The 71,111-nt window shown below is 40.6% G+C and overlaps 4 protein-coding genes across 4 annotated transcripts in view; 2 read left to right on the forward strand and 2 right to left on the reverse strand.

Moving 5' to 3' along the window:
* Positions 1-9,746: 9,746 nt before the first annotated feature.
* On the forward strand, positions 9,747-16,885 carry cdca7b (cell division cycle associated 7b). The gene is made up of 10 exons (XM_040021023.1): positions 9,747-9,983; positions 11,555-11,698; positions 11,789-11,889; positions 12,203-12,431; positions 12,575-12,640; positions 13,542-13,724; positions 14,096-14,251; positions 14,467-14,616; positions 15,524-15,660; positions 16,382-16,885. Exons 1-10 carry the CDS (start codon positions 9,936-9,938, stop codon positions 16,401-16,403), a joined length of 1,236 nt encoding a protein of 411 aa, XP_039876957.1. The 5' UTR covers positions 9,747-9,935; the 3' UTR covers positions 16,404-16,885.
* A 5,758-nt stretch (positions 16,886-22,643) lies between these two features.
* sp4 (sp4 transcription factor) lies at positions 22,644-30,454 on the reverse strand. The gene is made up of 7 exons (XM_040021024.1): positions 29,784-30,454; positions 29,428-29,498; positions 28,081-28,431; positions 26,798-27,989; positions 25,912-26,110; positions 24,651-24,850; positions 22,644-24,355 (listed from the first exon to the last, which is right to left on the reverse strand). The coding sequence occupies exons 1-7, from the start codon at positions 29,788-29,790 to the stop codon at positions 24,084-24,086; spliced, it is 2,292 nt and encodes a 763-aa protein (XP_039876958.1). The 5' UTR covers positions 29,791-30,454; the 3' UTR covers positions 22,644-24,083.
* A 20,426-nt stretch (positions 30,455-50,880) lies between these two features.
* sp8a (sp8 transcription factor a) lies at positions 50,881-54,478 on the forward strand. The gene is made up of 2 exons (XM_040021052.1): positions 50,881-51,778; positions 52,290-54,478. The coding sequence occupies exons 1-2, from the start codon at positions 51,620-51,622 to the stop codon at positions 53,487-53,489; spliced, it is 1,359 nt and encodes a 452-aa protein (XP_039876986.1). The 5' UTR covers positions 50,881-51,619; the 3' UTR covers positions 53,490-54,478.
* A 155-nt stretch (positions 54,479-54,633) lies between these two features.
* The window catches only part of itgb8 (integrin, beta 8), a 19,526-nt gene continuing 3,048 nt past the window's right edge, over positions 54,634-71,111 (reverse strand). The window contains exons 3-16 of the mRNA XM_040021051.1: positions 68,660-68,831; positions 67,745-67,851; positions 67,187-67,326; positions 66,783-66,948; positions 64,252-64,410; positions 64,037-64,132; positions 63,770-63,862; positions 62,594-62,734; positions 60,901-61,315; positions 60,553-60,775; positions 60,327-60,430; positions 58,549-58,671; positions 57,348-57,514; positions 54,634-56,257 (exon numbers count right to left, since the gene is read on the reverse strand). Coding sequence (XP_039876985.1) covers positions 56,132-56,257; positions 57,348-57,514; positions 58,549-58,671; positions 60,327-60,430; positions 60,553-60,775; positions 60,901-61,315; positions 62,594-62,734; positions 63,770-63,862; positions 64,037-64,132; positions 64,252-64,410; positions 66,783-66,948; positions 67,187-67,326; positions 67,745-67,851; positions 68,660-68,831 — 2,232 coding nt within the window. The 3' untranslated portion in view covers positions 54,634-56,131. The remainder of the gene's footprint in view (positions 56,258-57,347; positions 57,515-58,548; positions 58,672-60,326; positions 60,431-60,552; positions 60,776-60,900; positions 61,316-62,593; positions 62,735-63,769; positions 63,863-64,036; positions 64,133-64,251; positions 64,411-66,782; positions 66,949-67,186; positions 67,327-67,744; positions 67,852-68,659; positions 68,832-71,111) is intronic.

Consider the following 71,111-nt stretch of genomic DNA (forward strand, 5'->3'; position numbering starts at 1 on the left):
CGTGGTCTGCTTCCCCCAACTTCCTTACTACACCCTCACCATTTGTCTTACTGTATGAGTGTCAGACATGTTAAAATCCAGTGGCACCAAGGTATCATACAATAAAATAATGTGATTAATACATAAGTAAAAGAAATTCCTATACACGAGACCAAGGAAAGAATCAATGGAAAATAAATTTGAAACATAGTTTAGCTTGGCGATATACCTTGGTAAACACTGATACACCCTCTCAGTACAGAAAATCCAACGTTAACACTGAAGTTGGGTTTCTAGTCTGCTCTTTGAAGAGGATGAAGAGTGGAAAGGCAGTTGGTCCAGATAACATACCCATGATAATACAGAGAGGAGTGGACTAACTAACCAGAATGTTTAACACGGTCTTGGAAAGTGAGAGGATACCTCGGAAATGAAGAAGAAACTGGTACCGATTTTCAACAACAATGGTGATGTGGAGACCTGTAGTAACTACAGAGGAATAAAGCTCATCACCCATACCATGAAGATATGAAAAATAGTTTATGAAGCTAGTTTAAGAAAAGCAGAAGTATGCAAAGAAAAAGCACTACAGATATCAGGTTGTTAGGTCCATGACAGTATGATCCCTGTTTCCAGGTCCAAACTACTCTGCATGTATTAAGGCTGTTGTGTTTTTAACACGTTTTAATCTTTGTATCTTGATCTATTTAATCTGAAGAACTGATCACTATCTGCCTCTCTCGGCTTTTATTTCCACTATTCATTGGCAGCATGTTTGCTTAGTTTTTAAAACCTTACTATGCAGCATTAATGACTAACCTTGTATTGTGGATGGATTATCTCCGTTGTTCTCCTGACTGAAGTTTGCCGGTTGCATTTGTCTCTAACTATCGGGAACCCTCGCGTTAACTTTCATTGAGTGGAAGAAACGTTAGTGTTCATCCTCCAGCTTCACTGCATTTATATATAGCTAACCATAGCTGTGTCGCAACTTGCTAGTGATCACGTAGCACATCGTTATATACCAGCTAGTCCAACTTCTTCATTTATGTTGGAAGCGATGGCTGAGCTGTACTTTGTAATTTTTTAGAAATCCCTCTGTCATAACATGGTATATCACCTTTAGATGGAAACTAGTGAGCTAACTCCCTCTGTTAAACTTCGTAAATTCTGATTTCATGAATGCCTGGATGCTAAACTTATTTGTTACACCTTGTAGAGCAAGGTGTTGACCATTTTATTAAAGATTAGATGAATTTAGACAGTTTGGAACTCTCAGTGACCCTGCAGTGTTTGTTTCACTTTGGGACCTGAAGCGGAGTTTGGACCCAGAAAAAGCTAATGACGTCAGACTTAAAGACCAGATAATGTTTGCTTTGAGAGTGTTGATGGAGAAGTACAGAGGAGGTCAGAAGTTGCGGTGCAGCTCACTGTGTCTTGGTGGATCTAGAGACAGAATGTGATAGAGTGCCAAGACAGAAACTGTGGTACTGTATGAGGAAGTTAGAAGTGGCAGACAAGTATGTGAGAGTGGTGCAGAACATCTATAAGGACAGAGAGACAGCACGAGGTATGTGGTATTAGTGTGGACGTGTGATTACATCAGAGATCGTCTCTTTGCTCCTTCGTATTTGGTAGATGAGGTCAGGCAGGACACTCTACGGACTGTGATGTTTGCAGATCACATTGTAAACTGTAGTGAGAGTAGGGAGCAGGTGGAGTAGGGCCTGGAGAGGTGGGGGTATGCTCTGAGGAGAAGAGGGATTAAAGCAGAAGCAAGACAGAATACATGTGTGTGAATAAGAGGGAAACAAGTGTAACAGTGAAGCTACAGTGAAGTTACTAACAGAAACTAACACTATCCATAAACTGTAGTCAGTGTGTCCATTCAGAAAATCCTGTCTGAATGCTAGGTTTACATGTTATGCGATGGCAACGTCGGAAATGGAAACGTCGCAGGAAAAACCAAAAGAACATTATTCTCATAAGGTCACATAGTTTTTAGATGTTTGATGTTTAACTGTGTTGGTTTCTACCTGTTTCTAACTATGGCCCAGTTTCCTTCTAAATGATCCTTTAAGACTTGAAGCTACTGAGGGTCATGCCCTCTTTCCGTACTCCCTAGCTGAAAGCCTCTCATCTTTCCATCTCTTTGTGTATGTTCAAGAAACTTCTGTAAAGGGATATGGTGGAAGTTGAGATGAAAAAAGCTTTAAGACTGCACTTCACATTTTAGAATAGAAAGTGAGGCAAACCCCCCACATGAGTGCCAAAGGACAGCCTAGCTGGCACAGCAGTGGTTATGATCTGCTTTTAGCTTAAACGTTTATTTACTGCAGGGATTTCATTTTGGTGAATTTAAACATGTAATAGACAAAAGGGAGCTTAAATATTTGTATGCACAGTAAATATTTCAAAGTGGCAAAGTAAAAAAGAAGTTACATAGACAGTCTTTCCTTTTATTGACTCTAAAGGTCTAGGCCGGCCACAATCACTTCATTTATGTGTTCACTGTTATAAAAGCTGTGCACAGAGTTTGTTTTGTATTTTTTACTGGAGAGGCTTGCAAACCTCTGTTTCTTCCGGGTACAGTAACCTATTCTGTTTTTCTTTTTGCTGATAATGTGACTTTGTAATATAATAAAACCATAAATACTCAGACAAACAAACAGTGAAGTTCTCCTGAAAGTGCCAAAGCCCAGTTTAATACATAGTAAAGTAAAATTGCTTTGTGATGTCATTGAGATGTGAACAATTTTTAACCCTCTGTTCCCTTTCTGTTATGGCCCAGGTCAATTTTTGGACTCTGCAATTATTCAGATTAATATTAATAAGATGTAATGAAAAGAACTTTTGTGTTTCCCTGTCAGTATTCCACTGTCTCTATATTGTATATATTGAGTCTTTTTGTCGTGATGTTCACTCTGTGCCATTTATAGAGTTTGCAAAAAAACAAGAGTAAAGAAATAAATTAAGAATAGCAATCTGTCTGGGGTGCTCTTTTCATACACTGTAAACATTAAAAGAGAGACAATAGTTGAAATTAAAAAATATGTTTCAAAGTTGCAAATTACAATACCATAAAAAACAAAAATCTACTAAACCAAAGGTTCTAATTGTTTATCTACCTGCCTCTGAACAGGCCGCCCACGATCACTTCATGTATATGTTCACTGCAATAAAAAGTGTGCACATGGTTTGTTTTGACAGTTTGTTTGTTTTTACTGAGAATGATTGTACACTTCTATTTCCTCTTCCTGATATAGTAACCTATTCTGTTAAGCATTTTGCTGATGATGTGATTTTATAATATAATAAAACAATAAATACTCAGACAAACAAACAGTGAAGTTCTCTGGAAAAGGCCAGAGCTCAACACGTGTCAATAAGTAGTTAAGTGATGTCTTTGAGTTGTGGATAATTTTACCAAAACACACTTGAATCCTGCAAAAACAAGACTTAAAGCTCAACGATGATCTCATAAATAAATAATATGTCTTTCCTGAGACCTTGTGTTAGAAATGAAGTAAGCTCACTAATAAAAGGAAAGTCAAGGAGAACATTTATAAATACATTTATAAGCTGCTTAATGTCACAATTTTCCAGAGTTTTCTAATGACATGTAGCTTTTGTGACAATATTTAACAGCTGGTTTGATATCATGATAAATATCATACATTTCCAACAGGTGTGTATCACTTTGAATGCATGAAAACATTATTACTGTACTTACTACTATTACTATAATTACTACATGGTTTAAAAGTACTGACTGACTCTCTCCTTTTGCACATTTGCACAGAGGCAGCCAGGCTGTATTCAATATGCAATCAAATAATAAATCAGTTTATTGACATCCACTGATGTCTATTTAAAGCACTGTGAGATCATAAAACACTAAATGTTAGTTCTTGTCATTATTTCGTACTTCATAATTAGTCATAATTAGAGTCTAGAAAGGATCAGAAGGATGAAGAAAGCTTTCAGATAAAACTGCACCTCCACCTGGAAGGATACAAAGTCAACATGACAGCCATGGAGTTGCAGGAATAAAGGTGCTGAATGCACCAGTCACTGTGCAGCAATGATGTGCCCAAAAGGGTCAAAACTAAGAATTGCTTTAACTTCTGTACAAAAGTATATGTCTGCTCTGGAGAGTTTCTACCTTCCTGTTTAATCTTTATTTTGATAAGACCTTTATAATACAATAAATATGGAGTTGCAAAGCAAAAACAAACATCACTTTGTTCCGAGAGAACGTGACTGTTCAACAGGTGTACATTTCTTTGGAATTTGATGGCTTTTTTTCTGGCTTATGGTGAGTGTTGATGTGTTCAGTAGTTCTGGACAGTGATGTCACACCATGAATAAAAGAAAGCAGCCTCAACTCTCCACAGAAATCTGAACATCTTGTACAAAGAAGCTTCAGCAGCTCCTCATCACACGTTGAGACTTAAAGCTCCAACATGATCTTGCTCCTCTTCTTGTTCAGTCTATCTCTGGGTGCTCCTTCTGAGTCTCCTTCTGATGACAATGAAGTGAAGCCACAGCTTGGTAACCACAAAGAGGGCAGATGGATGTGGTCTGATAGCAAAGATGGAAAAGAGCACTGTGCTACAAATAACTTTAGCTCACATAAGAAGTGGAATGACTGCCCATGTTCTCACAGTTTTTCATCTGTTTGTTTAAAACGCAAAGACTAATCTAAGATACTAATTCAGCAATGGCATGGTATGTTGACATGTATGGGGATTCCACAAAAAAGATAACAATGTAAACTTTTATGTCAGTTTTGTTGATCTGTGCTTTAAATTGATAAAGTATTCCTACTGTTTCTGTATGTATGTAACCATTGAATGACAGAATCTGTACAACGCTGTTGGCCTAATGACACTTATCAACTTTCACAAAACAGTAACAGGACTTTTTCATTAGTAGTTTTCAGTGCATATCTTATCTTCACTGGGTTAAATACACCATAACTTATTTATGTGATTTGTTTTTGCTTTGACATCAGAACACTCATACAGAGGCCACGTTGTCATCTTTGTTATGGTTAACCATGAAATTAGTTCACTAATTGTCACCATTAAAGAAATACTTCCTCCTTTTGTTGTCCAGTTGTAGTTTATTTTATCCAAACACACATTAAAGCACTTTTTTAACTACGATGTGTACAAACAGATGATAACATTTTATTACACTTTGATGCTTTGCAAAGCCGATTTATGTGGTGAAACACAAATCAGTTCCTTTTGGAACAACAACTGTAAATAACAACTGATAAGACTGATAAAATTGAGAAACTGATAAAATTGAATATACCAAAAAAAAAAGTTCAATTAAGGTTTTCTCACATCTCTGGGAGGACTGACAGTCTTTCGAGGTTGAGATAATAATGAACATTAGCTGTTGTCCAATGACATGAACCCCCTCTCTGAAAGCCATAAAAGAGTCTGTTAACATGTCTCTGCAGTATTCTCAGTAATGTTCAAGCTCCAGGAAAACATCAAGGCCTAAATCATCAATAAAAATGTCTTCCTCTTCTCACTGGTTGTGGCTCTGTGTGCTCAGTCTGGTCCTGATGAATGTGAAGGAAAGCTACACTGTGGAAAAACACACCTGTGGTTCGATTAGATTGGCTGACAGAAAAGGAATACCTTGGCATTATCCTAAATCCCTTATCCCAGCTTTTCCACACAGAGGCTAATTATCAAACATTAACCATAAATTATGTATAAAAATGTCAAGTGACACTTGGGAAAACTGAGCAGACGAGGACATCTGGTGACAATTTCATGTCAATAACACCTTTACAAATATAATTACTTAGAAAATTGGTGACGTGTTCAAATATGTATTTTACCCACTGTATATCTGATCAGTTATGATGGCAAGTGTAAATAGATCAAATATCTCAGTGTCATACTAAGGTGTCATATTAAAAGGAATAGAGAGAAATTGTTCTTCAGGTCCCTTTGCTCCCCTTATGAAGTACTGTTTGTCCGTGATGTGGACGGGGGGACAAATTGTGGCAGGATCAGCCTGATGTTATTTGTATCCCACTTTAACTTTACAGTTTAAAGAGCTAACATCTCCAAAATTTCAGGTGAGTTAATCATTATAAGAAGTGTTTGTGAACTAAAAATCAAAAATGTGGGACACTGTTTGTCCGTGATGTGGACAGCCCAGCGTGTGCTCCCGACGCAGGGGAAACTAATTCTGTCGTGGAAACCTAAATTGGCACCACCATTGTGCAGGTGAAGCCAAAGGCAAGATATGCTTCATCATTTTTTCCTTAATGTCCTTTGTACCCCTTTTGTAAAAACATAGAGAAACACACCACATAAAATATTGCAAAAGGAAAAGGTTGCCTTATATGCATATTGTATACAAACTCAAAACACACATTTCTCCTAAAAATTAAGTTGTGCAAATGTGAACAAATCAACTTGTTACAGATATTCATCTCCGCTCGAGAAAAAAACAACAACCCCACAGAACAAAACTCCACCAAACACCACAATAATACACAGTAAGGCCAAATTAATAAGTCTTCTCATCAGACATTGATGCTTCTTTACTATGTGACTCAAAAAATAGGAGACAGATGTTTGTTTGTTTTTTTAAAGTTCATTCATAATAAAACTAACTGTAAGATGTTTAACTATAATGCTGTCTGTATTATTGTTGAAGTCCTAAATTATCACCTTTAAAGTGTTTATGCTAATAACGCTGTGTACAGTAAGACAGACATGGAGAACAGCACTGACTGGGAGAGGCTTTGAACAGATCACATACTCGTTTCAGTTAAACATATAAGGCTTACACAATTATCTACCTAAAATCTATTTATTTGAAATATCATCTTATGTACAATTATAATGTATTGTTCATCTCCCTTAAATAAACAGGCAGCCTTAAAGTATGAAATATTCATATATGAAAACACATAGATTTGTCTATTGCCTCAATGGTGGATAGCACCCCACAGGCCTCAATGTGAGCTTGAAGCCATTTATAATGTTTAAGTTGTTTAATGTGTAGGCACTCATGATAAACAGATTTTGAATGAAATTATAGGCATTGAAGCCACTGAACCCAGTCAAAGAGGTGGTAACATTAATTTTATCAGATAAAAAGAGAAGCATTCTGGATATTTCGTTTAAAGACTTCACACCCGAGAGGCATGAATGAGGATTTTTCTATCAATGAGTTTCTGTGAAATGTACCTTTTGTGTTTGTATGTTTTTGACTAGATTTTGGCATTGTCTCCCTCTTTTAATGCTCTTGTACTCATATTAACTTTTTATTTTTATCTTTTTTATTTTTTATATTAACTTATTTGCATTTTTTGTGTCCAGAATCTATTTGTACTGTGACTTAACCAATTAGCCAATACCACCTCTTAAATGTCAATTGTTCAGGTGGTTTATCTGTGAAGGTGTGATTGGTCCATTTGAAAAAATTTCAGTTTCTTGTCTTTTATTTAAACACAAACGGTTTCACATTTTACAATGACCCTGATGAAGGCCACAAGCCGGAACGAGCTGGTCACGTAATAAAGTTGTTTCTCATTACTTTAAAGTGTTGCTGGAGTCTCCACGTTGTCAACTCATTTTATTTCTCTTTCTGATAAGAAAACTATTCAATCAGATAGTTATTTGTGGTGAATTAAATAAAGTTACAGTTTCAAACACCTTTTAGCACCACATCTGAAATTCAAGCACTTAACAAACCTTGAAAATATAGTATTAAAATTAAAGCATTTTCAAGGATTTCAAGCACCCGTACGAAGCCTAATAGATTGATCTGGAGGTCAAAGTGGAAATAATTCTATATAGACCTTTTTATTAAAACTATGTTTCATACTGCCATTGTTTGTATTGACAGGATAGAGACAGTGAGAAAATGATATGTGGGGATTCTAAATACCACGTTACTTTGGACCTCTGACCTTTTCTATAAGGTCAGACTTTCCTAAAATGTATTTTAGCTTTAAAATGTGCTTAAAACTCTACTGCCTTTGTTTCTAAAAGTACATTTATAGTTTACATTTGAATATCATGTCACATTTCACACACGTCACAGTTAATCTCTGATTTTAACTGCAATACAAACGTCTCATAGCATGTTTAAAAACAACAAAGAAAACAAAATGTTTCATTTTGTTTTGGTGGTTTTATTGACAGTAAGACGGCCTGCCATAATCAATTTATTTCTGTGCATTTACTGTTATTAAAAAATATATTCATGTACTGTAAAACCTCACAAACTTCTATTTCCCCTGTTTAATTTATTTATTGAGTTCTGGGCTGTTTAAGTGGGTAGAACAGAACAGCAAATCAGTGCATGGGGGACATTAGAGCCAGTGTCTCTAACACACCCTGCTATAGAAAATATGATCAAAGTTACCAGTGCATAACAGAGTGGCCAGAATCCAAACACACATTTGTCTGTACAATCAGCCTAATGAGACTTAAATGAACTAGACTGATAATTTTTTAGCACATTTCTATTCAGTTGAACTCTCAAAGTACTTTCTACTCCAAAGCTTCATACAGCAGCATTCTTGTAATGTGATTTATTTTGGGGTTAAGCCATGTAGAAGAGCACTCCTGAGAGGAAAAGATGTTTGTGGTTTGAATCTTCACAGCTGGAATGTAAGTACCTGTTATTTACTTTGTGGCCACTTGAGGGCAGCAGAAGAAAAAGTCAATGTGATGCTGCTGATGTCAGATGCTTTAATTAACAGGTCTTATCAATACTTTAAGATCCATTGTGAAATGTGTTGTTTGAACCATTCCTGCATGACAAATAACATGTTAGATACTCTGTACTTGTCATATGGTATTATGATGTTATCATATATATCATGAAAATTAAATAAACAACAACAAGACAACAAGTTCACATTTTACATTACAGGTTTTATGTTATTGGAAGGTCTTGTGCTGCACAAGTTTTGACTCCTGGAGTGCTATATAAGGACAAAGATTGCTAATTCAGAGTCTTCTATGAACTCAGTCTCTGAATCATTATAAAATAGGTAGCAACAAGACAATATGAGTGAAGGTTACATGAGTAACAATTAGTTTAACTGTCTAACTAAGAAGCTGGCAGCTTCATTAGCTGAGAACCTGACAGATCTTAGAGCTTCTTCACAACATCATCATCCTCTCTGTGATGAAGAAAGCACTCTCAGCGCCCGATCTGTTCGTGGTCCTCTTCGAGACCCCCTCATCAGTCTCCACCAGTCCATGAGTCCATGAATTTTGACGAGAGCGAAGTCAACCTCAGTGGGTTCCTGATCTTCTGACCTTTTTTCCACATCATTTTCAGATTTTGGTCTCCTTGTCCTCTTTCCGTGTCCAAAGTTTACATCAAACACCATCCTTTTAGTTTTCCTCAGTAATGCAAAAAAAAGTTAATAATTCTAGAAAACTGAAGTATTATAAGAGTCAAGAAGAAAAGCACCTCAACATTGTATTTCCCTGTTGTCTTTAAGTTATTGTTATTCATTTATATTCCACCACTTCAGAAAATAGAACTGCGTTAAATATATAGTCAGCAAGAAACTCCTATCATAACGACAAGAAACTTGCCTTCAGGCAAAGGTTTCCCTGGCTCTAAACATAGACACACCCACATGCCGTTTTTCGCGCGAAAAGCTGGACTAGACCAATTTGAGAAATGGGGGAAAGTAGAAATACTACTACTTCAAAACATAGATAAACCTTTTGACCAAAACCTACAAATGAGTGAGACCGTTGTGTTTTGATTTAAAGACCGTGAGTGGAGTCTCAAAGTTTAAGCAGTTGGACTTAACTATAAATTAAGCAAAAGATCAGCAAATACAAAACCCCCATGTTTGCATTCGCCGGGCTTTTCTAGCGGTTAGTTTTTAAATCCACCTCTATCGCCGAGTCCCATGTAGCAAGTTAAAAGTTATTGTTATGCCACAGTCTGGTTATAAACAGAGTAAAATGACCCTCACGTCAAAGGTAAGTCGTAGAGCAAATCTCGTGTAAGCGTGGCTTTCTTTTGCCTGTTGGATTTTAGGGTAAAGAAAAGTCCTGCCGAGTCACTAAACGAGATCCAAAGCCGCTAACATTGGTGGCATGGTCGGCCTGAATCACTAAAGTTACGATTCGTTTTCTGAATTATATACAGGCTAGTTCAAAGGTTTCTTTTGTACATGTCATCTGGCAAACCAGCGACTTGATACGTACTCAGCTTCGGATTAGTGTTCAGGTACATTCTGAGTTTAAGGTTGTGGTAAAAATGAGCTGATGCTGGGTTTAGTTTTGTTTTTATGGGGGGGCTTCATGGGTGGGTTCCGGTTTGTTTTTCTGCGAGGTCAAAGGTCAGCTTTGCTGAAGCTGAAAGGGGTGGTTTAGCCAAACAACTGGGACATCAGCTGCTTTCCTGAGACAAAGTTTTACACAGCTCATTAGATGACAGATTCATTTACAGCACGTAAAATCTGAACCTCTTCCCTACACAAATGCCTGTAAACAGACTTTACATTTGATAAGCTGCCTATAAAATTGATTTTGAAGCAGTGATGCTACTATAACATCTGATTTAAGCTGGCGGATTCTTTTATATTTACTTTATCAGTAATGGTGGAGAGATGTTTTTTCTATTGTAAAGCCCACTTCTCCATTTAAAATTTGGAAATCATAAATATCATATGTAATTTAAAAATACTGATTCCTTTTTTTTTTTTTTGCACAATCAGTGCTTTGGTGTCTTCTCTCTATTTGACCTACACTGGCAAAATGTAGGCACCCAAAGTATGTGAAAAGTAGGGCGTTAAAGAGTCATTCATCTTGCCTAGAGCCAGCTTACTCTGATTGGCTACCCCTCTCAAACAGAAGGTGGGTGGTACTTCTACGCTCAGCCAAAGATGTGTGCCAGAAACTATCACAGATTTTTCCTTTTTGACATTATACAGAGTCAAGTGTGAAGAAAAAAATATTTGTGATAGGCTTGTATCGAATTATTTTACATTTTTTACCATGTTAAATATGAGCATCTAGAATACAATAGAATAGAATATCCCTTTATTGTCATTGTACATGGAGGAGTGCATGTGCAGGAGGAGTAGGATATAAATCGTAAGACGACAGGAATAAATGGCAAATAGAAGAAATGTGTACAATCAAGAGGAAGACAAAACAAAAGAATAGATCTAACAGGTCACCGTTAGATCTCTCAGAAGAAAAGAAAAACATCATATATAGAAAATGCATATTAATATCAATATTATTATTATTCTTAGCCACAGAAAATTAAGGGACTGGCGAATCAAACAGCAATGCACTGTGTGGAGGACCACACATAAGAGTCTGTCAGGATTGACGTGCTTTTGGAGTCAGCCTCAAGTGGCAATGAAAGGAACTGGCATGTGCATTTTGGCCTCATTTCACAGCTCTGGAAGTTGCCTCTTGTTTTCACCACACCTTTCACATAGTGGAGAAGCTTGTCCACTAATAGCGAAGTAGCTCCCTCTAGTGAAAAATGTTGACTGCAACTTGTTTAATATGGTGCTTTACATATCTGCCAACAGGCTCCATGCTTCAAATCCAAGTATATAACTGCCGAGCTGGCTCATCTGTTCACCCAGTCAGACAGTGAGGAGGACTTTGAAGGTTTCAGTGAGGATGAGGAAGAAGAGGATAGAGGACGCTTTAACAAGCAACTAAGGACCAAAGTATGAAACTGCTAACGCTGTGTTGTTTCACAAAAATGTTACAGCCACAGCAGAAGCCTGCATGCTTTCTTTTTCTCTGGTTTTCTGCAGGTGGTGGATTCAGAAGAGGACAGTGACATAGACACAGGCTTCCACTCCGATGAGGAGGAGGCCCCACCAGCAAAGAGAAGGAGTCTTTTAGTAGCTCTGAGGTAGGTGCATGTGTAAAACTGGTTTAAGTAAGTTTTGGGTTGTTTTTTAGTTGCTGTTGCTGTTGTTGTTTTTAAGTAACTTGATTAGAGTGAAACTGGGCTCCTTGTCACTGTCCCTAAATCTGTGATTGCTGACGTATCTTCTTTTAATATGTATAAGGTAAAAATATAAAGGTACTATTATTTAAAATGAAAAAGCATAATGAGCATTCAAATTATCATTTTTTTTGTTTCTCTTTCTGTCCGTTTCATGTCTGTTGTGCTGATTCTGCAGTGATTGAATAGAGACTTTTTATGAAAACTTTCTCCTCAGGTTTCCTGTCAAAAGAGTGTCTTCACCCAAGAAGGAAACACAAGAGAAAAGCGTTAAAAAGCCAGTCAAAGGAAAATCTCCCTCACAAATATCCAGAGGAAGGCAGAAGGTGAAGCAGAAACAGGATGAAGAAAAGGAGGAGGAGGAGGAGGATGAAGACAAAGAGGAGGAGGAACTCTCTCATAGCCTAAAGAAACGAGACAAGAACATCCAAGAAAACAAGGCCATGGTATTGAACCCTTCCTGCCCTTTCATATTCTGACATCTCAACACATTTACAATAATACAACAGCTTTTTCTTTGTCAGTAGTTCTTAACTTGATTATGTGGTGGTGTTTTTTTGTTTGCTTGTTTTGTTTTGTTTTTTGTTAGCTGGCCAAGTTGTTTTCTGATCTGAGTACAACGATGGCTGACCTGACAGCACCCACCACTCCTCAGGTGAGTATATGTGGCAGTTTCATGTGATGGGAACATAAATAGACAAAAAAAATAAAAAATAGTGAAGCAATCTGGAAGCCCATCGAATATTGTACTGAGGTCAAGACTTCCTGACAGTGTCCTTATGCAATAATGACATTATACTGGTCATTGTTACAAATATAGATTAATTTAAAAAAGCTAATAGCTAATATTACAAGGTTGACTTGCAGTCTGGTGATAACCAGCGGTTGTAAAACTGTGTTTCAGTACATAAAATCTCTCACTCGCTGTTTACGTGGAGCTTTTTACCCTCAGCCGTAAAAGGCTGATTGGGAATTGTTGTCACCCTGCTGGGCGGCGTAGAAACCCGCTTATTTTGAATGGATACCATAGATGTGTGTAGTAGGAGGCTGAGGGGTAGGACTGGCAGCCACCAGTAATTTTTCTTTTTTAACCTATAGTACATGCAACCAAAGCACTGTCAAATTTAATGGGTCCATACTACTCAGACTACAATCAAAAAGCAGAAAATGTCCAGCATCAGTTGGTTAAAATTCTACACATTCTTATAAAGATATAGTCTCATAGAAATAGATGGAAGTATCGGAAGAGTTTATATTTGGTGCATTCAAACTATGTAGAAATAAGACTATACTTGCTAAGTATATGTCTGTACCGAAGTATGAACCGTTCTTGTAAGTAGTTTTTAAAAACACACACATAACACTAAACAAGAAAACAAATGCAAAACTGTACACTGGTGTGTATGTTTGAGTAAGAGGCATGAACCTCTTAAAAATGTAAAAATATTTTTATAGGTGTTTTTTTTTTCCATGCTTTTGTGTTTATTTTGTTTATTTATTTTACAGACTCTACTGTGTTTTTACTGACAAACATTGTCTTTGCTCTATTTCCGCAGAAGAAGAAACGGCTGTCAGAGAGGGCAACGCCAAAGAAACGCAAGTCTGAAACGGACGTGGTGTCAGAAAGGAGGAACCCGTCGCGTAAGGCTCGTCCTCCCGAGAACTTTGCAGTGGAGGAAAAGAGCGAGCCAGTTCATGTCCGAAGCCCCCGTACTGTAGACATCAAGAGACTGGTGGAGGTACAACACCCAGCACACTGTCTGCTGACATATAGCAACACAAACGCATGGATGAACTCAACAGGAAACAAAGGGCTTTTTGATCAAGCAGGTTATTGAAAATTTCCTTGTCTTTAATCTGGACTTGGTACAATTTAGATATGCACGTCTGTGTGATAGCACAGACGTGCATATCATAGTAAATTGTCATAATGACACTCTGTTGGATGTTTAGTTTTGAGAGCTCTTTAGTGGAGTACTGCGTGCACATTTCCCCCCAAACCAATTACTCCTAAAACATCTGCTATGGATTTTATGTATAAAACTGATATTTAGTCAGTAAGGATGAATAAAATTCGTTTGTGGCATTTCACTTTTATGTAACCTGGCAGGTGGACGGGGACCATGTTGGTGAGAAACACAAAAAGAGAAGGAGCCAGTCTTCCAAGAGGAGTCAATATTGCGTGAAGTCGGTCGACGAGATCACCAAAGAAGACCTGGACAACATAGCGTACCGCAGCAAAGACAAGATCTGGGACAAGGAGAATGTGAGTCTAATCAGGCCGTCCTCAGATTTGGGCTAACGGTAGTCTGCAGCAGTGTGTTGTATTCTCAGGTTTCCTGAGTTGGAGCAATTTTTTTTCACCCTGTGTGTGTGTGTGTGTGTGTGTGTGTGTGTGTGTGTGTGTGTGTGTGTGTGTGTGTGTGTGTGTGTGTGTGTGTGTGTGTGTGTGTGTGTGTGTGTGTGTTCGTTCTCTTCCAGGGAAGCTCATGTCACCAGTGCAGACAGAAGACTCTGGACACTAAGACTGTGTGTCGCAGTGGTTTCTGTGTGGGGGCCAAAGGTCAGTTCTGTGGACCGTGCCTCAAGAACCGCTATGGAGAGGACGTATGCACCGTGCTGCTAGACCCGGTTAGTCCTAAACCACATGTTTCTCACTGTGGGTTTAGTCTACCCCAGGCGATCGTGGTTTCTTTTGTCTTTCGAATAAGTAATAATCTTTTGGTTGTTGTGATTACATTCTTAAATTTTCTTTTTAAAATTTATTTTTACAAAAAGTCGCTGCACAGCGATGTGATGCTCGAGGAAGTCTTACATAGTGGACAATGTTCTGAATCTCTTTAAAATCCTCTGTCATCGGGAATTTTTAAATAAAACTAAACTTAGAAGTGAACAGCAGTTGGTACATGCATAGCTCAATGTACAAGGCAGAGAGCGCCCCCTGCTGAAACTTTAATGTAATTACTGGAAAGTCTGAGCACAAAAGGTACAGAATGTTGTAAATTCGACTAAAATATATTAAGGAAAAAATGCTGCTTTGCACATGTATAGGCTTTTTTTTTTTAACATCAAGTTTTCTTTTAGCTGATGATCATTGCTGTTAAGTATCAGTTGTAATTTAAGTACATTTACATATATAGAGAGGGAATGAAGATGAGGAATATCTGTGTTAGCGCATAATGTCCAGCCTGAGATGTTTCTATGGCAGCTGTGCTTCATATTGATCTTGGTTCTTACACTAAGGAGCTCACATGTGGCTCAGATCTGAGTGAGAGCTGTGATTTAAGTTGAGGAGGAGTCCAGTATGACTGGGGGCAAACTGAGGAAGCTTCAACAAACAAAAATCTAACAAAGAGATGAAAGGTTATAGATTTTTCACCAACAATTTGTTACTTATTCTTTATTACTGAGATCAAAGCAGAGACCATTTATATGAATTATTTAATCATTTCCAATAGAGTGTGCTGAAGCACAGAGCCTGAAGAACAGACAATTAGTGACCAACTGAACAAACAGAGTTGGGATCTTTTCTTTGTAGACGTGGTCGTGTCCCATCTGCAGAGGGATGTGCAACTGCAGCCTGTGTCGTAAGAAAGAGGGCCGCTGTGCCACCGGTATTCTGGTCGGTTTGGCTCGCTACAACGGCCACGACAACGTGCACGAGTATTTGGAGAGGTGAGTCTGTGGTTTGGGATTTTTTTGTTTTGAATATCACAAACTGGATTTCCCAAGAAACTGATATGATGTAAAATTATTTTTCTAAATTTATTGACGATAAAGGGCACGAATTACTAAACAGCAAAAGTAAATGGCGTGTGAGCGCAATCCCCAAATAGCGCTCATAGGTGTGGTTAGTTTTACAGCTGATTTACAAAAGTTACACTGTTTTATTAAGTACAGGTGGAGTCGGTTCATTTTGTTGTCAACCACAGAATGTTTTTTTTTTTTTAATGTCTTTAAATAAAACTGCATGTTGCAAATGTTATTATCAGTTTGGATACTTGATGTTGGTATTTTATATTATAAAAGCGAACATTTCCTAAAATACCTCATTTTGATGCTTACTAATTGAGTCTGAATGTGAGCGATTACTGAAACAATTACAATGATTAGCCGACACATGAGCTGGATAGATCGTAAATATAAGTGTCGGGTCTTGTTTGCTTTGTATTTGTTGTCTCATTGATTTTTGGGTGTCTTTGGTTGAAGGCCAGTATGCAGGCAGTGATCGATTCGGTCTTGAGCTCTGAGCACCGTGTGTTCAGACTGAAATTGTTGACGGATCAGTGATGATCATAACCACTGGTTGCAGCCTTTATTCAGCCAGCAGCTAAAACCTAGAGCTGTCATGTCTGATTGTGTTTTGTTTTTTGTTTTTTTTCTTTCTCCAATGCAGTATTCGAAAAGAGCTGCAGTGAAAACAAGAGACCCGATCAGAGGAGAGAACTTGCAAAAACAGATGATATCCAGGGGAGGAGGATCTGATGCTGCACAGTACATGTACTGTAGAAATCATTTTAAATGCACATTTTTAGGTTTAGAGCAAACTTTACTAGACATACTAAATCTAAAGTTTGTTGTTGTTGTTTTTTTAAGCTGAAGCACCTATACTGTTCTATGTTTTATATATGCTGATTTTTTTTATTTTTTTTTAAGACTGCATAAGATGCAGGGATGCTTTTTCTTTGTTTTAAAGCCAGTACTCACTTTTTACTTGGAGGTTTGTTTTCTTTTGGGTCGTTTTTAATCGTGATGTTGCTTGGACAGCTGTAATGTTTTAATTTTTGTGATTCGGGTACAAACAGAGCCTTTAACACAAACTACTGTTTTAAAACAGAGTTACTTTGCAGCTTTCCTGTCAGTCTACTGTTTATCCTAATAAAGGACATTACTATCTGAACAGTTTGTTGTTTTTTATGCAGTACTATAATAATCATAATCATCATAAAAATAATAATAATAATCTAAGTGTTAGAACAGTTCAACCCTTTTTTGGAATTTGTTTGACATAAAGTTGTGAATAATTAATTTCTGAACCAAGACTCAGCTTCAGTTTGAGGAGGTTTGCTGTATTTAGACTCTTTGTATTTGTAAAAAAAAAATTAAAAATGTAGGGCATCCTCAGGTTCTGGTCATGAATTTATGTCACACCAAAACAAATGTCTAATCAGCCAATCACGTCGACTGAAACTCAAAGCGTTTAGACACGCAGACATGGAGGAGAGGACATGCTTGAATTCAAACTGAACATTAAAGGAAAAAGTGACTTTTGTTGATGTCCAGTTAGTTTTGGACCCTTTCTGAACTGTGTAGATGCAAGTGAAGTGAGTACCTTCTAACTGACCCATAAAGATCCTCGTGGTTCAAACAGTATTTTGATAGGAGTTAAGATTAGTTGAGTTAAAACTTTTCATCAAGTGCACCGAGAGAAATTTGACCGTGATTTCCCACAGAGTAACACTATGTCAGTATTTACTGCAGTCCAGCTCAAAGCTGTTGGCTTTTATCTTCAGATGGTGAATTTAAGTGTATGGGAATTATAGAGCATTCTGATCGGTACATTAATTTCAGGCTTATTTTTCATTGGTGGATTTGTCTTCAGCAGGCAGCTGGTTCAACTCAGGGCAGTTGATGACTTGTAGAATCATTTTTTCCGACTGGATGATTAGAACTGAAAGCATTTGTCTGTAGTTGATTCGCCCACATTTCAACTCATCTAACCTATTTTAATGTCTCTGCTTTTAGTGTGTAAAGGTGATCTCCTAATTAACACACAGTGAGTCTTAAAGTGAAATCCACAAAACAGTTCAAGATTAAGAACTATTTTACCTGTACATTTGATGCCAGTTCCCCTCTTTCTCTATATGTCACTCACTCGCTGATACTCACACACAGAAGATATTCTGCGAATATTACGGTGTTTCCTGCTTGAACTTCAGCTTTGAACAGCTCTGCACTTTGGCTTTCGTGTGAATCATTCATTGTATTTGTTATTCAACATTTTTTTCACCAAAGATTCAGCAGTTATACAAATATAAATCAAACCATTTTTTAAGGAAATGTATTCTGCGGTTTTATATACCAGTTTCAGTTACTGTTGTTAATATGTTAACAGTAAAAATAAGTTTTCTTAAAAATAATAATACTACTGTTATGTTACTTACTGTACTTGTGGAGGAACCCTAAGAGACTCTTATAGACATCTAAAGGAAAAATATTTTTTAAATATACATGCAGATTCATGCAGGAATATTGATGAGTTTTTTTTTTTTTTTTTTTTGATTTTGTAGTGTGAGAACAGACAGATGGGAGTCTCATAGTCAGTCAGTTTCTCTGGGTCTGAAGCAGCAACAGCACAGACCTTTGAGTTTTTGGAAGACGCCCCGTTCTTTCTTCTTTGTCTTCCTGATTTTAAGGTCTTTAGACTTCTCTGGAATATTGATAACAGATACAGCTGACTGAGACATGGATGGAGTTTTAGAAAGAGGTTCCTCACAGGGAACTTTCAAAAGGAGGTTCTTCGCTGAGGGGAACAGCAGGCATTGGCCGACTTTCAGACTTTTTGGCAGGGTCTTTCAGAAGGACATTCTTCATTGGAAAGAACATCAGAAATTGGTGGAGTTTCAGAAGGGGGCTTAAAGATCTTGGATATATCGTTCTTTTCTACATCTGCAATTGAAATGAGCAGCACTGGTGCAAAGTTTGCACTGTTGGTGAGTAGAATTTCTTGAGGATATTTGTCTCTGATTTTTGTCAGTATGCTGTGGACCATGTCATCTCTAATGGAGCAGGAGAAGATGGCCTGGCTTTCCACCGCTGTGAGAGTTTTGTTGACATGTTCCAAAGTGGCCTTTGTGACACTGAAGGAGATTATGCTCAGATTCTGGGACGCCCTGTTCAACAGGGGGCGAGGAGGAAGCTCCCAGAAGCCCTGCAGGACGCAGGGAACTACCTGTATAACCAGTTCGTGTGCGGTGAGCAGTTTGGTGCTTTGTGCTTCCTGATGCTTCTCTTTCAGGATCTGAATGTAATTTCTCACCATGCTGAAGAGTTTAGGTGTTCTGTAGAATAAAATTATATGAATGATCTTTTAAACATATCTAAAGCATCACAGAAATATTGAAACACTGTAGCTGGACTATTAAGAATCTCACTGATATTTAGGACGTACGGCCTAAGGAGCATCCACGCTTGAAACTTTATATCCCTCATTTTGTTAATGACATTCACGGCCCAAACCTAAGATGAAAAACACATTTACAGTGCATTTTTTTCTAGAGGTTATGTGAACATAATGAAAAAAATAAATGTCAAAAAGTCTTGTGAGCTTTCTAGTCTCACCAGTTTCAGAAGAGGTTTGGCTTCTTCTTCATCGAAATCATCTAATTCAAACTCTCAAAGCCTTCAAAAGAAAACAAAAGAGAGGTTTTCTCACAGCATTTACACTTTAACTCACTGCTATCTGAGTGTCTCTTTGCTTGTCTCCACCAAAAGATCTCTTAGATCTTCATGTTTGATGGGATTTTGTTTTCCTTCTGAAGCCTAAGAAACTCCATCATCATTGCAATCTAGAAATAAAAGGAGACATTTGAACACCACCAAACTCAGGTCCTCGGAAATTACCTGTTTTATGTTCGTTTTGGTTTGCATGGATCTGGGTCTTACCTGAGCCCTGTAGCCTGGAAGATATCAGCAGGTCTTCACAGCCATGTCGTAAATGCATGTGTTGAACAAAACCTGTCAAAGAAATAACGAGTTACTCATTGTAATTTAAACTGATCGTCAGTTTGTCAGCTTTTAAAACTACATCAAATTCTTTAAACTGAAATGCAGTAAAAACAAATACTGTCACATACCCTGATGGGTTTGTAGATTCCTCTACTTGCTTCCATTGAAATGTTGTAGTTGTATCACAGTCGGGAACAAAAAATGTCAAAATATTGTGTAATGTAAAATGTAGACCTGAAAATACTAAACGGGAAGGTTTCTCTTGCACAGATGAGCTGTTTGAGCTGCAGGTTGATAGAAATATTGGTGTAGGGGACTAATGCATAAATTTAAAGCCTGGCAGAATGTGGTCAATGCACAGCTTTGGTCATTTGGAGTAACTGGCCCTTTAAACAGTCCAGATCAAAAGTTTTGAAAAAATATCTTACACACTGTACTACACTGTACACTGTAACTACTGTACTTCTAATTTCTGCTTCAAAGTCTATTTGGACAATTTGGACATGACAACCATTTACTGAAGTATAAAATTATGCGTTCCGAGGTTTACGTTGGGACCATGGGGTCAGGAGTAAATTAGATTTAGTCACTGTCTGAACCTGAACTAACAAATATATTCATATTTAACACGCTTCCTATTGTGTGACAGGAAAATGCTCCTCTTACTCTTTATGTCACTCACTTGCTGACACACACACACACAGAAGACGTTTTGCAAAAATTCTGTTTTTTATTTGAGATGATTGAGTTTAGGCTTTTAAAATACATCATTCCACTCTTAAAGTGATTTAATGAATATGAGATTTCAATATTCATTCAGATTTTTCCTAAATCTAAATTTTCTTTTATCATTGTACATGTACAACTTTAAAACTTCGTCTGTGTGAACTTTATCTTATCATGGGTGAATGATTCGATGTATTTCCGTTAAATTTAACAAGCTTCCCAAATATTTCAGCAATTAGAGGATTTCAGCTAAAAAAAAAAAAAAAAACCTATGAAACGCTAAACTAATGGTGCCAAAGCCACACATATACAGGCTACATGTTAAATGACTTCAGCTCTCACAGTGGTCGGTATTACATCAGAGTATCTTCAACAAGAGGTAAGGGGGGGAATCAAGCTCACGTGTTTAAACTACAACACAGTAACCTAACAGGCTGCACCAGCCGAGCCTGAATAAGCAGTTATTTTGTGTGTATCTGGTGTTATTTAGCCCCGGTGAGTGGGGTCAGGTGCAGGTCATCTGCTGGTCCCTCTGGTTACCAGCTTGTGTCATGTGAAAGCATGTTCAGAGGTTATCCTGAGGTCACTGGCTCTCTATGCATCTCATTATTATGCAGCATGAGTGAGAAAAGTATTACAGCTATCATTTGAAGCTCTAATCTTACCCATGATGCTCAGTGTGGGTCTCCTGGTTCTCACTTAACATTACTGGGATTTTTAAGCACTGAAGAGCCACAGAGAGGCTTTATTGTAGAAAAACCCCCCCCCCCCTCATGCTTCAGTGTGTGATAGGAGAATAAATAAGTCTGCCTTTGTTCTGATACTTCTATAGCTTATTAGATTAAAATAATTGATACCTACAAAACTTGACAGAAGCACCTGAGGGTGCAGAGAGAAGAGCTGCGAACTGTTTTTGAAGTGCTTCAAAGGAGTGACGCGCCAAAGGTACACGTGAGGTGCCAACTACGTGACACGCTTTGTAAACCCAACAGAGTGACTTGTGGGTGAACCCTCACAGGCTTGGCGCTTGGCGTTGCAATTAAGATGTTGTTTTTGTTGATTATTTTTATTTCTGGAGTTTCCATCATCTAAGAAAAACCTCCAGAAATATACAAGAAGAAATTCAATCAAGCAGGTTTGACAAATTTCTTATTGAGTGTCAAACGATTGTCTTGCGACTCAGGTCGGATCTTCGCAGCGCCATTCCGAAGGCCACAAGTGGCACAAAGAGAAACCCGGGAGCAGAAATTGTTCCCACAGGGAGGGCGGCTACTTCATCATCACCGCTGTCAAAACACAGCTGAGAGAATACCCAGTAATAAGGAGGCGGCACGAGTTATAGCTGTGTGTCTGTGCAAAGAGCACCATATGTAAAAATAAAATAAATTCGCAGTGACTCACTCCCCACTCAGAATCATCAGAGATGAAATGTGAGCCTCACTTTAAGAATCACTTTATTGTCAAGTGTTATGCAGGCAAAGCATCTTTTCTGCTTGTAATTTTTCTTCCCTTTTTTTTGTTTTTTGTTGACATAACACATTTGTACAAACCAGTTTTAAAAATATCAATAAACTGGAGCCTTTGAGGCTGTCCTGCCAAAAAACCCATTATCAAATGTCATGGAGACGAACAAACATCTTTAGAAAAAGATTTACAAATGAGATGTCACTACAAAATATCAAAGAAAGAAAAAAAAAAGAGAAGTCGTCACACAAAATATTACCAAAAAACATCTAAATTTGTTTGGTATCAACCTTTTTCAGCTTTAAACAATAGTAACTTTTTTTTTCTCCTTTTTTTTCTTTTTCTTTTTTTTTTTTTGCTTTCTTCTTCTTTTGTTTGTTGATTTTTTTTCTCCAAAAACACGTTATGGCGCAGAGAGAAAAGAAAACAGAAGAAGAAATGAACAGCGATGGTCAGACATAGAAAGACAAAAAAAGAAAAAGAAAAAAAACCAGAAGCACAGAGAATAAAGAAGAGAGAAGCAGCACTACGGCAAAGAACTGAAACATGCTGTACACAACCTCAGAGTCAACGCGCACAAATACAAGTCCAGCAAAAAGGCAAATATTACAAATCAAGGATAAATAATAAATTAGCCATACACAGTGGGGGTCCTGTGTGTTAACATACTTAAGGAGGGGTGGGGGAGTTAAAAGAATTGATAAATTTTATAAAATAAAAGCATCTTATTATTTTTTTTTAAATTTCAAATGAATATACGCACTGAACTAACACAGAGAAACACCACCAGAAAACATTTCGTAATATCCACGTAGCTAAACGGCCTGACCGACTCCCACCCAACAGCTCCGTCTTATATATATATACCTGCCTGTGCTTTGGTTTGCACTCCGCGTCACCCTCTTACAAGTCCGGAGAGCTCCCCTCTGACTCCGTCCGGCTCACTCCGGAGATCCCTCTGTACGACAGCTTGTGTTAAGGCAATTGTGGTACATCGGTCATGTAGCGGGGTGGGGGGTTTAGAGGGGCGGTCATTAGAGCACAGAAAGCAAAAAAAATTTGAAAAGAAAGAAAAGAAAGCAACGCTGTCACCACAGTTACGCCGACCGTGCCGTGTTGTTTTGTTTGATGTAAAACCTTCAAACACGTGGCGGCGTGAAGTGTGCAGCCGTGATGTCAAAGCCACCCTGTGGTACCAGGTCATCCGGATTACGGCGCTGCCTTCCTTAATCTTAGAGCGAACTGGCTTGTTGTATTAACAAGAGAAAACTTCCCCTGACAATGTAAACATTGTTTCACTAGGATTGTCATTATTACAGTATTGCTTTCACTACACAAACAAAGTTGTAGAAAGCTAGATTGTTTTTCTCTATAGAAACCCTTTTTTTTCTAATGGCCACTGCGCCTCAATAGGAATGCATTTTATAAATCTTTTTTTATATGTGCTTTTTTTCCTCCCCTACTCTTCTTTTTTCTTCTCTTTTCTTAGAATTATCCCCCTATATTTGTCATCTGATCGCAAAAGAATCAAACACCTGAATCTTATCTGAGGACTTAAACCTGAACCATGAATAAAAACTCAAATTAGGTAGATCCTCTGCAGGACAGCATGGGAGTACACACTCATTCACACAGCTCACATTTACACCCACCCCCCTCCCAATACTGCCCCTGCTCTGTCACTGATCTGCAACAGCTCTGTACCTTGATTGACCCTCAGCACTGCCTGACAGGTGTGAAGCAGGAACACAACTTTTGTGCATAGAGTTCTGTTGTGATTAGGAAAATGTCTCTCAGTGTCGGGTGGTTTCAAATTCAGCAGGTCCCCTGTCTTGTGCTAATCTGCGTACATCCCTTCCCCGCCACACCTGAAATTCTTAATAGATTAAACTTTTATAAATGCCAAACTAATCTTTGATACACTCTAAATTTCTTTATTTTGTTATTATACGCGTTAGTTTTGTTTTAGACTGTTTATATTTTTCAGGTTTCCCTTCATCGCATGGATCCCTGCCCGTCCCTTTAGAGTCTCTTCGTGAGCGAACCCTTTCAAAATAAGGTCAAATTTTAGAAAAAAAAAGGAAGAAAAAAAAAGAGAAAAGTAACCCCTTACAGTCCTTGCAAAGACCTCCAAAAAAACAGGAAGCCAGCCTTCCAGCGAAGAGACGGGAGGCAGGCGCCTACTCAAACTCCTCCTCTTCCTCCTCCTCTTCCTCCAGGTGATTGGAAGTGGTCGGCGTAGCGGGGTCAGAGTCACGCGACAGTGTTGCTACGGCGACAATCTGCGGGGAGGCGCCGAGGTCCTCGGGAGTGTCTTCCTCCATGTCGTCAGTGGTGATGATTGCCACCGCGGCGCTGCTCTTCTTGTTCTGGTGGGTCTTGATGTGCTTCGAGAGGTGGTCGCTGCGCATGAAGCGCTTGGAGCATTCGGGACACTCAAAGCGCTTTTCTCCTGCAACAGTGTGGAGAACAAAAAAGTCAGACTAATGTTTTAAGGAAGACTTTAAAAGAAAGAAAGTAAAGAAAAATTGTGATTCCACCTATTTTTGCAGCTTTTCTCTGCCCTATAGATTATTTGGGTGGTGGGAAAAAACAAAAACCTTTAAAGGTGCCACTTTGGCTTCTGCTGGACATTTCTCAAGAACTGAGGGTAAAATTAAAACATTGCAGCTCTAGTTTGCATTCAGCAGTGAATTCAAATTCAATTCAAAATCACCCTGCATGTCTGTGTCTATGCTTTCTCCCACCTGTGTGTGTTCTCCGGTGTCTCTGCAGCTCGTCGCTCCGGGTGAACCTCTTGCCACAGAAGATCCAGTTACAGACAAACGGCCTCTCACCGGTGTGCCAGCGCAGGTGGGCCCGTAGGTGGGATGTCTTTCCGTAGACCTTCCCGCAGCCCTCCATGTGGCAGATGTGCTGCTTTTTCTTTGTGGGATCCCCGCTGTTCCTACAACACAAACTTCTGTTATGAGTGAGGACCAGGAGGTTTGTGAGTGTGTGCTACAGATCAAACTCAAAATACTCCTATAATAATTACATGTTTATATTTGTAATTCTATAATTTTTATATTACAAAGCCTTTTGCTTATCCCCCCCCCATATACTCTGTAACCCTAAAGCTTTAGCATTACCTGAAAGAAATGCATGCAGGAAAACAAATGTTCTCAGGCAAAGTCCCTCCCCTAAACCAAATAGAGCATTTCCTGTAGTGAGAATATGGCTGTCATGCACTCCTCCTGTTGCTGCGTGTTGTGTTTAAGAAGCCAATTCTCATGACATTTTCAGTGCTTCATGTGTGAAAACAGTTTTAGATATAGTTTTGTGCTTTTGTCTCATTTAGTATGTGCAGATGCATGAATTGTCAAGTTGGACCCCGCCTTCTCTTTCAGTCGTTTGCCTGCACCCCACCCCCACTTCTCCTCTGCATTTGCAAGCCTCAGAAGTTATCTCACGAGCGCTGAGCCTAACTGCCAACGCGTCTGTGTATGTTAAGCAGCGTAGCAGAACAAGGTACAAATTTTTTATGAATCAGGAAGTAAACTTTATGTCTCATTAGCATATATACATATATATATATTTTTTTAAAAACATCATATGGACATGGTAACCAATATATGAGTATGTAAAAATTTCAGCTTAGGAATCCTAATCTTTTACTCAATTAAAATTCAATTGCATCTTTTTTTTAAACCACTGATGGTGCATGATATTGAAAATTCTGGAAACAATAATTTGGTTTGTAAATTGAGAACATGTAACTAGAGATTTATGGAGAATGAACTGTGTCAGTCTTGTCAGTTTTGTTAATTTGTTAGTAGTAATCAGTACAGAGAGAAAACTGCTGTGAGGTGATGAAAAAAAATCCACTACGGAAAGACTTTTAAGTCCAAAAACAAAAAACTGCTTCCTTTGAGATTGTATAGTTTGGATTCACTATAGCTTCTGAGCCTTCAAAGTCCCTTCAAAGACTAGAAATAATCATGAGTATCTTATGCATGCTTTGCATACCTTCCCTCTCCATCCCTGCAGTTTGGACAAGAGCAGGCAACACGTCGAAGCCTCTTGCTGGGCGGTCCCTCCTGGTCTGAAGAACTTTGCACAGAGCTCAGCTGGTCTGGACTCATTGACGAGCCTGATGCAACATTGCCCACAGTGACAGTCACTGGAGACGACTGAACTTTGACCCCATCTTGACCCTGTGGTTGACCTGGAGGATGATTGAAAGTGTGTAAACACATGATCAAAAACAAGAACAGTTTCTATATTACAACAGAGAAAGTTAAAAAACAAGAACACCTTTGACTACAGGCTGTACATACAATATGGAGCCACCATTATATCTCCCATTGGTTTGAGGTGATCTGCTTTGAAACTTTAGGCCTAAAGCATATGCTGCATTGTCTGTTCTATTCTAAATGTACTAAATGAGCATATGAACTTCACTCAAGAAGACTTGAAACTAACACTTAAAGCCTTTAACTCTTTAGGAAAATAATTGCTGAGGTATTAAAACAAGTGAGATGTAGTATCATTTTTCATAGACTTTTCTACAAACTGATACCAAGAGAGTCACCCTCTGCTGATCACTAGAAAGAATGTAGTTCAATGACTTGGTCTTCACTTTAAAGACAGAGAGGCAACATGCACTTTTATTACAGACTATGTGTCATACACACAGTCTAACTGAGCAAGCAGGAGAGCAGGACATCCTTTAATTCAAGCTTTATAGATTAGTTTGTCATGATATGTGGGATTAGCGCACTGGACTAATATGATATTTTCTCAAGAAATAAAGACTCTCTGTCTCCACAACCCCATTGCATTCACAGTTTATTAAAGTGAGCAGATTGGTGCTGAATACACATTTAGACAGTTACTCTCATAATGCCCTTACCCTGTAGACCAGTAATAGTGAGTGGTACGCCCTGCACCTGGACCCCAGCTGTGCTCAGTCCTGCAATGCTGACCGTCTGCACCCCTGACCCAGGGTTTATCTGGGCTGCACTTAGCGTCAAGGGAGCTCCACTAAGAGAGACTAGTCCCCCACTTCCAACTGCAGTCCCACCAGCTACCGGAGCCAGCGTCAGCTGCTGTGGCACAGCTGTCCCGAGACCACCCTGCAGGGAGACTCCACCGGGTAGCTGCAGCGTTTGCCAGGTGAGCTGCCCAGAGGGTGATAGGGTTGGGGTACGAATAAGGACCTGGGCAGAGTTCGGGAAGGCCTGGATGGGCTGCAAGGTCTGTCCTGGAGCCAGCTGCAGGGTCTGAATGTGCTGAGGTTGCTGTTGGCCCTGTGCCTGACCCTGACTCTGAGCCTGGGGCTGCAGCTGGATCTGCTGCACCAACTGGTGACCCACCTGGCCCACAATCACCTGCTGAATGGCTCCAGGTGTGTCTGCCTGGTTCTGTAGCCCGTTGGTCTGATTCTGGCTTTGAGAGTCTGCCTCGCTGCTCTGCACTTGGGCGTCAGCTGATCCACCCTCTGATCCAGCTGAAACCACTTGAGCCCCATCAGGCACGCTGTCGCCTTCAGCTACTGCCGTTGTTGATCCAGCTGCAGCTGTGGTAGGAGCCACAGCTGTTGTCACCAGCTGGTTGCCATTAGCAACAGAGAATGTGCCATCTGCTGATTGGATAAGCTGCACAGCTCCACCCCCTCCGACATTATTGATCACAGGCAAAGCCAGGGTCATGCCACCAAGGTTTATAGGTACTGTGGTCATGACAGGAGTTTGGGAGCCTTGCAGAGTCTGCAGCTGAAGTGGGAATGACTGCGCAGGACGGATCTGCAGTGGAACCGTCTGATTGGCTGTACTCGTCAGGATGGCCTGCTGGTTGGTGGGTTGAATGATAGCTTGGGTCTGGCCCGAACTCGGAGTCTGGATGAGCTGAACCTGCTCGGGAACGGCCCCGATGGACGCTGTTTGAGGGCTGATGTGGATCTGCTGTCCATCTGCAGTCTGCAAGTGCGGGATGACCTGATACTGGACTCCTGCTCCGGCATTGGGCAGGTTCTGAACCTGGATGATCTGAAATTGCTGCTGCTGATTGGCTGCGACACTGTTGGTCCCACCTACTGCCTTTACCTGCCCAACAGGAAAGGAGCAGTAAATCAGTTATGTGGACAAGGATTAAAAATTGATAAAAACATTTGCACAAACACACCACTCCCCTCACCTTACGTCCACCAGGTGAGCTGTCATTAGTCAAGGTGGTGGCCACGGTCACAGCAACAGGTTGACTGGTGTTCTCCTTGGCCATAGTAGGCGCTGCTGTAATGATCTGCCAGCCGTTCCCTGTGAACTGTGCCGGGACCAGTTCTAGCTGCTGGGGCACTAAGGCCTGACCCCCAGCTGTGTCCACCACTATTTGACCCTGGATCTGTCCCGCCTGCAACTGGATCTGACCAGCCTGGACCTGGATCTGCTGGGCCCCTGCTTGGCCCTGTGCCCCCTCTGCTCCCCCCTGCCCTCCGATCTTACTGCAGGTGGCTGCTAGCAGAGCCAATGGAGAGGGCTGAGAGGAATCCTAGAGGAGACGGTAGAGGAAAGGGGATGGAGGAGTAATGGATGGATGGATGGGAGGGGTGAGAAGGGTGATAGGGAAAACAAGAGTGACAGGTGAAGGAAGGACAAGAAGGGAGTCAGGGTTAAACATACATTAACAGCTTGTACGCATACACAAACAAAGCCAAAGAGTACATGTGCAAAGATAAAAACGCTTAAGGCTGGGGATGATAGCAGGTATCATTGCAAACGCTCACGCAATGATTAATTTTAAATGAATAAGAGAAAAAGAGCGAGGGGTGGGAAATAACATGGTGCAGAAAAAAGAAACACAAAAAGCTGAGTGAAAGCGAGAGAGAGAGAGCTGTCAGTGGAAGTGGGCGGTATTACAGGAAGCGAGTGGGTGGGCGTGTGAGAACCACATTTCTGTTTTCTCAGAACACTGGAAGAAAATGCCGCCTTCTCTCTCCTCCCTTTTCAAAGGAACTAGGTCGCAGGCAAATTTTTAATGCTCAACACCTCACAACAGTGCACGGGGAAACAGCCTAGATTTTGTAACAACTACAACAGCAGGAAAATTAACACAGCAGCGATGCTCGTCATGCACATTTAATGACAATAAGATGCGCACAAGAACAGCTGCCTGGCTCAAAAATAATCTCAAAGATATATATGTATACAACCTGCTGCAGAGAGAAGTTTCACAGTCTTGGGGCCACTTAACCAAAGCTGCAGGTCTTTCAATAATATCCACGTGCAGAATTAAATCATTCTGACCATAATTCAAACAGACAGTTCAAAAAGTATAGCGGCTGAAGTGTGACAGCCGTGTAAGCCTATTCATGAGGCTCTGGGTTGGCTCACTGTAGGGCTGCACAGAAGCAGGAAGTGGAATTCACCAGAGAAACGCCCCCAGAGGTGTCTGGCTGGCTAGGCTGGGAGGGAGGGAGTACATTTTTGGCCTACAGGCAAGGGAAAAGTAACGAACTATAATAAACTCCTGTCTCCTTGTTTTTACCTGTGATCCAGAACTTTTCCCCCTTTTAGATGCTTTCCCTCCTTCAGTTCCAGATGATTCCTTCTTCGAGTCTGTGAGGAAGAGGCAGAAATGTTAGAATATTTTCAATTACAATATTATCACATGGGGATTACTGAGTACTACAAAGTCCCGAGCAGTATACGGGGCACTGCATGCTGCAAATAAAATCCAAGCAAAAAAAAATAGCATATATGGCATCACAGAGGTGATCAATATAGACAGAAGAGAAACCAGTAACCTTATCATCAATATCAAAGGGGCATTGAGCTTCCTATCTGTCAAACGGCTATAAAGAGGGAAAGAGGGGTGGAGACGGGGAGGGGGAGGGTACCTACCACTCATAACGCATTAATATACCGAGAGGGAGAGGGTGTAGTTCACGGTAGAAGGCCGGCCGGGTACACAGGCGGAGGACGGCCTATATGTTCGGCTCTGAGCCGTGGCGGATCTGCCCGTTTGACGAAACCACCCACCGGCCAGGAAGGGCGGTGCCAAGCGCAGGAACAATCAAACAGCCCCAAATAACGGAAATAACAGAGAGAGCGGTGACCGTCCCCGGTCCGCCGGACACCTCACAGATCCGTCGTATGACTCCTTTACCGGATAGACAGTCCATAAACGAACAAATTGGCGGTTGTCAGAGTGATATCCACAGAGAAGTTGGCAGTGTGTGACCGTAGAGGCCCACCCACTTCCATTTAAGCATCAGGACAACACCCTCCTCGCAGCTCCTGCCTGTCACCGCTGTTTCTCACGCCGCACGACGCGGGGACGCCTCGTCGCTGTCCGTCGCGCGCCGAAAACAAACCGTCACCTGTGTTGGTATTTTAAGCGTGTTCCCCTTTTTTTCGTGCACAATTGATTTTTTAAAGGGGGGGATACAGGGAGATAGCTGTGGCTTTTGTGGGCGGATGCGCTCCTCCCACATATTCAGATTGGACGACGGGGCTCGGCGTGCGAGGGTCGAGATGGGAGTTGTATTTTGGTGAGGCCTCGCCTTCTCGAACTGGCTAGCGCGAGCGGGACTACAACTTCCGTGATGCTCCGGCTTGTCGGTTGGGTTTGGAGCGGCGGTGTCGGTAGTCATGTTGGTGTGAGAGCGAGAAGGAAGGGCGGTGACTTCTGTGTTGTGGGGGTTGGGCAAACGGGAAAGGAGGTGTGTGTGCGCGCCCGTGTGTTTTGTGCACGCGTGTCAGTTTCAGAATGTCAGTAACGGTTAAAAAATTAAGATAATCAGGGAAACGAACGATTCAATTATTTTGAAATCATTTAAAAGGTGAAAATGCAACAGTGTTGCTTCTAAGCTGATGTACGTCTATTTATTTACCTCATCTATTTCCCCCCTTGTTGTCAACTTTAGATCCTATGTAGTTGAAAATTACGTCATTGCATTGCCAGAGGCTTTAGGAAATTCACACTAGTACAAGATTTGTGTGTGTGTGTGTGCGTGTGTGTGTTTGTGTTGTTATGCAATTGTGAATTGAATATGTGGGTTCTGATTGGCTAGTTCAACAAAAATGGTTCTTCAGACAAATTGAACTTTTGGGATATGCATTATAGCTGCATTCTGCCAATCAACAGTATTTTTTACAGTGGGGGAAACAATTATTTGATCCTTTTGAACAACTTGTATTTGAATTTAGTTGCAAAGAAATAAACTGTCTCTAATTGTTATGAAAGTTTTATCATGGAGAGAGACTACTTGGATACTAACCCCGAGTTGCTCTCCAATTCATCGGAGTATGTATGTGAATTTTAGGTAGGAAGCACTTAAAAGCATAGAAAAAAGTGCTTGTGTGAACTGAGTGTGAATGTGGCATGTTGTATAAAGCGCTTTGGGTGCTCTAGGAGAGTAGAAAAGTGCTATATGTGACTTCAGCTTGGGTACCTTGATGGATTTGGTAAACAGGCTAACATCCCAGACTGCCATAAACCACAGATGTTTAAAAGAATGCTAAGAATCTGAATAACTGATGCATTTAAAAAAGATCATCTACTAACTAAATCACAGTAAATATAGTAATTATTTATTTGTTCATTAAGTGACTTTCTACAAGCTGGTTGCTTATATAATCCAGCTACAATACACACTGTTTTCTGTTTAGACCAATAATACATAAGCAGTCCATCTGTTTAAGCATTCAGGAGCTGTCCACGAAACAAGAATCAGCCTGGCATGATAACTTTAGCCCATAAAGTGACACTGTTACTACTGTTCTGTAAATGCATCTGGGGTGGTTTCAGACCGAGGAACAACAGCTGTACTTAAGTGTCTAAATAGAAACAGAAGTCATGTCTGTCATTCTATTGACAAAACCTCTTTCAGACTTCTAAACAGTGTGTTTTTAATGCATCTCAGAAGTAGAGGTTTGTGATGAAGCAGAAGGCCTGTATGAGGGCCTTTAGGCCTGTATTGGTTTCTCCGTGGCTTTAGCCAGTCACAGCCCTGGTTCTCCAAGCAGAAAACATCATTAGCAAGAGGCCAACTGAGGTTATGGCTCTGGCTCACAGGGGAAATATTTAGGTTTATAGACTGGCAGCCAAGGCAATGCAGTTGTCTCAGTGTCTCACCCCAACATAACATCATAAACACTCAGACAGGATGGTATAGAAGTTCCAAATCTAGTATTAATTAAAAATGCGACAACTCATCTCTTTTAGTCTAATTGACGTGTTAATAAGTTGTTTCCCTGAACATGATCCTTTTATGCCTTCGTGTGCCTAAATGAGGAAACAGTGCATAGGTAGCCCTAAACCTTTGCATCATCTTAGTATGCACAGACCTCTAAATGTGTAAATAAGTGTCTCACGTGTCTTCACCTATCTGCTGTGTGCCTGTAAGTTAAACAAACCCGCTCAAACTCTGAAAACTATTGCAATATATGTAACAATCAGAAGTCATTGTTGAGAAAGAAGAGAAAAGTGAAAAAATAACAAATGTACAGTAGGATTAAGCATCGTGCTTGGCTTTTTGTCTGTCGCCATCTTAGTTATAAAATAAGTTTATCACTAGTTGGGTAGCCTGTTTAGCAGGGTGCATCAATGATCCAATGGGACATTAAAGGGGTTGTTAACTTTGGCTAGCATAAAACAAAATGACCTGAAGGAAACAGCTGTTTATTAGCACAGCTGAATTCTCAGCAAAAGGTTGCCAGTTGCTTTATGTGTCAGAATGTGTTCAATATATCTCATTTTAAAATATTAAATGGTAAAAGATATCATAAGCCTTCAGCTTTGTTCCTCATTGCTCACACACAGCCACTAAGAGGTTACTGCTTCCCTAACTTTGAAACCCTGATGGTATAAACCAACGTATCTGAGACTGTCTATCATGCTGCAGTCCTCAGGAGGAACTGTTCAGCTGTAATATCAGCTGCTTAGTTTCCTTGTGGCTTTCACACGTTAACGCTGTTAAAAACACAATTTTCACTGGAGCAAGTCTTTCAGCCTTGTCCATGCACGTAGCTTGCATGTGATAAAGCCTAATTTAGTCCCTGTGTGTCTCATAGACATTCTTAACATGGCCTTTCACATTTGAGTATCATAATGCTGAGACATATCTCATGAACGAGACTTTTCACACTTAGAGACCTACAGAAATTTTGAGAACTTTATTCTTGTAGCATGCTCATACACTTTATGCTTATGTGGTTTCGTTTCCCCTTTTCAAAGGTTTTTATTCTGTTTGTGTGTGTGTGTGTGTGTGTGTTTGGGGGAACGCTGCAGTCTAAACATATTTTCATAATGAAACTATGTTCACAGGAAAACACACCTGGGCTGGCCTAGAAACATACATGCACATGCACTGTAATTACTGCGGAAGCCACGGCCCTTGTTCCCGCCTCCTGGGCCACTCGGCAGGGCGTTGCTAGGCAACGAGGTCTGCTCGGAAGAAGGGGTGTTGTTATATATGTATGTAAGGTGGTGGTGATGGAAGGGGGTGTGGTAGAAAGAAGGCTGTTCTCTGGGACAGATAAATATCCTGCTAACAGAAAAACTAATATCCACTGCAGTAAAACTCTATGATACAATAAGGCTTTAATTTACAGCAGGTTCAATCCTCGTTAAAGTTGTATTTATCATATTTGTCTGAAAAGTCATTGAGTTTCCTGCAAAATTTAGCAGTCCTTTATGCTCACCAAAAGACAAATAAATAAATAAACAAATAAATAAATAAAATATCAGCATATAAATAATAAACATTACAGCTAAAGGAATCCACGATGGGAACAGGTTATAAATGATAGTTCCATTTGTGAACATCTGCAACCACTAGATGGCGCCATGTACCAATCAGGACGACAGATTGTGTACTCGTCCTTGCAGCTGTTATCACGAAAGACGTTTTCAGATTTCTTACAATGAAAAAAAGTTGTTTAAAAAGAATCCGTTGCAAGTCAAACTGCTACATTGCAGGTAGAGTCAAAGGTTTTCTGAAGGGTCCTTTTATTTATTTTCTGTTGTTATACAGAGCCACGAACAAAGTGTTTGCCACCTTGTTGATTTCTTAGTTTTTTGGTTACTTGTCACACAGACTAGTTTTAAATCATCAAACAAATGTTCATATCAGACAGAGATAACCAGAGTAATCACAAAATTCAGAATGAAATGATAATTTTATTTATTAAGGAGAAAACATATCTAAACCCATCTGGCTCTGTGTGGAAAAGTAATTGCCCCCTCCCTTTTTTTTCACATCACGAATTGACTGTGAATAAGCAAAGTTTTGGAAAGCTGAGTTCAATTTCACTGGTCACACCCAGGCCTGATTAAGTAGAACCTGTCTGACAAAGTGACGTAAGATAAAAGATCTCAAACAGCAACACATTGTGCCATGAGCTAAAGAAACAGATGAGAAACCAAGTCACTGACATCTATCTATTGGGGCGATTGTGGCTCAAAGAGTTGGTAGTTCGTCTTGTAACCGGAAGGTTGCCGGTTTGAGCCCCGGTCATTGTGTCCTTGGGCACAATGACCTACCGCCTACTGGTGATGGCCAGAGGGGCCGATGGCGCGATATGGCAGCCTCGCTTCTGTCAGTCTGCCCCAGGGCAGCTGTGGCTACAACTGTAGCTTGCCTCCACCAGTGTGTGAATGTGAGAGTGAATGAATAGTGGAATTGTACAGCGCTTTGAGGGCCCCAAAAAGCGCTATATAAATGCAATCCATTATTATTATTCATTATTATCAGTCTCACAACAGTTACAAAGCCATCTCTAAGACTTTAAGACTCCAGTGAACCACGGTGAGAGCCATTATCCACAAATGAAGAAAATACGGAACAGTGGTGAACCTTCTAAGCCAGCCTATCAAAATGACGCCAAGTGCATATATCAACGACTCATCCAGGAGGTTAAAAAAGAGCCCAGAAGATAATTTAAAGAAGTGCAGGCCTCACTTGTCTCAGCTAAGCTCAGAGTGCATGATTCAACAATAAGAAAGAGACTGGGCAAAAATGGCATTTATGGAAGAGTTCTAATGTAAAAATCACTGCTGACCAAAAACAACAAAAACACTCATCTCATATTTAACAAAGAAACATCTGGTTCATAACACATTAACATTTAATTACACTATAGTTGAATTGCGCTATAGTTTAACAGCACATAGCTTTGTTGAATTTGTGTCTATAAAATTTGTTGCTACTGTTGTCATTTCCGAGCATCATAGAAAATACTCAAGAGCCTATTCTTGTGTGCTTTAATGTAATTATTGTAGTTCAGCTTGACTTTCTTTCTGATGAAAGGCAGACTTCATAACCAAACACATAAAGTGTGCGGACACAGTGTAACTGATGCGACTTCATTTTGGACAGTGCAGAATGATTTCAATTTCTTCCTCTGAATTTAATGCACTGTGTTTGTTTGTGTGCGTTTGTACGTATGGGAATGGAATGTTAATATAGTGCATCAGCACACAAGCACGTTTGCAGGTATGAGTCAGTACAGGCTTGTGTACTGATGTGTGTTGTTTTGCGTGAGATCCATGAGTTTGTTGCACACGCATGCAAGCGTAAGTGTGCATTTGTCACATGCAGGCTTGGCGTCAAGATGTCTCTGTTTCCTAAAGGTTAGGCTGTAAAGATGGAGAGATTTATGACTTCTAGCATGAGTTAATGTTTTGGCAGTGGCCTCTGTTGCTCATCTCATTGCGTGTGTGTGTGTGTCTTTGTGTAGGCCTAGAATTTGTTGACAAGTGATAACAGATACGCTTCGCATAACTCTCCTATAATGAAATACATGATAGATAGATAGATAGATAGACAGATAGACAGATAGATAGATAGATAGATAGATAGATAGATAGATAGATAGACAGATAGATAGATAGATAGATAGATAGATAGATAGTCATTCTTTAGTCACTCTATGTTCCAGTTAATGTGAACAGGAACAGGTGATTTCACTGCTTTGCTATTGCTCATCATCATCACTCATACTTGTAATTTTACCCTGTGATGGATGATGACGATGGTGAAGCCATAAACTTAAATATTTCTGTATTTGCTGTTTGTTGAGGAAATGTATCCGGCCGTGATGACATTTTATTGTTTTACTGCTAACACCATGGAGCATCACATAAGACTGACCCGGACTTGCATTGAGCTCTGTGGAAGTTGGCTTTGTTTTAGTTTAAATGTTAGCTAAATGATTGATGCTTCCTGGTGTCTGGCTTGAGTGGAAGACAGCCGGTATGTCTCATTGGGTATTGTGCCAGTTCAGGGTGTGGGTGGAATATGCTCCTAACCCGCAAAGAGAAAAACCTTTGTCAAGGTGAATTTTTTCTATGTGACTGGATGTTTCATGGATGTTTTTTAGACCAGTGCTGTTTGAGTTTACCACCCACTCCTTGTTTGTCACTCTTTAAAAAGAAGCAGCTAACAATGCTCATCATCTCTTCAACCTTCATCACAGGCTGAATTTCCTGCTGATGATCTGCTGAAGTTCAAACCACCAAATAGAATAGTGAAGAAAGGGGATTCATGTGACTTTAGATGCGTCATAGTTGTTGTTTCATTTTAGTATTTCAAATCTACTGGTTTTTACCTGCACAGTTATCACTAGAGTTTGCAGTGGATGTTAAAAAAAAGAGAAAATATTCGGTGAGCAGCAGTGGTGAGAATACCTTGTTAATGTCAAATGTCAGAGCTGAATGGCCAAACTGCTTCAGGCTGATAGGAAAGCTACAATGATTCAAATAGCCTCTCATTACAACCAAGGCAAGTAGAAGAGCATCTCTGAATGTACAGCAGGTTGAACCTTGAAGCAGATGGGCTACAGCAGCAGAAGACTACAGCTAAGAACAGGAAACTGAGGCTGCAGTTAAGACATGCTTACCAAAATTAGCTGGTTTAAATAGTGTGGGGGACTTTCTTGGTCCACTTTGTTCTTTTTTATACCAACTGAACACCATTTAAAAACAGTCTACTGAGTGTTGTTGCTCACCATGCCCACCCCTTTATAAACAGAGTCCATTAGTCTTGTGACAGATTCTGTCAGCAAGATGTCACAAAGCTCAACTGATCTCAGATACGAATGCGCCAATAAACTCACTGATTAAGTCACCAGATCTCAATCCAATAGGATTGCATTCCTGCAATCCTATTCCTGCACATTCCATAGGAATGTGCAGGAACAGGACATTCACATCATCGATGTGCAGTGGAAAAATCTCCATCATGTTAGTGTGGACCAAAGTCTCTGAATGTTTCCAGAACATTGTTGGATCTATGCCATCTATGCTAAGAATTAACCCTTTCAAACATGAATTATTACAACCTTTTTTCTTAAGTATTTTTATTCATCTTTAGGCATGAAAAAACATATTTGAACTACTTTTCAAAGAGTTTTTTTTTACATGTCCACTTAGGTGGACAGCATACGTTTTGACAAACTAATAAATAATATGCACTGTGTGTTGTGTTTATGTGCAAGTATACCATCAACACTGACACAAATACAAGAAAACAGCCTTTTAATAGCTGTCCGCTGCAGTGACCACTATGAGTTAAAGGGTTAAGGCAGTTCTGAAAGTAAAAACTGGGTCCAACCTGGTGCAAGGTGTGCCTAATAAAATGACAGTTGAGTGCATATCTCAACTATGTGTTTAATGTTATTGTTTCTCTCTATTGTCATACGCTATTCTGCAGGTCCATAATTATTTGTGTCTGCAGGGGGGAGTTAAGAATTCAATAATGTCTTTACTGTCTGCTTAGCACAGTAACACAGTATAATGTAGAAAAAAAACCCTTTTCTCAACCACCTACTGCTGAGTGATTCTAAATAGGGGAATTAAAACAAAATGTTTTCCGTTTTTGCAAAAAACATATGTTTTATATATTCCTTTAATCATCTTTCGATATCTCAGGTTCTGCATTTTTATTGAAAAATGCTGAAAAGGTATTTCATTTTGTTTCCAGTACATCAGACTTCAATAAAAAACTGACAAATAGGATTTTTTGTGTTTATTTTAAGTGAGTAGCTGCATCAAACTGAATTACAACCTAGTTTTGTTTTTTGTTTGTTAGTTTTTAATCCCTTTTGAAATATACATTTGAACAGCTCGTAAAAATATAAGTACAGTGTTTGTCAGAAATGAGGGAGTGCTCTGGTTCTTTTAAATAAAGAATGAATGACAGACATAATCCGGATACAGAAAGAATTTTTGTGACATCAGATACTGGTTGTCACACCCTGCTAGAAGACTCTGATAAGCCTGACAACAGTCTTTGACTGTAAAACTAATAACAAATTACCTTGTGACAGGCTGGATTACTGTGTGTGCGTGTGTGTGTGTGTGTGTGTGTGTGTGTGTGTGTGTGTGTGTGTGTGTGTGTGTGTGTGTGTGTGAGAGTGTCTAAATGTGTGTCAGTGGGATACAAGTTTGACAGATTCTGTCTGTGCCCAGAGCATTCTTCACATATGGTTTAATTGACTGGAATAATAAGGTTTTATTGCTTAAAAGAAAAAGAAAAAAACAAAATAAACGTCTCTACTCTATAAAGTATGCGTGCATGTGTGAGTGTATGTGTGTGATTGTATGTGGCTGAGAGAGGTGTGTCCAAAAACAGGTGAAGTGTTTCCAAAGAAATACTTCTGCAGTGCTAATACTTGAGAAGCATCTAATCAGACTTTTAGTATCCTTCTCTCCTGTTCTTGTCTATATCTTGCTGTTAAGTGTTTGTGTTAGGTGTTCTCTTGTTGTGATTTTTCCTGTTTTATTTTGATATTTATTTGTCTCTTTCTTTTAGCTTTACTTCCCCTCTCGGGATCTGTGATTAGTGTCATCTGTGTTTAGTTCCCGACCTGTTTCCTGTTCCCTTGTTGCCTCCTGTGTGTATTAAAACCTCGAGTTTCCTGGTGTTCCTCCTGTTGTCCCTATAGTATTTGGACTTTATCTGCTACCATTTTGGACTATTTCCCTGCCTGAACATAATTTTTTTTTCCTATTTATTAATTATACCCCTCTAGTCTGTATTTGCGTCCACAACCTGCACTGCATGACACTCCTTTGTTAATGAAAACAAAATAGATTTTACAATTTTACAATATAGTAATTGAGAACAAATCTAATGCAGGATTGCCTTACTTAAAATCTTTTAAGCAATTTTTCAGTGTTTTTTTTTTCCAGTTCTTTTATGGACATATTGTGTAATTCAGTCAAAGCTGCAGTTATAATAATTAACTTTGTTGTTCCCCCCTTTTTTTCTTCAAAGTGAACTGTTGCCTCACACGTTTTCTCCCCACAATCCAAAACATTCTCCTTTGATTGCTTCATGATTTCAAACTGGACATACTGTATGTGTGAATGTGAGAGTGGGAAGCTGGGTCTCTCTTTGTCTTAGCTCTGGATTGGCTTGGATAGTTTTCATACATACATCATATGGCATGATTTTGCATTCATGGTTTAAATGTGACCTTACTGTCTCAAAAATCACTAGAAGGTATTAGTTATAGTGAAATTCTAATCATCAAAAGAGAATATCTTTGAGTTTTACTGCAGCCTGTACTGTTACACAAACTGTTTACTTTTCTGTCTTCAGCTCTTTGCCCCAACTTCAACCATGATACTTAAAGCCAAACCTACAGTAATTAACACTTCTGTGACTCAGAAGACATCCTCAAAGACCAAATCTGAGTGGCATGTGCAGGAGTTTACTATTATATGTACACATTTGCAAAGGTGATAGAGACAAAAAGATGCACAAAGAGAAGGGAAAAGTCAACCTGCGGTCAGTCTCCAAAACTGTATGACCCCGAGAGATCACAGGTCAAAGACCTCCTGAGGAGATGAGATGCTCAAAGATATAACATCATTACAGGAGAGGTAGGAGCAAGACCTTGAACTGAGAGTAAACTCTGAGATGAACTTTGCCCCCGTAAATCATGCAGTACAGCCTAAATTTAGTTCAAATTATGGGCAGATTAAAGCACAAACTCAGAAATCCTTGTTATTATTGTTTTTCGTTCAAAGCACTGGAATTGTTTGGCTTTGTTTATGAGATGCATACACAAACGGGAAGTTTTTTCAGCATCGCCACTTGACAGGAAAAATGTATAGCCGAATTCAAAGACACAGAATTAAGCTGCACTGAAAGACTATTAAAGAGGACAGGTCTCATGCTGTGCTTTCAGACAGTGAGCAAGTATGTGTTTAAACAGTCTCTTTGAAGCTAAATGTGAAATGATTAAGTCCACTTAGAAGTCTGCGTGGCTCTTCGCTGTGCGTTCATGTGTGCGTGCATGGAGCTCTTTGAAGATGGCACTCTTGTGAGTTCAGGAAAACCTTTACAGCAGTGCTAAGTGGAGGGTGCAGCACACTATAAAGATCCAAGATAAGTGTGTAATGTGTGTATTCATGAGTTGTGTGTTTGTGTAGTTGAGGCAGGACCTGACATGACTTGCGGGCCCGGTAGAGCTGACGCCAGCCCCTTGTTTCTGGCTGTCTGTATGCGTCCTGAATGACAGCCCAGAGGCAGTGCGTATGTGTGTGGTTAGGTGGGAAAAGAAAGGTTTCATGTTCGACAGGAACCATCAATAAAACAGCAACCGTCAAATCGCCTCAAAACCACCTGAACCTGCTCTGAGAAAGTGTGGAGGAATGTGTCTGAGTGTGTTTGAGAGGGAGAGAGAGAAGAAGAGCAAGACGGAGAGTGAAAGATAGTAGAGGATGTGTGTCGACATGTATTCTCTCTTCTTTAACTTGTTCAGTGACTTCAGCAGCTCTGATTGGTGACCATGTAAAGCATGGTTTACGTGAGGCTGTGCCTCTGCAGAGATTTGTCAGATGCACAGATGATATTTAAGCTTGCCCACATTTCCAGGCAAATCTTGGGGGGGCGGGGTCTGCATTTATGTGTGGAATAAATTAACAATTTGTTGCACAGCAATTAGCATGAAAAAGCAAGCGGCTGTTTTCCAGTCAATTTAACATCAGCCATCTCTTAGTGCTTTTCTTAGCGCCTCTCTTCTTCTGCTCTCTCTAGCCTTGGAATTTTATGGCAGGCATTGTGGCGAGTTGAAGCCCAATGATGGGGAGGAGGATGAGCTAACCATGAGCGTAGCGTTGATTGTGTGGGTTTGTTAGTATGTGTCTGTCTCTGTGCATACGTATGTGAGTGCTATTGCATTAAGTTGCACTGAAAAGTGCTTTGGCCTGCAAATCTGCAAGAAGTAATTGACATTTCACAAAAGCAAAACAGATTCATGCTTTAAAGAATATAATAGTACTTGTAATACAATACTACTACAGCACCGTGTGCACATTATACACTACCTTATGACTTACAAAGTAAGTTAAAGCACTTAAGTAATTTAGACTTTTAGGATTAGTTGAAGAGAAAGCACTCAGAGGACTGCTGCAGTCCCAGTGTGGTGTCATTTTCCATAACTTTTCATAATGAGGTTGTGGGAATTTAACCCATGCAGAGACTACAGAGATGCACTTGCACACAGTTCTCCAAAAAGTCAGCACATAGTCCAAAACCCACGACACTGCATGTAGGTGCTTATTGAAGCTAACTTGAACAAGACCTTCACTGCAAATAAGTTCTGTATCCATTATGACTTACGGTTATAGTCAGTTTACATACACTCATCATATATATGTGTGTCATGGTCACTTTGGGCTTTTACTGATTTCTTCAACTGTTCTTTTCCAGAGTGGAATTATTTTACAGCATATATCTTTAATGACTTTAAAAAACAAGAACTGTATGCAGAACTTTGGCTTTATTTAGGATGTTCTCTAATCCACACAGCATGAATACATTACTCCTAATATTTGGATAAATCTCCCTTAGCAACTTTCATCAAAACCAGATGCTTTGGGTAGCCATCATCAAGCTTTTGTCTGGTTATTTGACCACAGTTCTTGGCATAACTGCTGCAGTTCATTTAAACTGGTTAGTTTCCTGGCACAGACCAAGCGTCATCCATCAAACCGCTAATTTGTTATGAAGTTGAATAAGTGGAAGAATTTCTCCTCCTTGTTATTCCATCTACTTTGTGCAGTGTACCAGTACCTGTTAAAGCAAAACAGTCCCACAGAATGATGCTACCACTACCCTGCTTGGTAGCTGATACAGTGTTTTTAGGTTTGAAGGCCTCACCTTTACGCCTCCAAATGTAGCTCTTGCCAGTTGTTTTGACACTGTCCCCTGGAAACAGTACACAGCTACACCTTTGCAGAGCACCTTGGACCAGCGCAGCACACATTCACAATTCACCTATTATCATTCATTAATTAACTTTTCTGAGGGCAAATTCTACTCTTTATGAAGGATCTGGTTTTTACTTTTGACAATGTTATTTATATAGCACATTTCATAACATGTGAACTTAATGTGCTTAAAATGAAAGTAATAATTTCAAAACACACATACACACACACAGTTATTAGGTGTAAGCCTGTGAGTACAAAAATGTTCTAATTGACCTCAGGTCAGCAGGCAGGTTGTTCCAAAGAGCATCACAGTAACTGAAAGCACCCTCAGCACACTTAGATCTAATTCTGGAAACAGATAAAAGATCTGGAGCTGATGACCTGAGAGGTCTAATTGGGTTATAGACAGTGAACAAGTCAGAGATGTATTGGGGGACCAAACCACTGAGAGCTTTATGAACTAATAGAAGAATTTTAAAGGTCATTTTGTGTTGAACTGAGAGCTAGTGAAGCGACTGCTCAAATTTTCTGTTGTCCTACTGATGCGGGTTTATTACTGTCTCTTCAAATATTTCCTGGGGGGGAAGATCGAGGGAGAATGACAGTTATCTTTCAAGCCCTTTTGATCAAATTTTGGATTTGTGATCTGAGCTTAACAGACAGGTTAGTAAACCATGTAGTATTGCCATAATGGATGAAAAATTCAGTAGTTGCCCTATAGAGTAATTTTCCAATGCTTTCATCCATCACACGGGTCCCAAAGTGATCACCATAAGTACCTTAAAGTTGTCCCTTGCTTAACCTTCTCTCTACAACTTAAAACCAAGCTGTGATCTAAAACTAATCTCTGATGGATCTTGGCTTGCTTACCTTTTTGTATTGATTTCTGCAATGTTTGTGTATACTGTGAAAAAAGGAGAGAGCTCAAGCTGCTCTTGGGGACTCTCACACTCATAATCTGTATGTACTACCGAAACCATAACGTTCACCTGCCACTTCTTTTAATTAAAAAAGGAGGAAAACAATGCCTTTTTACTCTAAACAAAAGAGCGATCAAGCACAAGGCTGGGTAGCAAAGGAGAGGGGGCAGGGCTAAGGAGGAGGACACTTATACGGCCATACCCCATATACCTTGCAGGTGTCCTGCGTTTAGCATCATTGGGTCACACCTGTAAACTCAGAAGCCGAAGAAAACAACAACAGTAACAGTGATCCGTGACACCGGGTACATTTAAAGTGAGCACATAATTGAAAAAAGTTTAAGAACTGTGTAATTCTATCTAAGCACTGAAATCTTAATTAAACTGAAAGCTTAAAAGAGTCAAACTTTTAAATGTCCAAAATATCACTTTATATGAAGAAGTGCTAGAGAAACATATGAATGCTTAGAGGAGTCAGAGTGCTTATAAGCATCAGTAGCAGCAGATATCCGTATCCTAGAGTTTTCCATGAGACTTCCTTTTGCTTTTTTGATGACACTTGATCAAAATAATTTAGGATGCCTTGTATTAAGATCATTGAGTCATTGATTAAGACTAAGACGAAGACTAAGATAGGTGCCGTAAACTCGTAAATGTATTTAATTAAGGTTTCCAGATTTATAGAGCTCAGATCTGCACTGATTATACAAGAAGACACAATTACAAAATATATGTCATGTTCAAAAGCTAAAAAAATTATAAATCACAATAAACCTGGCTGATGGTCTTCACTTTAGCAAACATGCAAACTTAAATTCTCAGAAAGTTAGCTGCTGCGAGCGGTAGTCGTCCAGGTGAGGATGGGAGGAAAAAACCTCACAAACAAGCCTTCTAATGCTGATGTGGGTGTCTACTCAATCACTACTTCCATCAGACAGACAGATGGACTGCTAGCCAACAGGACACACACACACAAGATGACCTAGACCCCCCACGCTGAGGTAGCAGCGATCAGACGCATCAAGTCCATCCATCAAGACTGAAAGTGAAAAATGACGTCTGGAAGTGTATGATTATGCTCCTGGGCTTCAGCTCATCAATCAATGGACGCACATACATTAAACACAGAGAAGACACAAAAACCTGAAAAATGAACATGAGTAAATTAATCTTCTTGTCTGAGGAGTGTCTGTGCGGTGGTGAAGAGCAAGAAGAGGAATGAACAGAGTTATTGGTGAAGAGAACCAAGATCACGGTCAGAGCGGGATTTAATCAAGGAGAACGAGTTTGTCCGAGTGCTCCTCAGTGGTTGAGTTTGGAGAACAAGGCTGGCTTCAGGACAAACACTGCGGCATCTTAACTCAGACATGTGACATGTGTGGCATCATGGGCTTTTTTGTTTTTATATCTTCATCCCCTTCTTCTAGTTCTTCTGCTCTTCTGTTTGTCTTCCTTCCACTTTGAAACCCAGCATTTTTACTTCACGTGTAACCAAAAATATTGGTTTTCTGATTGTTGAATGCCACAGGAATCAGATAGTAACAGCAAACCTGAGTCAATAAAGACAAAATCTTGTTTGCTGATTGTTTTAGGTTTTTGCTACCTTATCACTACATGCTGATAAAAAAAAACTTCAACACCATTTGCAGAATGGTGATACACGTGTTTGAAGCTTAGCCATGATATCAAACACTACAGGGTAGTGTTTGGGAGATATGCTTCCTGTTAGTTCTGAAGTCAGATTTCGGAGCTGGGTGTGACATCTAATTAAAGTTGACTTCCTTCCAGCAGTAGTAGTCGTAAAATAACTTTTCCCCAATAAGACAATGTCAATATGAAGTTGGTAAAACTCAATCTGCCGATGTTTTGACAGACAAATCCTCCTTCCTCCTCTGTTGCTAACACAAAGCTAGCCAAGAACTCTTTAAGCTGAGTGAATACTGACCCCAGCCCAGCAGCCAGACCCTGAACTTCAACAGGTAACAAACTTATGAGCAGTCAACCTGCAGCCTCTGTTTTTATCTGTTTATGTTTCTAAGGTAGAATCACTGTGGCAATTTTGGCTGTTTTTCATCTTTGCTTTGTCCCGTTGGTTTTTTGTGCTTTTTACTAAGTGAAAAATTTACTTACCAAACAAACTCAGCAGGTGACTGCTTTGATGGTCTTTTAGTACAATACAGCACTTGTACTGCATCTTAGCTGTCACCACTTATGACCATACAGATGAGGAGGGAGAGGCTATAGAAGATATAGAGTTATCTGCTAATGCTAGCACTGGTTAGCAATGTGCATCGTTTTTGTAGTTATTTCCCTGTCAAAATGTGATTTCATGTACACCACACACTGAACAAAAACTTAACTCTGTATAACTTTAAGCCATTGTAGGAAGTTATGCAAACCCTATTAAACCCTCTTGTATTTGCTATGAAGGGGAAATTATCTGTAGAAACAATCAGTGTTTTTATATCAAACTGTAAACATATTTATTTCTGCTATAGATTTTGGGCATTTAAACATAAGAGTCTATGGAGACTGAATCACGTTTAGAGCCAGTTAAAGCAGTCATTTGACAAACTGCAGTTGGATCCATTTTCTTAGCCCCAGAGGTTGACCCTTCACTGTGGCCCACAGTTCCGTGTTATTGTTGAGAATCCGCTAATAGTCACACGAGACAGCAAAATCTGTCCATAAAATAAAGTGAAGCTCAGTGTAGATGATAACTTGAGCCATGACAATAAAACTATTTATTTTAACTCAGATCTTTACTATCTTAAGAACTAAAGGGGAAATTATGGTACAGCTGTTTGTCAGATGGCGACAGTGTCAAAAACATGTGGTACCACCACTTTGTGGGCTTGCTTGCGCTGTAGTTGGTCCATCAGCCAGCCATACAAAAGAGCTGAAGTGAAACCTAGTGTTACAAACAATGAAAAGTGTCCACTGCAATCACTGTTTTATGTTTTCATGCTTTTCCCATTCCTTGTGAGCTCCACTATCGCTCCCTACCTGGTTCCGGTCACTGTCAACCAATCAGCATTTGACCGACAGATGCCGAGCAACATGCAGCTGGGATCTTAAAGGAGTGGTTGACAGCACTAATCTGTGGGCTTGCTGTAGACACAATTGCGGTACCCTAAAGTTAGCCTTTCCAAACCTTTAAAAACTGTCATTTAATTAGCAGCAGTGGTAAAAGATGGCCTGAGAAAAAACAAAGAAAGTAAAATATGAAACAATTACTACTATTTACTTTCTAGAAATCACTGCATCACCATTCAAAATATTTATAAAAATCTATTTATTTATAGTCAATTCCTAGCACAGTTAATTGGTAGACCAGTAGTTGGGTTTTTTTTTAATACTTTAATATTAAAAGTTGCAAACCTGAGGTGACACTTGGGTTATGTACACTGAGATGATGTGAAGACAAGGCGGAGGTCTCTCCATGAGGTTTAAGCTACGTTAACAGAGCGCAGCAAGAGTGTATACAAGCAGTGACCTGCAATCAGCGTACACACTCCCTTTCATCACAAACATCAACGACTTCTGAGAAAAATCAATGAAGACTCCTCCTCCAGAAGCATCTCATTAATATCTCGGTGCGCAGAACAGCTCCTCGGCATAAATCAGCAGCTTTACTGGGAGTAGTTAACAGAGACGAGACAAAAGTTGATGGAGGAGCAGAGAAACTCATAACGCAAGCAGCTTTAGTGAAGACGCTTGTTGAAAAGATACCACTTTCAGCACAACATGCATGTGTGTGCGTTTGTGCGTTTGTGTGTGTGTGTGTGTGTGTGTGTGTGTGTGTGTGTGTGTGTGTGTGTGTGTGAGTGAAACTCCGAGTGAGACTGAATGAGAGCTTTTCATCCACTCCAGTTACTAATCACAGTCTCATTCTCTCACACCCTGCATAATTCTCCTCCCCACCTTTATAAATCTTTCTTCTCACTCCACCTCTTCCTGTCTTTCTGAGGGCAGAGACAGCAGATGTGTTGGCAGGTTAAATGACCTCTGTGATGTACGACTTAACAAACCCCGAGCATCCATCAACACTAACCCTCAGCGTGTGTGTGTGTGTGTCTGTGTGTGTGCGGAATAAAGAGAGGAAAGAGAGTGCTCATAAAGTGCAATTTCAATTCACCTTCATCCCAAAACTTGAGCCAAACAAACTCGGCAGAGGTGTCTACACACTCATCCTCCCAACCTTTCTCTCCTCACTGACAAATCCTCCCTCCTCCTCTTTTTTTTTTTCTAATTTCATGAATGGGTTTGTCTGCTGGTGTATGTATATGCGCTGTATACATGAATGCGAATGAAGCCGTTCAACAGTGTAATTACATTGGCCTGGATTCCCTCAATCTGCTGCACGGGCTGATGAGAGATGCCCTCTCTGACCCCTGTATGTGCGTGAGAGCGACAGAAAAATGAGGGTAAACTTCTACAGATTTCAGGGCAGCTTATTGTCACTGTATCCACTAACCAAAGGGATAATCTATGAAACCAATGGAAACCAGTCCTCTCTACGCTTGCTTTCCATTACTCTAAAGCACTGGACTTTTTAAGATGTCCTACTCCGATGACCTTATATTTATCTTTTCTTGCTATTGTATCATTTATAAGCGTTAGAATTTCAATAAGCTGCTATACGCTATGTGAGAGATTAAAAGCATACAAAGGGTAAATGAGTCGAAGAGATTTCACTATGTACTGATTCTTTATTGGATGGTTTTTTCTTAAAAAAAAAAAAAGAGGGGTGAATCTTATGATTTCATCACAACAACTCAAACTAATTTCCCTGACTCTGCTGCTACAGTCGTCCATCAGCTCCGTGCTGACAGACAGGCTGCGGACGTGCCCTCTCAGTGGAGTAATTACAGGAAGCCAAGGAGGAGCTGCTTCAGGCACATCCTGGCGCACACCTCACCTGGATGACTTTTCCTGCACTTTAGAAAAGAAAGTTTATTTTATTTTAACGTCTTAATGTGTGTCCTCACATTGATTGTTGCAAGGTCTGGAACCTATGCTTCTTCTTTTTTTTTTTTAACTAAAATTGAGTGGCTACCCCCTGGTTACAATGAATATTTTTTTGTCATGTTTAGCAGCTTTGTCGTTTGACTCTGTGATTCTCCCGCTAATTGTCTCAGCAGGGCAGCTGACCAAGATGGCTGGCCTGCCCTCTGGATCACTCCTGACTATGCTCCAACCTACAAAAGGAGGAGATGGGGAAGAAAAAGCAAGGAGAAATAAAATACTTCACCCACCCCTCTCCCGGAGAAGTGCCAGATCTTTATTTCACTCTTTTCTCCCAGCTCTTTCTGTCTCAGTGCCCACAAAGTGATTGGAAAGCACACGACAATCTTTTTTTGTTGACGTTCGATGGCGCGTGATAATGCGGTCATTATCGTGGCTAAAGGAGCAGGTTGAGGCTCAGACAGGGTTTCACTGGGGGCCTTTAAAGCACACACATACAAAAACACGCACACACTCTCAGTGTGGGAAAAGAATGCTTCGAAAAGAGGGACAGCTGTTTGGGTGGCTTGTGAAGATGGCGATTAGGTTTAGGGGAAGATGGCCCACTGTAAACTCCACCTGTGCATACGGCCTTGCCCGAGGCTGTGGGGGAAAGCAGAGCCTCTCATTTCATCCAGTCTGCTGAGAGGTGTGTGTTTTTGTGATTTCGCTGTAATAACTAAAATACCCAAATCCAAAATTTTACAGCTGTGAAGCCCAACTTCTAAATTATTTTCTGGGTTTCATTTCAAAGTAGAGTAAGCAAATATTCATTTGAAGCTAATCCAGCATATCAAGTTTATGAAGCCAATTTTAAGTTGAAAGCTGTGACATTGTCCACCACAGCACAGTGGATTTAGCAATAGCTGCAAAACAAACTGAACTAAGAAATTGTAGAAACAACTCAGTGTAAAGTGTAGACGGTATGAAAGAGAACCAAAGACATCACGGTGGCACCCACTGCTTTTAGATTTTGCATTTTGAAGCTTCAACATGGCCGTCACTGTTTTGTTTTTGGTTTCCTGGATTGAGAAGTTGCATTAGATGAATGAAAGTGTGGAATTCCCCTTTGACAACTAATGCTAGCTAGCTTGTTTAGCACGTTACATTCTCAAACTGTATGGGTGCAGCTCGCAAACACACATATTGGCTAATTAGTGCTAATAAAGAGCTACAGTTTTACTCAAAACTAAAGCATATAGATATTTTTGGGATGACAGATATAAAGCTCAAAAAGACAGCAGCAGCACAAAAAAAACAAAGGTTGGTCGGCCTAGTGTACACTGAGCCAGCTGCCTGTACTGGGACACCTGTCAGTCAACATAGCCACGCCCCTTAAGCCGTACATACTGAATGCTTTTTGTTTGTTACATATTTCTCTCTGAAACTGACAGCTGGTCATTTGGACTGGCAGGTTATGGTTTCCTAGGTAACCCTATAGGTGGTTTTATGTCAGTCAACGGTATTCTTCAGTCTCATTGGTAGTCACTTCAGTCGCCTGCCCAAAAGTTTATTACAGGTCCCGCCCACTTCACATCGCCAGCAGTTATTTCGTTCATGGTTGCTTCACGAAATCATTCACTATCTTTGGTCTCTGTGAATCACCTCCAGTGTTTATGCAGCTCTTCCAGGGAGATAAGATCTAAAAACATTGACCTCACTCAAATTTATTTTAAATACAACAAAGCAAATGTATGCAAGAAAGAAAAAAAGAAGAAAAAAAACATTCTGGGTTATTATGTCAAAAATTTAATTTGGGATATGAAATTGTTAAATTACTTGAAATTTTTAGTTTCTGCTGAACAAGTCAAAATTTTGAGATATTATATTGAAATTTTGAAATTCAATTTCTTCACTTTTTTTTCTCTTTTTTGGTGGCACAAAAAATCTTCCATACAAAAGCCACCTGGTTCAATTTACAGAAGAACTAAATTGACTGTAGGAAGTATCATTATTTAATTTAATTTTAAATTAAATTTAAATTAAATTACATTTTAATTTGGTTTTGGGGTAAAGTACCCCTCTAATCTAAGCTGATACACCATGCCATCCTTACTTACTTAAAATGAAAAAGGATTTGCAGCTGCTTGTCTAGCTTCTCTACATTTTACAAAAAGGTGCAAGTACAGCAGACCAACAATGTATTTGTTATTTTCCTGGAGAATAGTTGTTAGGCCTATCTAGCCACTGGTCAAGTAAGTCAATGCATTGTACATCATATGTTTGAGATATTAGTATCTTGGTGTGTTTAAACCATCAAGTATATGCTGAATAATTTCCTTCAAGAAACAAACAACAAACATCTGCCTTAACATTTTGAAGTGTACATGAAATCTAAGCTAAAATGATATATCGGACTTTGCATTGCAACACCAAAAATAATTATGCACACTAGCAGCCACTTGATTTAAACTGTGAGATGTGATTAACTTTTCTGTGAGTGTGCAGCTGACTTCATTTAGGATAGTCAAAGCGATGAGGTAAGGGCAGGAAAGCAGTATATCAAGCAAATGAAGAAAGTAGCTTGAATCCTGCTGTTTTATTACATTTGAAATTCAAATGAAATATAAGTGCCTTTGCTCTTACATTAGATTATTTCTAGGGTGCTTGTGTCATCACAAAGGTTAAACATGCCTGATTTAAGTGTGGGACTATCTATGTATTCAAATAATAAAAGTTACTTCCTCCCACTGTTAGTCTGAGCTTAGCCAAGTGTCTAAATGAGTTATAAAATTAGGGGAAAAGAACAGAAAGAGGTGCTTTATTTTAAAAAGTAATTTGTTTTGTGTTGAATAAGATGAAATTGTAGAGGCAGTGATGGTATCCTCCCTTCCCTCCCCCAGGGCTGACTGGATACGCCCCAGGGACAGGATGGGACGGACCTGACCAGCCTCCCATTCATCAGCCTCTCCCTCTGAGTGAACTCACAACATAAGTAAAACAAAACTGCGCTTTGCTGTTTTACATGCACAGAAAGCTTCCCTTGTGTATTTTATTGTGTTTACTAGCACGCATTATCTTTCCTGACCGATGGCACAAAATCCCCTTATGCCAGCATAATTGCTTTTTAGTTTATTAAATGTTGCCTTTTTATTGCTAAATTAAGGGGTAACTTCACCTTAACACAGCTTTAAATTCAACTGGCAGTGAATAGGTTTGGGGGATTTTAACTGCAATTTGCCTACTTTGCCTTATCATGGAGCCGTGCGCTTTTCGAAGTCCAGTAACGAAATACATGGAGCTGAAACATCAAATATAAATACACGTGAAACTTAATGGCATTACTGCTGCTACATTTGTATTAACCTAATGAGGAAATGCCTTAAATCGGTCACGGAACTATTCACTGCCACTTTTTCTGGCGTTATGACGTGTATTTTGACCAAGTGGCGAGAAGGAAGAACGTTTCTGCGCACTCATCTGTTGATTCAGTGTCTCCTTTTGAATCTCATGCGTTAAACTTTAAACTATTCTCTCACTCTTACTTTGAAACTATACTCGCTTACAACGTTTGAAATTTATGACGACCCCGAGCACAAATGTTTGGAGACGATGACAGCTGATGTCTGATTGGCCAGCGGATGCTTAGCGCCACTTCAAAGCCACGGGGAAGATACAACTACTACCAAAGCAGTCAGAGAGGAAAACAGACCGATCACAGCAAGCTACCGAGAGCACACACAGACACTGACAGCAGAAGATATCACTGCACGGAGTCCATGGCTGCCACACTGCTTGGGGTGAGTTTGCATTTCGACGCAACTTTTGTTTTTCTCTGAATATTTTTTTATTTTAATTTTAATTTTTTGGCAAAAGCAAATTCTTAAAAGGGTCTGTCCATTTGCTTATTCGGTTAATATTTATTTTATTTCCTTTATCTCGTTTAAATGCTGCTGTTTATAATAAAAGTATCGTTATTTAAATTAATCGAGCTTTAGTTGTTTTCCCATCTGCATGTTTAGCTTTCACAGCTTGCGCTATTGATGGCGAGTTGCTACGTCTAATGGAAAGGTTAAGCGATTTTTTTTAAAGATTATTTGCCCACCATAGTTAAAGTTTTATAAGTTACTAAGTTATCCCACCTGCTGTGGTATTGCTGGTTAAGTTAAAAAACAACAACAATGTAAGCTTCATTTGTGTTTTGCAGACTGTGTCCAACTCATTTGATTTACATGCTTCATTTTACGCGTGTTTTGCGCACATGGTTTCAGTGGCGTGCTGGCTCTAAGTGCGTGCTTTGTGTTCCCGCAGGAGGAGCCACGGTTGGGCAGCACCCCGCTGGCCATGCTGGCCGCAACATGCAGCAGGATTGGGGAGCCCAGCCCCTCGTGCTCCCCTACTGTTTCCGAGGGAGCCCCCGGACCCGTCAAAGGGTTCCATCCGTGGAGAAGGAGCTCGCAAGTCACCAGCAACTTGGGTACCTGCCTCACCTCGTTTGGGGTTTCTTCTGGGACCTCCAGGAGTAGCAGGACCGGACTGAATGACGCCTCTAGCGCTTTCACTGTGACAGCTGCTACTTCTTCTTTAGGGAATGATTTTTCGATGTACCAGCCCGCTGTGCCACCGGACAACTGCGTTCCCAATTCCGCACACGCACAGCGGCCCGTGCTTCTGACCAAATTTCCCTCCTCGGTAGAAAGCATAGCCGGGATATATCCAAGGATGCATGCACATCCCTATGATCCATGGTTCAAACCCATGGGGGATACTGGTAACGGGCCTCCTGCCTGGTGGGATATGGGCAGCAGCTGGGTGGACGCACAGAACACAGTCGGGTTACCCTCTCCTTTGAGCAGCTACACCAGTGACTACAGCTCTAACTTCAGCCCCGGTGCCTCTCAGCACCTGCTCCCCGCGGCGCAACATCTCTTCGACGGCTTCAGACCACCTGTTCCCGCAGCCTACACAGAGCCTCCGGTCACGGCGGCACCTCCTCTCACAGGTTCCCCAGTCGTTTCTTTGCCCCCATCCTCCCGCTCCTCCTCACGGCGCTACTCCGGTAGAACCACTTGTGACTGTCCAAACTGCCAAGAGGCGGAGAGCCTCGGCCAAGGGCGCACGAGTCCCCGGCGGAGGGGCTTGCACAGCTGCCACATCCCAGGTTGTGGTAAAGTTTACGGCAAAACTTCGCACCTGAAGGCCCACCTGCGCTGGCACACCGGGGAGAGGCCGTTTGTCTGCAACTGGCTTTTCTGCGGGAAACGCTTTACGCGCTCTGACGAGCTCCAGCGGCACCTGCGCACACACACCGGGGAGAAGCGATTCGAGTGCCCCCTCTGCCACAAACGATTCATGCGCTCTGACCATCTCAGCAAGCACGCAAGGACACACAGCCCGGAGGACGGCGGGGAGCCGGGGCTCACGAAGGCCACCAGCGACACGGACAATAGCGGCAGCCCGAGCCCTGGACTGAGACTGCACAGCACCGAGGGACAGAGAGCGGTGCAATAATCCACAGAGCTGAACCCGATGAATCCACACGTGGGTTGTTTGCTTTACAGCGTGCCGTGGACTCTAAAGAACTGAAACAGCACTTTATGGATCACTCTGCTTATACCTCATCTGTTATTTGTACCTTTCTATGAAAAATCTTTTACTCATCTGTCGTTTAGTTTTTGTTTTCTTTTTTAATTTCTCTATTGCCTAATTTATTCTCTTTTTTTTATATAAAAAAGGAAGAAAAACGAGCCTTTCATAATCCCCTTTTACTTCATTATTATAGTAATTAAATATATAAATTATAAAAAAGTTTGAGTGACTACATTTCTATAATTTACTCGTGTTTGAAAGTCTGTGTTGCACTGGGATTAATAAATGGGGCAATTTTCAATTAAAAACAAACAAAACAACTACTCACATGCAATAATCTAAGTTTTGTTGTATATTACAATTTGCCTCAGAAACAAAGTCTTAGTTTTCAGTTTGCAGTGATTATATATAAAACCATAAAAAACTACATACATAACAATTCTATTTTTTTTTATTTAACAATTTTATTCTATTTAAGTAGGCACATCTGCACATCTGCATCTTTAGATACAAAGAGTTCTGTAGTCAGTGACGTCAGCTGCTGCTTTATTGGGGGGAAAAAAATCTGCTTTAAGTTTTTTGTTTCAATGATGAAAAGACGTTGCTATTAAAAAAATGCTGTAAAGAGTTGGAGACTTGGAGTGAATACTCAGAGTGAGCTTTAAACACAGTTGTGTAGGTGGAGATCTCCACCTAGTGTTCAGTTTATGCAGTCAGCAGCTGCTTGGATCACATGGGCTTGGACTGTAATATTGAATGCAGGTCCTGGTTATGCAGCAATCTTTTGTTGCACCAATAAAATAAATTAAAATGTAAAAATCTTTGGCACATATACACAAATATATTTAAACAAACAGATATTAAAAACGACTTGTATTCATTAAAAACTACATGCTTCAATTCTGGTGTTGGTCTTCAGGGACTGTCATGGTTGAATATTAAAAAAGTTTTTGCCTATTTTTCATTAAAAAAAAAAAAATGTACATAAAATTTTGGGCCTCAGGGCCTAAATAAATACAACTAAATAGAATAACTATAAATTAATAAAACACAGTTCAAGAAACAGTTTAAAAACTCTTGCACATTTTTATTGGAATGAAAACAGTCATGCTACACATTAATCGACAGAAAAACTACAGAGAAAGTGCTGTTGTCACTCCGAACATAATGCCCGGTAAGATGAGATGATTAATACCTTATTGCTGAATTCATTTCAATTTTAGAAACAGAGACAGCTCACAGTATTCACTACCTATTTACCGCTACTCAAATATAGCATAACAAATCAAATAAACATAAAAAATATAATAGAATCATAATAAATATTCATTAGTGTTCCGAGGTTACAGTAAAACAGAGCAGCTAATGCTGTAAACAACATGTTAAAAAAAAAGAGGAACAGGAGTGGGCAAGCAAAGTCTCTCAACAAGTCACGAAACTGGCACTCTGGTTTCAGAGGATCTAATCCTTTAAATTTGCTGAAGAGTGAAGTTCCACCTCTGATCTCAGTACCTTTGGAGCAGATTTGTGTGTTAGTCTATACTTGTGAAACAGCAGGTAAATGCAGACATTATTCTGATACAGAGTTCACATTCTCAGGCTTTTGATGATACAACTGCCATTATGTCAGTATGTAAAATATAAATCTATATCCATTGTCATTCCAGTGTTCCAGTGGAGCTAATCCACTCCTCCAGTGAATTAGCTTTAAACACACTTTAATGCCTAGAGATCCCACACTTTTCAGTAGTAAAATGCAATTGTTCTAGTGCAAGTCTAACCAGATTATTAACAAAAGACAATCAAATGAAAGTATTCTTGCTTGTCATTACACAACGCCATGATATAACACTAATTTGCAATGCAGCCGATGTTAACAGAAATAAAAACATTAAACGACAAGATTCGCCATGCGTGACTAAAATGTAATCGCAATAAAATAAAAGCAAGCTACTTAGTCACTTGGTGTATGCAAGGCAACACAGCTGAGGTCAGTAATGTGTGTTATTTGAAAGAAAATGTCGTACATTACACTGACCACATGGGGGCAGACTAAGACAGGGAGACAGTACTGTCGGATTATTGTAGTCTGGCACAGTCACATGATATTTTTTTTTATTAATATGTAGTGTTGTCACTATCAAATAAATAGAAAGCATATGTGCACCTGCACCACACACACTCACACATGCACACTCACACATGCACACTTACTCATGCTAGAGTAGTGCATGGCTAAAAAGCGCGGAGTGATCAACTTTCACCCTGTAAAGGTGAAGTAGCTTCCCTGCTCCTACAAAAGGAGGAGAAGAGGTGGGGAATTTGTGCTCTTCGTCTTCATCTCCAGGATTCCCAGGATACTGGCCGCGTCAGTCACACAGTCAATAAAAGTTTGGTCAGTTCGATTAACAAATAAAATCCCGTGGAGGTTTCATAGTTTACTTCGCTTGAGTCTCTACGTACTACGTACCGCTGGTTGAAGTTTTATGAAGGTTAGGAGGCAGAAAAGAAGCCTTGAGTCCAGCTTTGCTTCTATATGTCTCTACTGCCTTTGTTATGACCTTTTATTGCCAGGGGTCACCCAGGGGCATCTTAGGAACCTGAATGTGCATTTCCACAGGGCGATCAGGTGGATGGTCCCTCCTGTAGGTGACAGTCTTCTCATTGGTTGTAGGAATGTATGACAGATCCTGGTGGAGAAGGGGAGGGGGCAACAGAAATATGCAGTCAGTAATATTGGAGCCTGAGATGAACACAGATGCTCACTTCAGAAGACTTCTTCACTATTAGTCCAAAATACTACATACTACGGTTCCCATAATGCTTTACAAGTTGCCTTTTTCCCCCACATGACTCCTATATGTCATGTGTGACAGATGTTTCCGTGGTTACAGCTTGTGAGTGTTCATATTAGTGGAGAACTCAAAGTGTTAGTCTGTTTAATTGTGATTTATTTCTGGTAAAGATTTGTTGGTAAAGCCAAGATTATGAGTTAAGGGTCATTTTCACAGTCCTTCTGGAGCCTTTACAGGTACACAGAGGATCTTAACCTCTTAACAGCCACCAGGTCACTGGGTTTGGTTAATGTCCTCCCCTTTTTATAGCATTTTCACCTGCTTCAAACACCCACGTGGAAAAGCTTTTAACAGAAACTCTGTGGCTTTATTTGAAATCTAAATGCGTCCCCTATTTACTGAAAGTTCAGCATGTGGCTAAACATGCTAAACTTAACCCTTGGTGGATATTAGGCAGGTAAACTCAAAGTCTATGTGGCCTTTCCCATGACTGAGAAGTGGAGAGTAAGTCTTTGTTACTCAAAAGCAAAACTTCCCCCTGACAGTAAAATGACATAAAAAAAATCAGCGAAGAACTGTAAATGTTAACCAGACAGATGGTCCTGATTCTTAAACACAGTCCACAATCGTCAGTATCATTAAGATGATCTGCAGCAGTGCCATAAACAGGAACCCCCCTCGCCACCCCTAACCAGTAACCATTGCTAAGAAATTCCCATCTTCCTCTTCTCCAAAGTGCTGTATGTCATTATAAGGTCAGAAAGCTGGAAACTGTAGATGCTGAGCTGGGAGTTGGGAGGAAATGTAAAACACAGCTGTACCTCTAAGAGCACACTCACATTCCTCACTGCTGGTTTCAGCTGCCGGTACTACTTCACATAAATATCCTAATGAACCTTTGCTGCTCAGGGCTCCAGGGACACTTTGGCTCTCATTTAAAATCAGACAGCACTGAGAAATTCCTCAAGGATATCAGAGAGCTAACCTTTCCAGTGCAATGGTACCCTGCATCTTCAACAGTGCCCCCTGGTGACCACCGCCTCTTCTGTAGCAACAGCCGGGACACGGCCACAACCACCAGCCCGCACAACACGGTCAGGGCGCACACGCTCAAGAAAGTTCTCACCAGCCGAAGGCTGCTGCTGACACAGTCTGTAGACACATACACATAAACACACTCAGTTTTACTGTGGAGAGCTATAACATTGTATTGTTCACTGATGGGGACAAAAGTTTGGAGTATTTTTGATCAAAATCATCTTTGAGCAACATGAAAGTACAGATTAAATAAAACTAAAAGTACAGATTCAGCAATATGAAACTGTGCAGAGCTAATCAGGTATGTTTCAGTGGCTCTAAACCCAGGTGTAGGCTGGGTATGGTATGTTTTGGATGTAAACGTTGGACTTGCATGAATGAATTTGAATAAAAGTTACTAAAAGAGGAAAGAGACTGTCCACTGAAAAACAGGGGAGACAAAAAGGCAGTACAAAGCAGAGCTACTCATTTAAATAACATAACATATGACACACACACACACACAGCTCGCTCGGCGGCAGCTGTACCACTATTGCGGTACTGAACAGTCAGCTGGCTGTGTATCTGCTGGGGAGCATGTGTGGATGACGGGCTGATTGCTCGACACAAAGAGCCCAAAGATTGCTCTGACATTTTGTAACAGAGTTACCATAGAGACCTGGCTCCTGCTGCACCCGGGAGGAGTGGGTGTGAGCAGGAAGAGAGTGTCCCGTTGGGTGTGGGGGGTGTGGGGGTGGTTGGAGGGAAGCTTGAGGGGATAGGGGGAGATGGGGGGGAGATGCACAATGAGCAGTGCTGTTCCAAAAATTGGAAAAGGGTGGGGTGTAAGGGTGGCGGGGTGATCTGTAACACTTAGATGTGCAATAATAATGTGTGCGAGACTGAGGGCAAATGTGAACTGTGAGGTTTAAAATTGTGTGTTTGTGTGTATGTGTGTGTGCGTGAGGAGGTGTGTGTGTGTGTGTGTTTGTGGATGATTGAAAAGAAAAAAATCCATAAAGTGAGATGGAAACTGAGGGGAAATCTAAATTACAGCTGTAACACTGACAGCAGGCTTGCTGACTCAAATACACCACGGTGCACTAGTGCAGCAGAGGTATCAACGGACCCCAAGTTAAAGCGTGTGTGTGTGAGTTTTGACTTCATACCTGGTCTTGTGCTAATAAGAAGCTGAGCCTGACCAGACTTCGAGCTGGTCTGAAAGCGATAGCTGTTGCGACAGCTGTCGTTACTGATGTACATGCAGTGAATCCACGTCTCCCCTGCTTGACCTGAAAATACAACCAGAGAGAGAGAGGGAGCAGTGAGACCCAGACATAGATCCAAGATCCAGAACAAATCCTGGAGGGTTAGTTTAAACAAAAAAATTGATCAGAGTAGTGCTGCTGCAGAGCTGCACTGTTTTAAAGCTCCTCTTGTTTCAATCAAATTGAATTCAGGTTTGTTTATATAGTGCCAAATCACACAACAACAGTCACCTCAAGGTGCTTTACACGGTACCCTACAGAATTCTGCAGAAAACCCCAGCAATCAAGTGACCTGCCTGTGAGCGAGCACTTTGTGGTAGGAAGGAAAAACTCCCTTTTAACAGGAAGAAACCTCCAGCAGAACCAGGCATAGGGAGGGGCAGCCATCTGCCTTGATGGGTGGGGGTTGTGAAGGGAAAGAGAAGAGAAGAAACAGAAGCAAAAAGAAAAAGAGAGCATAGGGAGACAAAACACAGACTAAGGGAGAGAGAAGACACAAATGTGATGAATTTAATGCTGCTGCAGCGGTATATAAACACATGGGGAGTGAAAAGAAGAGAGTGGAGAAGAAGTGCTCAGTGCATAACAATGTATGACATGAAGGCAACCTTATTTTAGTAAAACCAAATTAAGTAATTGAAGATCTGTGTGCAATGAGAATCTGACTATACAAATCCTCTCAGTAATCTGGGGTCTTGATTCTCGAATAGTGACCAACTGTTAGACAAAGCATTTTGAAGCTAAAGAAACTGATTTTTTAGGAGTCAGTGGAGAACAAAACTGAGCTAAAAGGACAGTGAATAGTAGGCTTACACTCATCAGGTGGTCAGAAATGCAACTCTAACTGTATATGAAAAAGAATGTGATGTAGAGGCAGTCTTTTTAGTGGTCAGCAGGGGGTGGCATTTCTGGTTGCAAAACGAGGTCAGGATACATAGTTATCTATGGGAAACCCAACTTTCCACTTCTTTTATGACTTCAGCAAATGCTTGCCTTGTGAGTTTATGGCCCCTGAAGACAGTTTTAAGTCATACTTAATAAAACATGGTGTTCTTTTTTCATTTCATTCATTTTCAATGATTGTATTATTTAAGGTATAATAGGTGTTAAAACAGGATGTGGTTTAGTTCGGGGCTACCTTGTGATTGACATGTTGCTATCATGCAGTATGCTCAGCTCTCAGTGAAATCCATCTGTCGCTCTGTTTCTAAATAACCAAATGGCTTTGGCTCAAAAATGCAGGCAATAAACTGCCAACATGTGCAACAGCACTTCGTGTAGCTTGTCAATGTTGCTTTTATAGATTGCCAAACTTACCAAAAAAAGATGAATACAAGCAGCTCTAAGGGTTGCTTGTTAAATAGTAAATACAAAGTAATATATTTCAAACCCAAGAGCAAATTCAAACTGAGCCAAGGCTTTTATTAAAAACAGCTAAATCTGTCATAGCTTCAATCAAAGAAAAAACCTTTTTTAGTGTCCACAAAACTACAAATATGTAAACCTGAACCTGGAGGTTTGTTCCTGTTAAAGGGGAGTTTTTCTTTCCCGCTGTCGCCAAGTGCTCGCTCATATGGGGTCATATGATGGGGTTTTCTCTCTATTATTTACTTCGAGGCAACAGTCGTTGTGATTTGGTGCGATATAAATAAAATTGAATTGAATCACACCAGCTCTACCTGACATGTCATCCATGTAGCCGACCAGCGGTGCACAGGTGTGGTTGCACTGTCCCGCCTCTTCTTGGGTCAGACCATGAGAAAGGTGGCAGCCCACACACGTCCTAAGAGGCAAAGCAACGCAAACAGAAATAACAAATCACTACAGTTTCAACTTCAAGCATACAGCTCGATCTGTCGGAGCTCCCATCGTGCTTTGCGGTACTAAATATAAGTCGCTAATTACCAGTATGATTGGCAGGTGCTTTGGCACGCAGGGCAACGCTCGCAGAAGTCTCCGGAGTGTTGGGGGTCGTCGCACACGCACTTACCACACACACACTCCCCTCTCCCGCTGCAAAGCAAGCCATTTGATGACTGGCAGGTTGCTGTGGAGACGGGACAGTTGCAGCTATCGCCTGTCCATCCATCCTCACACACGCATTCACCTAGCACACACACACCCCGACCTGAGAGACAAGAGAGAGATGAGAGGAAAAGGCATTAGAGAAGTTAACGAAGAAAAATCGTGCACTAGTCATCTTGACATTAGCAGTATCACTATGAACTAATTTTCAGAGTGTGCCCCTCTTACTTCCACACAACAGCCCTCCTTTGTAAGGGCAGGAGAAGTCGTCTAATTCGCAGTATTTCCCGTACACTGCACCGAGCCTGCTCTGCTCACAAACACACTTCCCACATTCGCACACTCCGCGGCCACTGCAGACCACATCAGACCCATCTGCTTTGCAGTTCTTGTTTGAATCTGAGTCCTTCATCATCCCGTAGTTCGGCCTCTCCTCCTGATTGTTGCCATTTTGGGTCTGTTTGCATGGTGACGCGTTGGCATCACGGCACTGTCCCGCCGGTCCACATGTGCACTGACATTTAGAGCGGATCCTCACAACAGTGGATTCGTTGTAACCCACGGGACGGACCACGACTGTCACATCTTCATCTTTACCGTCATCAGGACAGGAGTGCTGGCCAATTGTGATATTGAAGTAGACCTGCGTAAAACAAATATGTTTATAAAGAGCAGCAGGGGATGTTGAAAGAGGGATAGAGCTGTGTTCTAGTTGTATATTTATATGGGCGGCAAGGTCAGTTGGTCATCTGGTGCACCACCATGGCCCAGTTCAAAAAGAACTACCGTAATATTTTATGCTATGAACATCATCGATTTAGTGATAGAGTGTCTTGTTTCCCTAGCAACAGCAGGTAGAAATTCCAGTTTCTTCACTACTTTTGTTCACGACTAAATGACCACATCTCATGCCATCCTCATTAGTTAACATGCTAAACTCAGGCCCTCAGTATTGTTGTAAGCATGCTGACATAGACATTTACATCAGAGAGACTATCTTAAACATCCTCTACACTTACACAGCGATGTGGATTATACAGAAATCATTTTTCTGCACCAAACTGAGGCTGTAAATCTAAAAGGTGTGAATAAGCCAAATCTCGCTGCATGATTACAGAAATCCCTAACAGCTCAAACAGTTGGACAGGAAAATGGATTCTTAGGCTGAATTTGAACAATTATTCTGTTGGCTGATGAGGAAAGTTGCGCATGCCAAAGCTTTGAGTTCACAGTCAGCCTTTCTATTGATTTTTATCTCCATTCTGGTAATTGTTTCCATAATTCGTCTCTAATCCACCCACAGATTAAAAGTTTCTTTGTACAGTGGAGTAACTCTGTAGAGCAGTGATTTAGTATGCCGAGGTTCAATAAAAGTTTAGAACTTCCTAAATGTGACGAAAGAAGTCTCGCAGGAAGCTAAGGGGAGTAAAATCATTCCCAAATGCACTGAAGATGCTATAATTAGTGCCAAAGCAAAGGTCTCTTTGGCTGCTACAGCTACAGTAACCTCTGATAAAGTCATGCTGCTTAAGTAAAAAAACTACCGTGCACAGCTGAGAAATCTCAAAAAGTGCTCTCGGCACTGGTGAAGGTTTCTTTTTCTCTGCTGGATAACAGAACAGGTATTAAGGAGTACAAGTCCAATGACCTCATTCTAAATATAAATGTCCTATTTGTCTGTATCGAGGCTCTCGTGTTAGGTGAGGTAGGGATTTCTGGAGGAAAAGGTCGCGAAATCACATGGAAATGTTTTCCTCTAAAATACAGTCCGTGTAATCCGCTCAGCTCGGATTATTTACCAAATCTTCTCTGTCACGTAAAGCTCTCAGTGCGAGGGCGTTTGTGTATGTCAGGGTAATCTGATACAACTAATATATGCCTTGTGACATCTCTGGTGGCTCTGACGCTGCTGGGTGTTTACCGTCTGGTCGGGCTGCACCCCCGTGCAACTGTGCTCTGCAGCAGTGGATCCATCGGGGCAGAGAGGAGTTACAGACACCCAGTACCTGCTGACCGCCTTGTCCTCCACCGACACGGACACCACCACCTCTGATAACAACCTCTGGGCACATCGAAAACAGAGAGACAAGCAGCATTACACTGAGAGCCTGATATAAAGAAACTTATTATAGCTTACTGTGCTGACTACAAAGCAATGTAGGTTAAGATAAAAGGGAATGCTAGGAACAGCTTGAAATTTTAATGAACGTAATCTGTGTGAGTGAACAGCAATGACGAAAGAAAGGGGGGGGAAAGAGGCTCATTAATTAAAGTTGTCACATGTTGCCTGAAAGCCCTTACTGTCGCCCTCTCTTTCCTCCTGAAATACAGGGATTTATGGGAACAAGGAGGTGGGGCCGAAAATAGCATCTTTGTGTTCCTCTCTGATTAGGACACATGGTTTCTGTGGGGATCTGATAGCCATTATAATGCCAGCTTCTGTTCAGGCGGCGCTGTTTGTGTATGTGTGTGTGTTTCTGCACGTATGCGTGGCTGCGCACCCGATTCTGTGGATTCGGCAGATTCTCGAAGCAAACAATGGAGCGCTGTGCCTGAGGCAAGATTATACTCTGCCAACTGAATTAACCCCGTGGTGAGTCTCACTCACCCACACACACACATACAAAACCTTAACCTTCCGTAACCTCAAATTCTCGTCCGTGTTGTTTCCTGTTGTTGTTTTTCTTTCTTCAGGCTTTAGGTCTCTCCCCATCATCATTTTTCCCCTAAACTTAAGCACTTTAAGTTTGAGATCATTTAAGATTTTCTTGCATTCCCCGTTTTCGAACTTCAACTTCTGGGGTACACATAAACAGGACGCACTTTTCAAACAGGAAATGCGCTATTACTCAGTCCGCATGATTCAACAAGTCAAGGAGAACAACAAAAGTTTGTGTTGCTTCAGCAGACCGGCAGCAAACTTTGTCTCAACATTTCTGAGCCAGGAATGTGTGGGGTTGTGATTCCAGCTCTCACAGTGCTGCTCTTCTCGTCTCTCCCACCTTTCACTTGTCCCCGTCTTTGTCCAAAGAATGAATAAGACGCTACAAAGAGGACAAAGAGCCTACGAGGGGAGGTGTAGCTGAGTGCTTTGTACCTTGTATGCATCCACCACCAGGTCTATGAGATTCGGAGCCTGGAAGAGGCCTAATTTTCCCAGGTAGGAGCCAGGTAGCAGATGTATCAGCTCCTGGAAAAGGAAAGGGAGACGAGAGTAGAGAAAAACGTAATGCTTTTAAAAATCTTCTCCTCTCAAATGTGCTCCTGAAATGAGCAAGATATGTATGAGTCAAAACTTGAGAATCTGTGGCTGATTGTATGCCTTCTCAGTATATTACTAAGTGCACGTGTAGGGACACATTACCTCATACCACTGGTATTGCTGCTTTTCCACAGCAAAGATTGAGTAGATATGGTTTTCAAGGAGCTTATCAGACAACTGACCCAAACTGGGATGGTCCTGAAAAGCAAAGTAAACCTCCTGTCACCTCAAAGCCTGTAGTAATTCATCTGGTCCACATTAAAGTGAGATTATGTGAGCTTAAAGTTTGATGCTTTAGCTTTTGCAAGTTTCCTCACCATCCTGGTGCTGCCTTTGTAGACGTTGTCCTCCAGGTGACACAGGCCATCGTGTGGCACGACGATCCCTGCCAGCCGGCTATCCAGGGCGAGGTGAGAAGGCTGGTCGGTCATCAGGAGCAACAGACGCTTCGCCTCTGGTCTCCAACCAACAGCCCTCTAAAATGCAGAAAGAAGGCAACATGCAATGTTATTTTTGGCCATTAATTTAGCAAAACTTACATATTTTCATCCTAACACCAAAAAAATTCAAACACAAACAGAGATCTATTGAACGTCTCTGCAGCCTGTTTTTGCAGAGTGGTTTTCGTTATTCCTTTAAATCATGACGGAGTGATGTGGAAAAATGTGCATGCATCACATTTTAAGGATTTACAAGTGTGGGAAAAAATGCAAGGCGAAACATTTTACACATGTGAACTGGATTATTTTCGGTGATGATCAGGCTTTTCTGTAATGTCCAATTAAATAAAGAACCGGGAGTCTCGATTTTTATGTCTGTGACTCATACAGTGACTCCTTTCTCTCAGCGTGAGAAAATGGGCCAGTGTGCATGTGTGTGTGTATTTAGGGAAACCTAGTGAGTAGGCCTGGCATAATGGAGTCTATTTCTAGACTGATGACCACTGTGGTGTTTCTCTCCGACATGGCTACTCAGGGGCCCCCTGCATGGTGTGACACATAACCCCCGCAGAAGCTATAATGTAAGCAACTGTGAATCTCAGTGTGTGTGTCTGCCATACCCCACATGTGGAGTTAATACTTAGTGGGATTCCTGTGGCAATATGCATTGCTTTCAGGGTGCCACTATTTTTCCAGAAAAGAGTAAACGCTTCTTTTACATTTGCAGATTTAACACCTACTTACAATTAGAAAACACCCCTTAGATTTACATATACAGCGTCTAATCTACCACTTGGCTGGAATGGAATCAGGGTCAATATAATTTGGCTTTTTAAGAATTCACTAAAGAAACTGTAAAGTAGAGGAAATTAATCATCCATTCTCTGTTTATTCTTATCAGAGTCGTGGTGGTGGATAGACTATCTATCTAGTCTATCTACCATAGGGCGAGAGGCGGGATACACCAAGTCGCCAATTCGACACAGGGCTAAATTAATCAACATTAATCAAAAATATATAAATATATAATAAATAAGTCACTGCATAAATATTCAAACCCTTTAAAGTAACTGAACTAATTCAACAGAGCTCCAGCCAATTGTAGTTTCACAGTTAATGAAGTGCAGATTACCAAAGTGCAGTGAATGTGTCTCAAGTGACTGTAGTATAAAGACACCTGTGTGTGAAAGATTCAGTCAAGGTTAATCGGTATTCCTGGCAACAATTACACCATGAGGACAGAAGAACGCTCCAAGCAAGTCAGGGAAAAGATTAGGAAAACTATAGGTCAGTGTACAAGTCACTGAAAATCCCCTGGAGTTCAGTTAAATTCATCATCACTGGAAGAAACAGCACATGTGTAAATCTGCCTAAAGCAGGCCGTCCTCACAAACAGTGACTGTGTGAGAAGGACGCCAGTAAGGTGGGGGCCACGAAGACACCTATGACTACTCTGAAGGAGTTAAAAGCTTCAGCACCTGAGATGTTGCTCAGGCTTTATGGAAGAGAGGGGGGAAGTTAATCTAAAAGCATGTGGGAGTCTGGGGTCTCTAGTCTGATGAGACCAAAATCAACTTTTTAAGTCATCACACTAGACACTTTGTTAAGGTAGCAACAGACATTCTATATATTTTGGCAAACACACCATCTCTGGCAAAACATAAAATGAATACAGCAATGATAGATAAATCCTGAAAGACCATCTGATTCAGTCTCCAAGAGAATTCCAACCTAATACGCGAACCTAAGACGCGAAGCATTCAGGCACGAGCTAGACGGAAATAGTTTAAAGTCAACAAGGTGAGTGTTTTGGAGTGGTTGAATCGAAGCCCAGAGCTCAAGCCAATGGAGAATTTGTTGTTGGACTTGAAAAGCACTGTTCATGCCTGACCCTGTGCAACCTGACAGAGCTTGAGGAGTTTTGCAAAGAGGAGTGGCGGACAATTGCAGTGTCCAGATGTGCCACCATGACTCAGACCTGTCCACAGACTCAGTGCTGTGACAGCATCCAAAGGTGAATTTACCAAATAATGACTTGAATTAAGAGGAGCTTTTTATTAACACACATTTCAAAAGCCAGAAGTCTCAGTGGTATGTAGTGAGCATTAGGGTGACTTGCACTGTGGAGGCAATATAGACAGGCTATGGAGTGACACATGTTGCCATGTAGATGATATTGTTTTAGGGAAGCCTTTGATTATTTCTGCAACCTAAACTAATACATCTGATGGATTATAGCAACAACAATTATGAGAATGCAGGGTTGAGCCGGCACAATCGAGTAAGGGTGGAAAAACTACATTAATTGGTCCTGTGCTGTTAAAACACATCACTATTCGTCACTAACAGCCTCTGAGGGAGTTTTATATGCATTCATGTACGCAAACTACATATGAACAAATGCCCACCTGGCAGACCGCAGCTTGCAGCATGGCATCTAGTCCTCCTTCAGGTGTGTCCATGTTACCAGAGATGCGCTGGCGCTTGATCACCCGCGTAAACTCGCTCATATTGCTCGTCATGCTAAGGACATGGTGGAAGCCGTGGGCTGGTCGACAGCGTATTTCAAAATCACTTGTGAGAGACAAAAAATAAATAAATTTATTAAAAAATGAGGTCCTGTTTGCAAGATTTGGAACTGCAGAGCTATTTGTTATATGCTCAGCTTATCCTGATGACAATGTTGCCCCAAGCAACTAAAAAGCTAAATTATGCATCTTTGTATATATTTTTTACATGATCACTGAAATGATGACATCCCTCTTCGAGTGTATCATTGTATCTGCCGACTCTAGCTAACAAATGATCTTACCTGCAGGGATTGTGGATCTTCGAAGGATGAACGTTGATGTAAGGAGAAACAGGCTTGTCCACAAATGAGCCAAAACCCAGCCAAAGGTCTGAGGAGTGCTCCGTCATACGAAGGGACAGAGCTACACCCACCGTCTTCAGCTGTGCAGCACGCAGAAAGCAGGTTGGAGAGGTAGAACAAGGACAGGTAAAGAGCAGCAGGCGAGAAGGGAAGAGCAAAAGAAGGAGGCGTACAAGAGGATATAAAATAAGAAGATTTGGAAGATGATCCAGAATAAATCAGGCACAATAGACAAAAAAGAAGCTGATTTACTTCCCATTTCCTCTGCTTCATTTTAAAAAAAAAGTTTAATCTGTAGTAGTTAAAAAGTCAGTGTCCATCTCACTGGGCCTACTTACTGTTTACTCATTTATGCAAGCCTTGACTTAATTATGTTTTTACACAGAAAATAGTCCTTGCAGCTATATTTATATATAGAACCTTCGAGAAGAAGGCGTGGAACAAATCCTCACTGACTCACTGAGCAGCAGAGTGACAGACGAGCATTTTCACACCTACTTGATCAAGGTTTTCCTGCATAGAAGCCGATACATCCACCAGGTAGTACAGGTCCACGGGATAACGCTCCAGCTGTTTCACTGACACTATGAAACTGGCCGCTGAACCTAGAAACAAACACACACGCACAACATAAACTGCAATGAGCAAAAGTTCAAAAATACTGCATGGTGCACTGCAGCACCAGCATCTACGTGAAGCAGAGATGCAGTGAAACATTTGTTAGGTAGAGGTTGGCTGAACTGTCCGGACTGCGAGGCATTTTCCCTTTACTCTCACTTTGCTGCTCATCTATATATATATGTGTGTAATTACGAGGAAGGACAGCGATTTCAGTGGAAGGGGACTAACTGCACTGCTATTCGCAGCAGCCGAACCAGCTACCAAAAGCTCAGAATACAACACACACACACACACTCACACTGGGACTGTGACTTCATTTAGTGCTTAGGGCACCATTTCTCCACAATAATGCCTTTATTATAGTTTTTTTTCCTGAAGGCTTAAACACTAACAGTGATTCTTGAAGCACCCATCTCGGAAACTGTTAACACTTTTAGTCAGTGGAAATTTGAACACCCACCGCTTGGTGCTGTATGCTCCCATACGGCGCTGCAGGCAGTACTCGCTGTGCTGCTGAGCTACTAAATACAGCACCGCATGTGATGTGGATGAGGTCTTATGGCCTGATCCTTAAAGAAGGTGAGATTTTTCACATTGTTTGTTCCTTTTCTTTCCCGCAAGAACATTCTTATTTTCTGATATTGCATTGGTGTTCAGCACATTCACAAACTGCCCTGCTGGGCACACAAAATAATACACTATCGCTGCAATGGTGTGTTTTCTGCATACTGAACACATTATTAAGAGAGTCTGATCGTTTTTACGCCCAACCCAAGTTATCACGTCATCTACCTGGTCTGAGGGTGATGCTGATGTCTCTTGGGGAAACTTGTGTGCTGCTAATGGTGGCGTTGACCTCCACCTTAACCTCTGACTGCTCCATGAACTCCAGTGCACAGCCCCTCCTGAGCAGGTTAACTGGCAAGTCACAGCGCTGACTTAGCCCCGCCCCATCTAGAAAGCCCTACAGGTGAAAACATAAAGTTCAAAATGGTCAGTTTGCCCTTCATTCAAAATATGCTGGTTTTAAAATCCAACCCTGTATCTAAAACGAGTTAGGATGATGTAAGGAAGAGGGCTTCCTTACTAGTATAATTTGTATTGTGGTAACTTGCACACTTTAGAAGCACCTTTGCACTTTATTAAAAGCACTTTATTGAGCACTGCACTTTAAGGATAGACTTGCACATCAATAACCATTTGCACACAAGAGGTTTAATTATTTATTGAATATTTATTGAGTTATTTAATAATTAGCAGGTGGCCTTTTGCTCCAGGTCCTGCACAGCTGCTCCTCACTGAGAAGTGTGGTGGTTGTCTGTGAGGAAAGGTTGTTACTGGGAGCAAATAAGGTCTACTGCCAAGTAAAACTTAAGCAAGTGTGTGTGTTTAAAGTCTACAGGTAAAAGTGTTGGTGCAAAGATCTTTTCTGTGTCCTCTCCAGGGTGTTTGGGCAAATATTTCCCCAGTGGTCCGGACATTTAAAGGTTCCAGGAGAGGCCATGGGTTAAGGAGGTGTGAGAAATCTCTATACATGGGTTTTTGGTGGTTTTTTAAATAGGGTTAAGGTATAAGGTTAAAATATAAAATATTTAATTATCAGAGAATGGTAAAATGTATTTATTTATTAACTCAGATTGTGTATTATATATATATATAAAAGGTGGAATGCTACAATTTGGTAAACTCACCTGGGAGTAAATAATGGTTTAGTCCTAAACAGCTGAGAGTATTTAAAGCTGCCATTTGTCATTAGACAAGAGATTGTTGTTGCTGTTGGAAAGCTTGATCTACCACTAACCGTCATGGCGTTAGATACATGTGGGCAAATAAACACCTCTTGCTTCCACCATACTTTGTCTCAGTCTTCACCTTCACTGTAAATTCATCTGCAAAAGCTTCGTCACAGGTGATGTGGGAATGGACGGATGAGCAAATAATTTAAACGTGTCCTTGAAAACAGCAAAAACATAATACAACCTGAAATGTCATTGTTTTTGTTCCAAAAAGCAAATTCACTTCCAACAAAACGCTAACAACACTTCAGGTAAAAATGTCTCCAAAAGGTGACAGAGGACTCATTTTGTATTATCTTGACAAATTAAGCAACAATGAGAGCACATGTGACTTCAAAGCCTGTAATATTGAATATTAACGGTGCCTTTGCACATGTAAGTCACTCACGCCATGTGCGCTAATGAATACAAATAACAGATGGCGGATGTTGAGATGGTCTGTCTCTTCTTCAGCCCACAGGAGGTGGCGTCCTTGATTTCCAAAAGGACTTTTGTTTGGTCAATTTTGCACCCTCCTAAATGAGCTTGGGCCCACCCATTGTAACTGTATTTCTTCATCTTGTATAAATCCTTTTTTCTCCTCTTCATTGTGGATAAGTGTGCATACAATGACGGTCTGTTTGTTGGCTGACGTTGGTTTTAAAAGTGCTCCAAAAGCCATTCAGTGATTTCCACTGTGTAATTGAGTGCTGCCTGAGGGCAACAAATCAAGGCCGTTCAATGTTGGATTTCAGCCTTTCTTTCCCCTTTGCTTTCACAGATTTCTCTGGGTTCTACATTATTTTATATACTGCAAATAATAAAAGGTAATAATGGCTTCAGAGTGCTGTTAAAGACGTACGGCCCTTTATCAAAATTACGTAGGATATGTTCCCCAGTTAGTTGGTTACAAGTTCAAATGAAGTGTATGTTTCAAAAAACAACATGTTTGAATTTCATCAATTTTATTTAACATTATACATTTTAATATAGGAGAGCATTTTTTCCACATGCACAATATCACAAAAGTCTGTAGGGTATAGCTCACTTGCAATTTTAAACTCTATAAACAGAGCATACAAGGAAGCCATGTTTTCGCTGTAATCTCATCTGTATGATGAGCACATCTCCTTCAGCCCGTCTGGAGCAAGAGCGAGAGTAAACAATTTCAAGGTCAGAAGAAAAATTATAGATTTTCTCTACACTTGTGCCGACGTCTCCATCGTCTCCATCAATTCAAAAATGTACGCCTAACACTCTGCGTTTAAAGGCTGTAATCTAGTTAATGTTTAACCCATTAGTTAATTTTTTAACCTTAGCTCACTGTGAAGTATGTAGTGAAAGACTCTGCGGTTCGCTTCACACATGCTGCAGACTCCTGCACACTGACAAACATTCAAAAAAAAGGATTTACTTGCAACACTTCTGGAGCCGTTGGGCAACTTTTGATCCGTTTCTCTTTCTCCTGC

Source organism: Simochromis diagramma, unplaced genomic scaffold (genome assembly GCF_900408965.1).
Source record: "Simochromis diagramma unplaced genomic scaffold, fSimDia1.1 OVJJ01000753.1, whole genome shotgun sequence".
NCBI lineage: Eukaryota > Metazoa > Chordata > Actinopteri > Cichliformes > Cichlidae > Simochromis > Simochromis diagramma.

Excerpts from the sequence above, each read along its gene's own strand:
- cdca7b (XM_040021023.1), top strand. The coding sequence starts at position 9,936 with ATGCCACAGTCTGGTTATAAACAGAGTAAAATGACCCTCACGTCAAAG. Across the intron at positions 11,699-11,788 it reads ACAAGCAACTAAGGACCAAA|GTGGTGGATTCAGAAGAGGA; the intron begins GTATGAAACTGC and ends GGTTTTCTGCAG. Across the intron at positions 12,641-13,541 it reads CAGCACCCACCACTCCTCAG|AAGAAGAAACGGCTGTCAGA; the intron begins GTGAGTATATGT and ends CTATTTCCGCAG.
- sp8a (XM_040021052.1), top strand. The coding sequence starts at position 51,620 with ATGCTTAGCGCCACTTCAAAGCCACGGGGAAGATACAACTACTACCAA. Across the intron at positions 51,779-52,289 it reads TGGCTGCCACACTGCTTGGG|GAGGAGCCACGGTTGGGCAG; the intron begins GTGAGTTTGCAT and ends GTGTTCCCGCAG.
- sp4 (XM_040021024.1), bottom strand. Across the intron at positions 28,432-29,427 it reads GGAAAAGTTCTGGATCACAG|GATTCCTCTCAGCCCTCTCC; the intron begins GTAAAAACAAGG and ends CGTCTCCTCTAG. Across the intron at positions 24,851-25,911 it reads TGCAGGGATGGAGAGGGAAG|GAACAGCGGGGATCCCACAA; the intron begins GTATGCAAAGCA and ends TTTGTGTTGTAG.